Genomic DNA, 72,089 nt, shown 5'->3' on the forward strand with positions numbered 1-72,089 from the left:
ACTGTATCTTTATGACCAGACAGAGAAAGAACTCACTCCCGAGCCGCCGACTTTCATCAACTTGATTGAAAATGATGCCTTCTATTCAAAGCATCGCAGAGAAGAATAACAGGTGGGAAGGGCTTTCATAATGGTAAATCAATATAGAGAATCTACAGCACAGTTCAGCCTAAATGCCACCCCGCCCTTTGGCCTTTTATCAGCACCCAATCACAGGCAATCAAGCTCCTTTAAAGGCTGATTTAACCCTGATGAGCCCTAAGCTGGATGAACCTCACACACAGACAGCACCAGTCACTCTGCCACACACACACACACACACGCACACACACAAAACACTGTCTGCAATATTGCGGCAGAGATTAAAGCCACATGAAAGGGGTAGAGACAAAGGTGACGTCTCCTCTTTTCAAATGGCAAGAGCGTGGCTTGACATGCAGCGAGTGGGTGAGTGCCTGGGTGAACAAAAGGCTGGCGCCATGTGAGAAAAGGGCAGAGGCGGGAGCAGGGCAGCAGTGGTGGGGGGGCAGGCCTTTAATTAAAAGGATTATATTGAGGTGCACAGTGCTGCAGAGGAGCTGTCCACTGGGCCCAGATTGACTACAGTAATGAAACCTATCCCTGTCGGAGGAGAGGGAGAGAGAGCGGGGAGAGGGAGGAGGCGGGGATGTAGCACTGACAGGGGGGTCCAGAAATTACTGAAGAATGGCTTTAGAAAAAGTAAACATTAAGAACAAACGCGGGTAATGAGGGATCATCAACCTAGAATTGGAAGATGGGAGCTTAAAGTAATAAATATACAAGGTCATAAAGAATAATAACAATGAATGAACTATGGTATTAAATTAGAAGTTCTCGTAGATTAAAGTCATTACAGATATGCTTCCGGCCAAGTGAGAGTTTCCCTCTTTAATGTAAATGAATGCTAAGTTTGGCATATCCATCCAGTGCCTCTGCTTCTCATTAATTTTTATCTCTGCAGATATAATGAAGTCATAATAGCGGGGAGTCTGATGAGTTGTCAATTAGAAACTTGAATGATCCCTGTCCTGAAATAAAAAAAGACCCAGAGAGAAGGTTATTGATTCTGCTGCTCTCTTTAACTCAGTGGTAGGCACCACCTATCAGCTTTCATTCTTTCTTACCTGCGTTTGTCCTTCATTCACACCATGAAGTCGTTTTTATTATACGCAATCAAGATCAAATATTAAAGGACACCTGACATCAAACACAGGTGTGCGGTGTGTGTTGGGTCTATTCAGCATTTGACTATAAAATGCAATAAAATCAACATATAACTCGCGAATTGTGCTGTCACACATGGCCACTTGCAAACTTTTCAGCGCGGAGATAAGTCCCCTGTGTCTGCAGCTGACTATATTTGTGTTATCACTCCAATCTGTTGTGTTGTGTGGAGCTGCATGGTTTCCCACCGCTGCTGACCAAGATTAACATTATCTCTGACCACCCTGCCAGAAAACCAGACTCTGCAGTAAATGAATTAGATAAAGGCAAGACAGAAAAAGTACAACTTTTGGCACCTACTGTCTGTTACATTCCCAGGTTTGCCATTTCCATTATGTTAGTATCTTACATGCTATGAACAGTAAGCCCGACCAAGCAGGTGAACAAAGTTCATCCCTGGAACTGTCATACTACGTGTGTGGAAGTCATAAAAAAGAACCAAGCCAGTGTTTTCTATAATTCGTCCTATTTATTACAGCTCATGCCCACCATACATTACAGTTGACCTTCTGCAAGGCTATTAGCGTCCCTCCTTTCTCAAATGATTCCATACATATCTAGATACAAGGTGCGTGATACCATAAGAAAACAATACAGATACATTTGTAATGTTATGATACACTGCAATTAAAAGCTGATTCATTACAGGTATGTTCAGTTAACGAATAAAACTGTGACTTCAGCAGCCTTCTGACCTCAGCATTTTCAATCCATAAGTCCTTGCACAGCACACAGCTTCTAAAGGAGATGGGGGCAGTGAAAAGTAGAATTAGCTGCTATTGTTAGCATTACTTGTCTTGTATTGACTGCTGCAAATATATTTTAAATTGGTGCTACATGACAAGAGAAAACAGAGAAATAGGGGAGCGGTATGTCCTTTAGCTCAAGAAATAGAAAACCAACCAGAATGCACTGCACTGCAATGGACTAACAAGCACTCCCACTCAGTGACGTACAACGAGTTGGGCAGTGTGTGGCTTTCGCTCGTCGTCCTTTTTGAAACAGGAAACAGTAAAGCGGCCGTGCTTGTAACAAACATAATCGTATAGTATTACGGCTTAACAGTGCACTAAAATATGTCTTTGAAAACATTTTAGGCCATAAAAAGACAATGAACATGATCGTGGTTCATATTTGGTCAGCACTGCCTTGTAGGGATTCAAAGCTGGTTGAAAATCGGCAGAGTTCCTGTTTGAGTATTTTAAAGACTGCAGATGCGTCGGTCAACATTTCGGGCAGTTGTACATGGTAGTCCCAACATATCTTTTAGTGTTTGAATGTTGAAATAGCTAGAAGCAGCAGGAATGGGCCGGGTCACACACACACAGAGACACAAACATATGCTGCAAGGAATGTAAAGCAGAGATAGAGATTTTCTTAAAAGCATCTGTTTGAAGCTGCACTGTTTTTTCCTCAGTCTGGTGTAGAATTAAGGTAGGATCTATGTTTGGGTGTAATGCAGTTGAATTTGTGACTCAGATACTTATTTTTTTTTTAAATATTGTTAAATCTTAACATCCCTATACGCACAACTGTGATTTTTTGAAATTTGAATCTAATTATTGTATTATTTCTAAACCAAATGAAACTCAACCTTCTATCAATACCTAAAAGTCCTAGTGTCTTGCTCTGGGACACTTCAACAGCATAGAGGGGAATAATAATATACAAATATAGCATTACATGCCAGTGAGGTGACTTGGGACGTAATATGAAACCATATGTTATATTATACGTTAGCAGTAAAGACAGAGGACTGAAGTGTTTTCCAAATGTTGGGCAGCAGCTAACATATTGCCTTGAACCTTATTTAAGGATAGATTACATCTGTATCTTTGGAACTCTTTGGAGTTTCCATCATTTTCATTGTTCAGCATATCTATCATATCATATACAGCATTATCAATAGCATGTGAGAGAGCTGTGGATGGCTGTTGTCTTGAAAACCATGTTTAAACAGAACAATAGATCAATGTAGCGTCACACCTTGTGTAACATACAGCAATGCACTTACACAGATGTGTTTCTCCAATAATGAAACTGTAAAACAGAAACTACAGCATGGTGGTCATGCTACATAATAAACCAGACATATAAAATAGCATCTAATATTATCAAACATGTTTTGCATTTAAAAAGGTCAGCTGCAAAAAGGCAAGGCTGTCACAGGCCAAATCATATTGTGTTATATAAGACTTGAATACATTTTCAGGTTTACAGCACAAATTACTTACCACGGGCTAACATTTAGTTTCCATTTACATGTAGATAAAAATGTACTCCTATTTCGACTCGTCATAATGTTCGTTCGTTCCAGATGACCTGAGAGAAAAGTGCAGCTACAGTCTTTGTATGCTGCAACAATCCATAGATGACCATGTGCTCATAGATCATTGATATTATAGGTTATATGAGTGGAATAAGACCATTGTGCGACCAGAGAAGGACAGCCATGCATTGTAACTTCTACAGGTAGAAATATATAGCCTGAAAACTGGTCAAAAGTTGCTTATGTGTTGGCTTAGCACTGTGGAAAAGCACTCCTCAAGTGAGTGTGCCTGAAGAGGTATGAAATGAATTTCATACCTTTTTCCCCTCCCTCATTTGCCCAACGTTTTTTAGCTGGTCTCCTCTGCTCAAGCTATGTGTCTCACCATTACAGAGCTAATCCATCCATGACAATGTTCAATTTCCTCTGGGGAATATGGAGTGCAGTGGGGAAAATTTGCAACCCTGTGGCCCATCTAAGTAGCATTAACGACAGTGCCCACATCGCTCAGAGCCTGAGCATTGTCTGAAAAGAGGAGCTCATTTGAAGAGAGTGGTTCAATTCGTGAGACAGGCGATGCTGAGATATAATCTTTTTATTACAGATGATTTTTTCTGATATGATTGAGAACACAAAAAAATCTTTAGCCAACAGCTGCGACAGGTGCCAGGACAATTTGACAAATTTCACATATGCATTGTCTTTGAAAAAAAGTACATTTTGTGGTCAGAGATAATTGAGTGATTAACGTTTGCTCATCTGACCCACGCTGGGAAATTCCTGCTGTGCTACACTGCATGTCCTCGCAGATATAGTCAGTAGTGGCCAAAAATAATTCATGTTGGAGACTGAAGACCTTGACGGTTTGACAAGACGTGTTGGCTTTGGAGCAAAACATTGTGTCTGTTTCAAACGTTTTTTGCTGTTTGAATATGTATAATTTTCTTCTTCTTTTTAGAATTAGATGTGCTCTATAATTAAACTTTTATCAATTAATCATAACCAGTTTATCCTGTGACCTGAAGGAGGCTCTCATTAATAAAATCTTACAGCAACCTGCCAAACATTTCTATTTTAAAGTCAGGGGCCTCGGTGGAATTGGAAAAATCTGATCCTGCATTCAAAGGTGTAATTTGTAAGAAATGGCCAGAATTCGAAGCACTAAAACTGTGTTAAAAAATGACTAGCTGGCATGCTAGCTGCCGTTAGCAAATAGCTCAGTTAGTTAGCCTGGAGCTAATAGGGTCTGTTAGCTAACGGAGTCTACCCTCAACGCAACATCAGATGATTGAGGGAGGGAGTCACTGTGGGAAACAGGGCTAACCAACTGACCTCCCCAGACCAGACTGGGACTGAACTGAGCCTCTGAGACAGACACATGCCTACTTGAATACAGGGGATACAGTAAGGAGGCGATTTACAGATCAGGACCATAACAGAGGGCAGAAGAGGCATGAAGTGGCGAGGATTGAGAGAGAGTTGGGCATCAGCAGTGGGTGAAAATGGCTTGTAGAGCCAGAAAGTTTTCACATCTTTTAATTTTGTTTACGTCGTTTGGGTGAAGTGTTTTTAACGATGATTTAACGAGGCAGCTAAGCTCATCTTAGTTTGGTAAAAGAGAGACACAGAATTCAGATGTGTAAAAATACTTCCTTTCTTGGAATTTTTTAAGTGTTTACTTGTTAGACTAAGTAGCAAACTCACCACATGCTAACTGCAGTAGATATCTCTGCAACGCAGTATAAAGATGTCTTTGACATAGCTTCAACTTTGTTGTTTCTTTACACGCTGTTGATAATGTAAATTCATTATTTGGTTTTAAATTCTGGCCACGTCTTACAACTTGCCCCTTTTGTACCCCACTTAATATAATGATCTGACCCCTCACACCCATAAAGAAAATTCCAATATTAGCAATAATATTTGTTCTTTATTACAGTTAAAATATTGCAATAGTCTACAGCCTCCATCCTGGAGTGTTTTAGTGTTTTTATTGCCCTAATATAACTGCCGTATTTCAAACCATGTTGTGCTGCCTTTCAGTTGCTTGCAAAAGGTGCATCTGTCTGGCCTTCGGTGTGTCTGCTCAATACACTATCGACAGACCAATCATTCCACAATCATGCTCAGCACACCATCTTTATTACTGATTATTGACCAGGTCATCACCGCCTGCGTGGCACCTCACACTGACATCAGGTGCCAGGAGAGAAAGGGAGAAAGAGAGAACCCGGAGTGAGAGAGACGCTGGGAGTCTGTCAGCACTCTGATGAGCTGATCTACCGCTGGGTTTTGGATTGCTAAGCCGGTGACCTACAGGTGGCAATTAAATGTCAAGACATTTGGATTCCAATTCTGGTCTGTTGCTGAGTCACATAAGTCATGCAGTAAATTCCGACGTGTCAAAGAACCTAGATAGTTTCTATCAGATGTAAGCTGTTGCCTACATCAGGTCCCCAACAGGGATCAGAAAGAAATGCCCTTCACTTATTTGTCACACAAAAGACTGGCTTCTGCAAGAAACATGAAACTTTTTGCGACGGACCCAGTCACTCTTTCATTGTCAAAATGTGTAAATGTAAGAAACCGCAAAGACTTAACTCGTATTTGAAATAATATTTAAATAACTTTTCAACCTATAATACTGGACAAAGTGTTAAATATAATTATGTGTTTGCACATTAGTACAGTGGCTGAATCATCCTTTGGCAATATTGTAATGGTTGGCTCATAAAGATACCACTATACTTGGTGGCACCTGCAGATTATTTGTGCTGTTAAACAGAAATACAAGATAATCCCCAGACCAGCTATAGGCAGTTTTCATCAAAGTATTTTGGGACAGTTTGTAGCCGCAGTGAAACCCAGCATTGTTTCCATGTCATGTAGAGTTTTTCAAATATCATTTCTCAGTTGCTGTGCTCCAGCTCAACTTCATTATTTATACTAACAAGAATTTATTCCAACACATTCTCATACCTGAAAGACTAAGTTGATCTATTGCCAGTGACTCCTAAAATGACATGTAGGACTGTTCCCAAAACGACATAGCCTACTATATATGACCAATGGAGAGTACCGGCAGAAGGCATACTGGACCTTTGTCGAACTTAACCATCATTGTATCTGACCTTCGTTGTACCGGACATTTGTCATGTTGTTAATGTAGTGAAACAATTGCAGTTTGGTTAGGTTTAGGTACCAAAACTACTGGTTTAGGTTTAGGGAAACAATCATGATTTGGGTTACGATAAGTATGTTGTAACGAAGTTAAATACTTGGCATAAGTTTAAAATAAGTTCACTTTGATTTTGGTTTCACTCAACCAACAGTTGCAGTTGTTTTTTCAAGCTACTTCACCTCCATCCACAATTACCTCTTTCCACCTGTGAACAGCTTTTTTCATTTCCCTTGAACATTGCATTCTCCGCCAAAGCACACTTAAAAATCAAGTGATTTTCAGTGCGTTTCTAGTGCGCTGTATTTTGTCCCTTTTTCTAATGCAAACTCAACACTTAAAACCTGCCTAGAATTAGTATGTGGTATGAATTTCTGGCCACAGCTATGATCCTTGAAGAGATCCTGATGCTTCAGTCGAACAAGTCTTGCTTCATCAGACTGCTGAAGGGTTGCTTCGTCCTTGGAACTGCACAGTATGGTTGTAAACAGCTCCTTTCTGAGAAATGTCTGTTTCTTTAAGGCGTACATTTCTCCCATTTTTCAACAGTTTTCAATACCTCAATATATATAAAATTCTCTACATTGTATTGAGGTTGCAGCGCAAGTCAGGGTGTCAAAACCTTGGCAAATAAAACCAGTGAATGAATGTTTTCAGCCTGTTATAAGTTGTTTATTTAGGAGTGCTGTTGCTACTCAGAGAAAAACACTCCAACTATTTCAGTGTTTACTGCAGTGCAGCATGCGTGGCCATTAATTCAAACACCCTCCAATAAACAGACATGAACACACACACACACACACACACACACACACACACACACACACATAGACACAGGCAGATTTCAGATATTGATATTGTGTATTTCTCAATTCTCATCACATATCATGTGTGTGCTGTTGGTGGTATAAGCTGAATGTCAATGAGAATGTGCGAGACATCCTGACATCTACAGCATCTCCAAGGTCAGTATCTGAATCAGCACTACACTTCAGTTGGCGTGTATCCATCAAACCTGTTTTTGAAGGTAGATCTGTGACATTCCCCTACTGTTTGTTTCTGTCAGTCAAACTAGTCACCTTTGAATCAATGATCTCACACTAACTTGCCTGTAATATACTTAGGTGACAGTCTGTTCAAGTGATAATTTCCCTCCAAATCTTTTTTGGATGACACACCCGTCCCCTGTAGGATTCAAACATGCTCCTTAAAGGTTGTAGTTACAGCTCCCTCGTGGAGAAAAGTGCCAATGATTGAGCTAGAGTAAAGCGGTTTTGACCAGGTGCCCTGCAGCTGTCAGTATATGTTCTCAGAACTGCTTGTCGGATAGTTCAATAGCAATAATCTTCATTTTAGTCCAGTTATCCAGGTTGGGTAAAGTGCACAGAAAAAAACGGTTTCTCCAGCTGCTCCCAGGTCTTTGAAGCAACGCTGGTCGTGACTGAAATTACATTTATGTTATTACACAGAGAGTAGAGTACCAATAAGAGGTACCGGTATTGTTATCAGTTCAAATGTAAATGCTACCCAACCCAAGTACACAAAGAGTTGTTCCTAAAGTTGAGACAGAAGCGATGAATTTAATTGTGTTTTTCCAAAAATATGACTAAAAGTGTTGGATGTTTTGATTCTTTTGCTGCATCTTGTATGAATTGCAATCCATTGTAAACAAAATGGTTTCAACCTGAGCACTGTCTTTGAACTGAGTGTTTGATTCTTAAAAAGTTGATTTTAGGTTGTTGCCAGTGGGTTCATTCAAAGTCTGAAAAAGCAAAAAGTGCAAGTTGTTGATATCAGTGACATTGATGTACTTTTCATCTCCAAGTGTAGAACCAGTGCAGAATACTATAAAACTGCATGATACGATCATTTCAAAGGGAAAGTGATGGGATTTAACTGCCGCATTACACAGCAAGCAATGTAAAGTGATGAATGTAGTGTGTTGAATGGCAAAGTATTGTACTATAACATAACCAAGCAATGAAAAGGGAAATTAAAGAAAAGTACATCCACACTAATGTAGAATTAAGACCTGTACATTATGTTATTTCAACAATACAGTGTCATACGATAAGTGAGCACATATCTCCTTGAACGGACTGCAGTGATGATGTGATGAGTTGTGATGGTTTTTTCTCGAGACAAATCCTGGATTGTGTCCACAGACGGTGACTAATGGGAAAACTGCCAGGACAGTATGGCAGCACCCGAGGTGATTCAACTCAGATATGGAGACAATTTCTGGTTCACAGCTGGGCGGCCTAAAGTCAAACAGATCTCAGTTGAGAGGCTAAAAATTTGTTGCAAGAAAACCAGATTCATAAAATGATGTAACTTGATGATGTCACTAATGCATAACCAGGTGCTATGATTTCCAGCTTCGTTCAGCGTTTGATACGGTGGCCTGGAAGCTCAATGCACTGCAACTTAGGAAAACACATGTAAATAGACAGAACACAAGCAAATGAAGAGGCCGCTTCATCAATTTGACAATTAGGGTTGAAGCAGGATACTGGTTTTAATATGATGTGAAAATTGAGTGCAATTGAGTGTAAATGTGCCTGTCCAAGGTGTTAAATTATACTGTATTAGTTTTATTTAAAGTTTATAATATCTCAAGGTTTATGTGGAGTTTAATGTCTATTTTGTGAAATTGAAAGTGTTTGTTCAACCAAATAACCCTTCTGTTTCACATTCACATTCCTTTGTGGGTCATCGTAACTGATATAATATAATGATATATAATAATGATTATTGTTCCTTGAAAATCTGGTGGGAACCCTGTTAACAACACGTGCAGCATCAGCCTCTTCTCACTACCAACGCTTCAAATACAGCAGCCTAGTCAGCTGCCCTAAGCACCTTAGTCTGACACTGTTAGATAGATTTGCTGCCAAAACCTAACCAAGTAGATTTGTGGCCCAAACCTAACCGAACTGCGACTGTTTGACATTAATAACTAGTCATAAACATAGTCATAATTAGTCATAATATGTAATAATATATGAAATGTCTGTCTCTTTAATTTGAAAGTCCATCAGGACATTAAAAGTATTTGTGCCTAACCTGACTGTGGAGCCCCTCATGTCCAGAACTGATGCTAGTGGGGGAGGTACAGCGTTATAGTTTAAAGATTAAGGCCACTGACCAAGCTGCCGTATTTGACGTGTTGGCAGGATTTAGAAAACATGCTGAAAGAACAGAAAATACAACAATACAGACACATTGCATTTAGCACAGATAACAACAGAAAATGTCTCCAGGGGACGGTAAAAAGTGATGAACACGACTTGTTGTTGCCCTGGTTTGTGACTCGTGGGGTTACTGAAGTCAGGTGTCCCTGATGGTGCTGAAAAATGAGCTAAAATGTAAGTCTTTTGTTGGGACACCTGCCATTTCCCAGCCATGTCAGGGCATGTTCATCACCTGTTAGTGTCCCCTGGACACAGCTTTCATTATGGTCTGTGCTACATTTCTCCACTTGATTGTGTTTTCGAACTTTTCAGCTTTTTTGTAATCTATTGTAGATATTGATGGATAGAAACATTACAATGTAATTTGGTTGTACTACTTGTTGTGTAAGTATGACGTTTAATTACTTCTAATAATTCTTATAGCAGCCCGTTCATCAAAACCTAACAACACGCTCCAAGTCTGCTGAGAAAAATATCTGCCACCAGTGAAGAATTTGTGTCTTCGCTGGTGGCAGATATAGGAAAAATCCTATAAAAAAAAATCCATGAAAACTGCATTCCACCCAAGAGTGCTGGAAATGGATAGGAAAAGAGTTCGATGCTACCAAATAATGAGGAGAAATATGCATGCTGGCAACCCCAACTAATTAGTGTGGAACACCAGGATTATGAGTGATATAAAATGCATTAAGTGCCAGCAGAGTAATTTGTGATGTAAGACAGTTTGCAACTTTAAGGCCTGCCTGTTGGGACCTGCTGGGGAATAAATGGAATTCATGTTTGCATACATTACTGTTGTAAAGTTTTAACAGCAGAGTGCTGAGCTGATTACACATTGGCTGCTACAAGAGAGCAGCCATTAGCATTGTTCTGCAGCTGTCAGAAACTCTTATCCAAAAGCCAGCAGTCAGGCAGATACTTGTGCATCAGGCCCTCAGAGAGCCATAGCCGACAACATTACTGTCTACAGCAGGTCATTGAATGTGCCACACAGGGCTTTAAGTTCTTGGCCTTGAAAGATGGTTGCGATCAATAAGGTGTCACTTGGTCATTTAGGGAGGAGAGAGATCTGAACTTCTCGACTCTCCTCTCTTGATTTCTGTGCCACTGCTGCTGAACGTGGACGTTTGCTGCCGCATACATTATCCCCCGTGAAATATTCAGTGACAAATGGATTCTCAATCCGTGTTATTTGTATAAAGCTGCAGATGAAGTCCACAATAGCTTTGACCTTGTGTCACGCTCAGCCCCCCCTCCCCCCCTTCCAGACAGATTCATGCTTTTTTGTTTACCATGCTCGACCTGAGGATTTACTGCAGGGCCAGAGAGTAATTGTGCATATAATGTCAAGGACTGTTGTCAGTATCCATACATCATGCACACATATGGTATACATGGGTATGTTAAATATACATGCTCCCATGAAATATACATGACCATGGTATGCATACAAAGCACACGGCTGGAGAAGGGATGATTAGAGACCTGAGCCGTGAATTCAAATATTTCCTCCTGAGCTGCAATGATGACATCTGTGACTGTCTTCTTCTTTTTACCACCGGTATCATGGTTGTTACATGAAACTAAAGCCTCTTTCACACATACAATAGTTCTCAGTGAATTACTGGGGCAACATTTCAGGCATCACCAGTGATTTTCACTTTTCACACATGCAGCTCCATTCAGAAGCCTTTTTCGCACATACCATGGCAATGCTGGAGTGGAATGGGCAGGGACGGTGCAGTGGGTCTTTTCCATTGGCACTTTTGTCTGTGTCTGGATCAAACCTTGCCTCGCTTATTTGTGTTTCCATCGCCAGTTTAAGCATGCCGAGTTGCGTCGAGAAGCAGCTTCAGAACAAGGTAAAAGTGCATCTCATTCGCCTACAAGTGGGTTGCAGTGATGTCTGCGGCTGTGAAGACCCCTCTGCTCCCCATCAAACAAGCGCGTGTTGTGATACTCAACTCCTATCTGTGAGGGAGACCTTCTACAATGATTACCAAAATAAACTGAACTGAGATTAGAGAGAAACATGTTAGTTTTTCTCCTGCTTCCCTTTTTGTACTCTCAGTTACAGTATCTGCTTTATTTAACTGCTTCTTCGTGTTTGCTTTCAGCTGTACAGGAGTCATGTTGAAGGTGCAACATGTAAGAATTGGTCAACTTTTGTTGTTTCATTCTCAAAACAAATAGGAGGCAGCATATCACCAGAGTAAAAGCAAACTATTATGATGAGATATCTGCTGTTACCTAGTTAGTACAGTTAGCTGTGCAGCTAGCGGTCCGAACTGCAGGACCTGGGTAGTTTTGGTGTTTAGACTGCTAGCACAGAAGCTTTGGTGCAGGGTGGGCTGTGGCTAGCTGGTTAGCATGCTAATCTCAGTAAATAAAGTATATATATATATTAGAAAATATATATATATATTCTGTTGATAATTTTTGTTAATTTCTAAATGTTTTTGACAGCTGGTGAAAACCCAACACTTCCTGATTTTGCTGTTTCATGACAAAAGCTTTTAAGTGATAACAGGGGAATTTTATTGTGAAAATTTTATAGGAAAAGAGTTTATTATCAAATTGGCAAAGCTTTCTTTGTGGCTATTCATCAATAACATTCCAGAGATGAACAGTATTAACAACTCAACACAGTTGCATAAGCGATTACAGACACACCTTTAAGCAGGTAGCCCTGTTGTAACGGCCTACACGCTGAGTCAAACCGAGTCGAGCTGAGCAAACACAGGTGTATGGAAAACCACCACATCGGTAATGCAAGGCTTCAAGATGCCAACTGCCTTGAAACTCAACAGAATAAGAAGAAGATGATGCAAAGGGCAACGTACATGTATACAGCAGAAGATGTCACTTAATATTTTCAGGAACATGGCCAGAGTGGAGCTGTTTTTGTCCAGCACCAGTGTTCTTGTATCTTAGTTGCCCTTGAATTGCCCCCCGGGGACAAATAAAGTTTTTTGAATTGAATTGAATTAATATTCATCAAGTTTGTGAGACAAGTAATATTTTTTCATGCTCTCTTTGAATAAGAAACACACATTCGATACATCAAAAGGAAGATTTGAGAGCGTTGGATGCTGAAGTGGACAGAAGTAGAGACATATTTGAAGAAGAAAGGCGTGTGATACTGAGGCGCTATTGTAGACGAAGAGCTCGTGATTGCGGATTCTTGTAATTGGTTTGCTCACTCGACATGAAACCATGTTCCTTCAGACAGATGTGACCATTTACCTGCCAGACAGGGTTCGCTGAATATCCCTGATCCCATTCAGACACCTAATACAGGGATAGACTGCATGTGTGCAAACAGCTGTAAATTTCTATAAGAGAAAAACTGTAGTATCATTTATTTATTTTTCTGAACTATTAAGGTAATTTGCAGGAATTGATTTAAGTAATGATTTTATTAAAAAAACAAAAAACAATGCAAGTTAAATTTATGTTTGAAAAATAAGGTAAAATGCCAGTCTTGTAGTGGACAATGTACGAGGACAAACGTCACCTGCTTCCACAGAATCGTTAAACCAAAATGAAACTGAACTTAGACTCTCTGAGCTATGAAACCCTGGATTCATGACTTAAAGGTTTATTTTGGCTACCATAATGTGCTGTGTGCGTGTGCGTGCGTGCGTGCATGTGTGTGTCTCAGACAGGGACATGCACAACACAAAGGGTTAATTTGTTAAGGAGGAGACAACGTGTGTGAGAGAGGGAGTGTGTTGGTGGGGAAAGGGTTCCCTATTATCAGGGGATGAGAGTGCTAATAAAACACAGGAGCTGCCGGGGTCCAGAGGTCAGCTGCACATGTAATGAATGGAGAAATTTAACTCATCCAATTATAGGTAGCCTAGGCAAAAAATCCATACTGTTACTCTGGGCAGAGCGCCCAAATGCAAAACTAATAATGTCAAGCAAAGCTCCAGCTTTGTGTAATGTGAGTGTGCATGCGGTGTGTGTATCAACGTTTGCGAGTGTGCACAAGCGGTGCACGCGAGTGCGAGTACAAAAGATTTACAATGAAGTGAGAGTGAGCAGGATGTGTTCAGCGGAGAGGTGAAGGTGTTTTATAGTGTGTTTGTGTGCGTCTGTGTATGAGAGCGTACACACTGACACGTGTATTTGTGAGTTCAATTTCTGCAGCAGCTGCTTACAAGAGCTTCTTATTTGGAGGTGCTTTAATTTTCCTGCAGCGTGGTGCGAACCAAACTGAGGGGTCAATAAGCAGGAGTATAATAACGGCGGACGGGTTGTTGTTGTGTGTCTATCGGGAGATTTTTTTGTGTGTTTGCTCGCCTGTAATAAACATAAAGTCTAACTCACAACTATCATGAATTGTACAGTATGCGCAGCACTGGGGAAGATTATGATAATTCGGTTTACGGTTATTGATCCGGCTGTCTTCAGGCACACACAGTTGACATTAATCATGCATTTAACTGTCAGGATTAAAAAATCAGATGCTAATCCAGTTCATGCAAAATATGTTAGCAATTAGGATCCTTTGATGTGAGTGTTGTACCTTCAGAATACAAACACAGATAGAGATGTGCACAGACCTTTGACTTAATGACCACCCATGTAAACAAAGGCTCAAAAAGGGCAAGCTCGTTATCGAGAAGACACTGATTAAACGATGTCGATTAAATTATCAAATGTATTCGTCGCGAGAAGAAAAGGAGAAAGAGAGAGGAATTAAAATCATACTCTGATACATTTTCCCCCATTTTTATTTTGATTTTTTTTAATTGGGAGCCATACCCCCTCGGAGGCAAAGTCATTAGGCCTTATACATAACCATCGCTGCCACATTAAAATCACATTACACAACAACGATAATCATTGCATTCAATTACACATGGTAATAAATACCCAACGCCATCTCCAGTAAATCCATTAGCCTGGGAGACACACACAGCACACGCACACGTGCACAAACAGAGGCAGAAGACAGGCAGCCATTAGGAGATCTCAGTGTTTGGACCCTGGTTTCACACATAGTTCTGCTGCCATGATACCGGTTGTTTACATTGTCTGAACGGAGCATAAAGAAGTGTCACGGTGATGTTTACAGCCGCATTAGGCATTCATGGCGCATACGTTTTTATAGCACTTCTTTTTCATAAGGCGCGGTACAGAGGCGAGTGTCAGAGATGGAATAATAAAAAGAAAAGACCTGATTCGACAAAGGTCAACAGCTGGAATTTAAACGACGTATACAATGGGCTCCAGTCCACTGATCCCTCTGGAGGACATCAGATAGGTATCATTTACTGCGGCGCGGCAACAGATTTCTGCTACATTACTCCTTAAAGACATTTGCATCTTGCGAAAGTGAATCTCATCAGTCATGTACAGTAAGCTCAGTAAGCCTTTAAAGGTGCAGTATGTAGTTTTGGGGAAGAAGAAGGAGAAAGAACTGATTTTTTTTTGCCTAAAAAAACTAAATAAACAAAGTCTCTTTGTCTTCATGACTAAATAAACTGAATAAACAAACTGACCTGAAAGGACAACGCATTTTGAGACTGTTTTGCTTTGTTTATATTTGGCGGACCCTGCCACCTTTCTAGCTTCAAACAGTGTTCTGGGGACCTTATTTTCCTCTGAGAACAGCTTGTTTATTCACAATGTCAAAAAAATATTTTTGAGTTTGTATTATTACCTCATTAATATTGTAAATATTAAATGATTCTCCAAAACTACATAGTGCCCCTTTAAGATTCCTGAGTAGAAAAAACAGTAGAGTAAGTAGTATTCAAATACTGCATGTGCTGTACAGACGATAATGTTGTCTATACAAAGCTGTAGTCTCAATTCATTAACAGATGTCTGAAAGGGGGAAGCAAAGAGCAGGCTAACATGCACAGCAGGTTACTGTGCACATCTTAGCGTTATTAGCGAGGAGAAACTGACACGCTCAGCCTAACAGGAGCTGCCTGTTATACAGTCTATATAGGAAAAATACTGGAAACACACACACACACACACACACACACACACACACACAACCTCTACTTGCTGCATTTCATTTTCATATCTCCTGCCTTGAACCGCTCAATATTCCTTCCTCCACCCCCTCGCCTTTACAAAGCTCATCCTACAGCGCTCCACCTCTCCCTCTCTTTGCCTTCAGCCCGCCTCTCTCCCCCTCTTTGCTTGATGGCAGCCTCACTTGTAATTAACTGTTATGTGGGGGATTGATTGCGGACAGCTTAGCATTGACCAGCTTCATTATGGAGTCCCTTCAAAGTGGGATTCTGGGCCTGCCAATACTCCTGAGTTTATTTCAGTGAAGGGATCAATAGCTAGCGCATTAAAAGCTTTATTTGGGCTTTGTCCGCCCCTCGAGTACCTTTGCCCCGGTTGCTCTGTGGATCTTTGTGGTACCACCGTGATAGCTGCTTCAACCTTTCAGGGGTGGGAAGGTGGCATGACCAATGGCGGCTTACGTGGAATCTCAGAGTGGGTGAAAAATTCAGAAAAAAAGAAAAAATCCATCAGGCTGGCAGTTAGCTGGGCTTCATGTGCAGTGTGTGGTGTACTTTCTTTGTGTATGTTCTGGGGATTACTTCGAGGTAGGCTGAAACACATTTCATATGCAAGCCAGGCAGAGGCTCAAGCTGAGCGATACATATTTACACTGCAGATGTTTCTGAAGCATTTTTTTTACCACTTATCCAGATGTTGTGATATGTGACAGTAAGTCACCGCAGTGCAGACGCCCTGCAATGTTTCCACTCTGCCAGTGGAGTACGACAGCAGCAACCCCGTTTCAAAGCTTTCTCTACAAACAGCATGCTACAGCGCTCCTCCATGAAGGCATATACACATTGAGGTATCCGGGGACTTTCCCTCTGAGATGCACACACACACACACACACACACACACACACACACACATGGGGTGGCCCTCTGATGAGATATCATTTTGTCATTTAGCATGCTGTGTTACAAGATGTATCTCCCCCGCCAAAGCGTCAGCAGCAACCCCAGCTCTGTCCTTGTCTGGTGTTTCCCTCAAGGCTACACACACCGCCGAGGAGCCACACACCCAGGAGATGGAAAGAGCATGGCTGCCACATTATAAATGACTCCAAGAATCTCTCTCTTTCTTTTTTCTTTCTTTCTCTCTTTCTTCCTCGCCTGCTCTCCAGCTTGTACACTTGTTTCTCGCACACACACACACACACACACACACACACGCACACACACACACACACACACACACACACACACACACACACCAGTTGCCAGCTGAGACCATTACACAGATATTCTCTGTGGGTGCCACGTGGATAGAAATGATGACCTTGCCCCGGAGCTTTTGTTTTTTACCTCTCTTGACTTTCAATGAATCTAACCAGCGAAATACCAGGTTATCCTTTTCCTTTGCTTCACGCTATGAAAATAATTCTCGCACAGCAGTTTGGCTTCTGCCTCCATGACTGGTTATTCTCTCATTATGAGCTCTTCTTTCAGCTCCTGTAAAGTAATATTCTTTAGAAAGTGAGATATTGTGCTGTCTTAGTCCTACAGTACCTCACCGACTCCACGGTCGGTCCCTGTGTGCTTTTACAGAACTAATGGCCTGCAGACTCAGCACTGGGGTGGCAGAGAGATGAATAAAAAACCCACAAACGTACCCCACTGATACCCTGGACAGCGGTGGTGACACTTAAATAATAAGCAGTGCTTAGCACTTTAAAGATATTTTTTCCTGGCCGTGTGGGGCCGAGGTCAACTCATTAGTAGTGTGGAAAACAAAGAAAGCTCTCTCTCTCTCTCTCTCTCTCACACACACACGCGCAAGCACATGAATCTCATGAGAAAGTAGGAGTATTATTGCTGCGCCTATAATCTCTTAATACATGTTTTATGAAAGCGGTGTCACATTACAGCATCGATTACCTTACGATGATTTAGTAATACTGAAATTTCTGTGGTTTGTTTATACAACATCATGGCAGGAGCGAATGTGATTAATTTGAAAGTGGAGAAAAATCTGGATTTCTTGTCTAATTCAAATAACAATATTTAACTACAATACTTCCTGAGATCCCGCAGTGCAGAGTCCTGTCGTTTTAAATTGCTTCTGAATCATTACAAAGGCCACTGTTTTACCTGAAGTCCTCACAAAGGATCCTCTGCTGAGCTTAGAAGTGTATATCAAAAGGAAACCATCCTTGGGAAGACTATATTAAAAACACAAAAGAGACGAGATCACATAGATATAGCAACAACGTGCAACAGTGTGCCGCAGGGCAGCCAGTGGGGCTTAGTTGTTAATGGCTCCTTCATGCTTGACACATTTCAAAACAAAACAACTAATGTTCCCCAGATCAGGCCAGCAGGACAACATTAGCAGGGAAAGATCTAACAGTCAGATAGGAGAAGAGATTAATTACAATATGCCCTCATCACGTACTGCGATGAGACTCAAAGAGGATCAAAAACAATGTTTGCGAGGCTACGGAAGGGCATTGGTGGGTCCCCGCTAACTCAGAGGTGCTGGGAGAGAAATGCTTAAATAATAGCAAATTTCTGAAAATAATACCACTGTGGGTTTTAATTTGGGGCAGGATAAGTAGAAAAACCTGTAGACAGGATTTGATGAGGAGAACCATCTGTCCAACGATAATCAGCAGGCCTTGACTGCACAGTTCACTGAAGTGTTGCTGAATTAAAATAAAATAAAGAAAGAAAACCCTGAATGGAGGCTCAAGATGAGGAAAGTGATGTTTGCCAAAAGATTTGTGCTCGGAAGATAATCAATCTTTAAAGTTTGTTTAATCAATTCAGACCTATACATACTTGATAGGCTGAAATAATTCAACACAAATTGCCCGTTTTCCGGTCTGTAGAAATGTCAATATTCATAAGCAGTCTGTTCTTGCTCTTATAAGATCTCCAGATGGGAGGAGGGCTGTCAAAACAGCCTCACGTCAAGATGAAACAGAGAATAGATATCTATTCAATTCTGACGTTTCATTAATGAATAATTTTCCCCATGCATAAATATTAATAGATAAAATTAATTAGTTAAATCATTGATGTGGAGGAAAATCAACAGGGAAGCTCTACAACTCAACTTTGTGCATTATGATCTCATTTAATTATATTCCTGACTAATTAATTTTAGCATTTCTACATGTTTGTGCACGGTGAATGCTTCATTACCTCAAACCTGTATACAGTAATATATTTTCCGATAAAAATATATTTAATTGCAATATTTATTGTATATATATTTTACGGTTCGCTGATGTGCATTTTTTCTTGCTTAATCATCATATTCAATAATTATCATTATTGAAAATGTGTCACTGAGAAGGAATATAAAGATGTTTTAGGAGAGAAAAACCTGGTCGCACCAAATCTACTACACCCACAGGGCTAGCATGTGGAATGCTTTAGCTAACTCGCTAACTCTCACAAACAACCTTTCTATTCTATTTTCTCTCTGCTGTTCAGGAATTTTGTTCACCATTGAACACAATTTTCAGCAAAAGTTATCAAAGAGGGAAATTAACATGCTTATTCTAATGGCCAGATAGCAATTTTATTAGCTAATTAGCTTAATTGCTAATATTACAATAAGTTCACACAGTTTATACAAATTTGTATTTCATAGCTGTTTACTAATCACTGATCATTTTGTGGAGCAGTTAATACTACAAAAAGGGAAGTTAGATAAAAGTCAATGGTCACAGCTACTGTAATATTCAGGGTTGCCAGGTTTGTATGACAGCACGACGGCCAGTCAAAACCAGCCCAATGCAAGGACTCAAAATATGCCCTTGTGTGTAAGTAGGTGTGGTATTTATGAGTAGCGTTAGCGTTTACTTAGCTTACAATAAAATGAAGAGACCGAGCTTCACATTATGTTGCTTTATTATCTGAGAACTAACAGAACCCGCCCCCGAGGCATCACATCCGGTTGGCCCATCTACTACAGTAACGACGTAAGCAGTATGTGCAAGCTTATGGTAATCATTAACATTGATTCAGACTACTGGCACGATCTGAATATTACATCAGGCTGGGTATTTGCTGTTAGCATATACAGTACATATATATGTGTCAAAAGGTTGTACATGTACTGAGGTAAAGTAAGTTCTTATTACCTGTTTCACTTGTAGAAGATTAACCACCTACAAAAGCAAAAAAGAGTAAAACGTCTTTTTCCAGGCATGTTTCTCCCAGGAGTTGCTAGCTAGCGATGTAGTTGTTATCATGTTAACAGTAGAATATATTTGGTTAAATTACGGCAAATGTAGTACAACAGCAACTCGTACCGTATCTGCTAGCAAGCACCGCTCTGGCAAGCAAAGTTGCCATTTCATTAAGATACAGGGGGACGGTCAATATAGATGTTTACTCTTCACCGAAGAAAGACAAAGAGACTATTAGTTTTATTACTATATTTCAAATAAAATATTATATTAATGATGATGGGTTAATAATTTACTATGGTTTTTTTACAACCTAATTTTTGGGCCCCTCTGTCAGTCATGGGCCCTCAAAAATTGTAGTGTTAAGCTGATTTTCATCACTTTGAAGCTGCGACCCTTCACACTGCATCTGCATCTAAAAAAAACACTGCAAAATAAGCCCAATTCTGTTGTAAAACCGCAGACCTGGCAACCCTGCTAATCTGCTATGATATCGTCCTCTGTTCTGGCCTCTCCAGTTCTCTGTTCCCTCAAAGCTCGGTGGCTTGCTATTTGTAAACAGCACAAATCACAGGTCAGAGATGACCAGTGTTGAACACTTGGATGTGAAGAATTCACACAGGTTCACTTCACCTCTCGGAGCGAATCAACTAATTGGCATTGGACTGAATTGCTGCTGTTTTAAATACTGGTGTGACCAGGCCTTAAGAGCACGCTAGCCTCCCCTTAATTGAATTAATCTCATTCAATGTTTCTGACCTCAAAATTTCTTTCTTTCAATGTCACAGATGTGCTGACTGACTCTGGCTTCCAAGGTGTCATATTATTTTACATAGATGAGCTCAGACATGTACCAAATGAGCCGTCCTCTCCCCTAAAAATTGCTAATAGGGGAATCATTAAAGACTACTCTGTTGACCTTTTAAAATGCTGGCTCCCAACTCCTTACTCTAAATCCCCTGCTTATTGACTTGGCAGCTTCTTTAAATGCCCCTCTTAAAGGAGCAGTGCATGGATTTTTTTCCCCCCCTTCTCGCCTCCCCTTGACTACCACTCACCCCCACCTCAGCAGGAGCACCCTGGGAAATGACTGGAGTGTTAATGATGTCCACAAATGAGGCAGCCTGTCATGTATTCAACACCTCAACACACACAGTACATTAAAAACACTTACGCTTTCTATACCCATGTGCAGGTCCCTGTATGTATTTTACACACACATACAAGCTTGGGAAGTTGTTATTGACAGAATAATGAAGTGCAGGTAAATAGGCATATACAGAAGATGCATCATAAAGGAACATGCTCAGATAAATCCATGATGATTGAATAAATGAAATAAAATTAGTTTGTTTAGGCATCAAATCAATGAAGCTCTTTCTCGTCTGATTAAAATAGTGCACCTTTAAACGGGAAGATGAGAAAACCAGAAAAACATCTTGTTCAGCCACTTTCTTTAGGCTTTTCAGAGGGAAACTTAACAGGTTAAGGACATTTCCCAACCTATTTCAGAATTTGCTCTTTGGATGTCAAACCCTTTACACTGTAGGCTTTGGTAAACAAAGGATAATGATACCTCACATGTTCTGACACGCATCCACCTGCCAGACAACAAGGGTCCTCTCTTACTCCCGTGCTCCCTTCCACCTGCCCATTTATCATGTCTCTCTGCACCGTGGGTCGACCATTTCACTAATGATGCCAATTAATTGAAAACATTAGCGCATCTCAAAGATTAACATTCCCCAGCTTCATAAGGGAAAGGAGGAGGCAGGGGGAGGAGGTTCGTGGAAATCAAAGCCTTGACAAAGGCACATTGATACACAGTTCGGATCCCGGTGATTAACGGGGAAACAGGTTAAACAGAGAGGGGAAGCAGAGTTCCTCGTAATGTGATCAAAGACGTCAGACGTCCTGGAAGAGAATAAATATAGTGGTGCTCAGGAGTTAAAGACGGGTGGCAGACAGTTTTTGTCAGAAATACTCAAGAAAAAGAAAACTTCTGTGCCAGTTCTTCTTTGTGCTTTAATGCTGAAAAAAAAAATCACACTAGTTTGGTTTGTGTGTGTGTGTGTTCTTGCATCAGTGTGTCTTGTTTTGCTAAGTACCTTGGGCTGCAGTGTCTTGGGATTTGTCATGTCTCTGTAACATATGAATTTCCTGTCCTTTCTGGAGCCGAGCCTCAAGTTCGCCAAAACATTAACTCAAATTTTATGCGGACCCATGCCTGTTCTAAACGCACACACACACACACCGTCAAAGAGTGAGAGAGAGGGCAGGCTCGCTCCCAGGCTTGGCAGGCAGGCAGTGTGGCACATGCCTGGCAGACAGAGATGATGATAGTAGGGGATGCTTCCAGCCTTCTAGCCTCCATATCAGCCAGGTGTCCGTGGACGAGATATGGGGAGGGCGAGGCGGGGGTGGGTGGGTGTGCGGGGGACTGTCAGAGCCCAGGGAGGATACGGGGGGTGTGGGAGATGGAGACAACAGAAAGATGAGCAGGCGTAAAAAGGCTGGACCCAGTTGAGCGGCTCCGGTTTGGGCTGCGAAAGCAATCATTTTATAAAGTATTATCTAAAGGGCTTATCACGTGTTTTAGACCACATTTATTACAATGTCGAAAAATTTAATTTAGGAATTTGACTGATTTCATGAAAAGGATTATTACTGCTCACTGATGTAAGCATTACAGACATCGATTTTTGTGCTGCAGTGTCTGATCATGTATCAATCTAATGTCTAAAGAGAACTGAAAGAGACAAAACAGTTTTTTGAGGTGGACTGACTACAGCATCACTGCCACTAAGCGTCTCACTACACAAGTATGACACACACTACTCTATAAACTGATAAATCTAGTTGTGAAGTTACAACTACAGCAGTTTGCAACTACTGTCTGTCTTTAAAGACAGACTAGTGAGTAGATGAGTGTCCGTGTTCGGTGTAATGATGTTTAATGTCCCCGACAACCTCTATCGTCTCCTTTAGCCACTAGCACCCGCCTATTTTAAGACATGTAAAGTAAGATAGTGATATTGACATTTTGGGTTTCCCAGTCCATCAAATACTGACGCTTTGGGATTTTAGGTCAGGTCGGCCATCCAAAAGCGTCAGTACTTGACAAGTTGGGAATGGGACTCAAAAATCAATTATCTTACTAACAGGACCTTAAAGCTCCACCACAGACCTTATTTCAGGCAGTTGACTGAAAACCATTTCAAAAATCCCACTGACTTTGAGATGAGAGCACTCTGAGCTCTGAGCTGTTTATGACTTGGTTTGTTCAACTGTTTAGTTTTGTTACATTAACATTGAATCAGTGACTACTCTTACGAGAACGGGGTCACCAATAGTAAAGAACCTCAACACTGTTTCCTGATGCAGCAGACAGCTGAAAGTAACTCTGATAATTTGTCAGTGTTGTGTTAGCAAGTTGTTGCTCTGCCCGAAATGGCCAAAAATCATTTCTTGGTTTAAAAAGGATACACTGCCAATTTTGGATGATTTACTCTTGCTCCTTCATGGTTTGAATGCACTTATTGTGACACTAGGACACACTGTCTACCTGTGTGACTTGGCTGGTGCACGTGTGGTGTCTGCGCAGATGTGCTGCTCAGGTAGGCGATGTGGCCCAGGCACAAGATGCTTTGGACAAAATGATAAGAAGTGTTTTCCGGTAACCTTTTCTGAAAAAAGCAGATAGAACACACTGCTCTGATTTTTACACTTCTAATGACTGAAAAGTTTCTTCCTTGGTATGGAACATTTTCACCAGTGCTCCAGTGCTCCAACATGCAGCATTGTTTACAAAGCTTTTCTCGCCCAGCTTGCCAGCTGCTCCAAGCAACCCAATTACTGGGTAAAACCCTGGCTTAGTCTTCCCAGAGTTCTGCACTGCATCCTGCATCCATCTCAGGCCCCAGAGAGCTTCCTCTCGGCTCTCCACCAATGTCATTTACACCTCCCGCTCCACCCTGGCTTAGGTTGCCTTCCCACTGCTATATAACGCCAGCTACAGCCCCCCTGCAGACCAGGAACCCAGGACACCAGCAAAACTGCGTTCTTAGAAAATGAAGACAGCGAACATGACGCAGCAAGACATCTCATTACAGCAGTAGAAGATTTTCCGCTGGTGTTTGCCCAGACTCAGATCATCAGACGCGAGAGAGAGATTGCCTGAGCTTGGCTCCATCTTATTTTCTATTTTCTTTTTGCTGATCTGGGAAGGAAATGTGGAGAATAGGGGAGGGAAAACAGAGGAACGAGGGAAAAGAAGGGATGAGTGAGTGCAGACAGCGAAGCCGACAGAGATCTGCAGCAGAGGTTCTGTAGTGGAGCTCCACAGGAAATGAAGTTGCACCTGGAGCAAGGAGAGGAAGAAGTAACGTGGAGATAGGTTAGGTGTGGGGGCAGGTGGGAGGTGACAAAGCCACTGAAGCTGAGCAGAGGTTGAGTGGGGTTGAAGCCACACTGTAAGCCCTTCTTTCCCCTGAGACAGGCAAAGTTAGAGGGCCGGGATGGGACTGGGTTACAGGGAAGGACCTGGGGCCATTTCATTACAGAAAGTGTCTGTCCAGAAGATGGGAAAAGGATTATCCTCCAAACAGGATTTATTGGAGGGGATAATTCATTGGCTGAACCCACAGTGGGAAAGTGCCATATAGGTTGAGGTTACAATATTGCTTCATTCACAGCTCCAAACAGCCTGATTTTCAGCAGTGCATGTGTCTGAGTGTGGGTCTGTGAGTGCGTTCAGAGACAAGGAAAAGCATTCGAGGGGAAGTAGATGCATACATGTGTGTCGTCTATGCGGCTTCTGCTCAGGTAAAATACAGGATAGACTTTCTCCTACCAGCTGCATTATGAGGCAGAGAAACTGTTTTGCTGATTTAACAGATAGTCGAAATAATGAAAGCAAAATACCTGTCACAATCACTTAGGTGACGAGGCACACATCCCATATGCAAAGAAACAAAATGCACCTTTTCACATTCATGGAGAATATGCAAATTGAGCATATTGTATTCCCCCATTCGCAGTCTGTTAGAAAACAGCTGAGGTGTGAAAAAACTAGAAAACAAAATATGAATAGGGACTCATTTGCTGTCTTTGGGCCTGCAGGGCACTTGACAAAACAATGATGGAGACATGGAGGAACACTGGGGAGATTTGCATTTAACAAACTGATGTCTCTTGGCCTGTCATGTTATATTAATACTGGAGGAAGATTGCCACATTCTGGCCCATTCTAATGCGGTAATAAGACAACTGGCTCCGCAAAGCGAGGCTTTCATTCGCTGGCTAACTCAGGAGGATGACGAGGCGACAGTTCTGAGGATTCTGGCAGGCGGGAAAGACATTTCTACATCTTTATAATTGTCTAATTTACAACATGACCACTTCCACTGTCCTTGGTCACAGCAGTCTCTTTGTCCACTGGCAAACTGAATTGACCACCGACGCTTTGGCCGAGGATCCCAATCCATTCACGCTGCTGTGTGTATCACCAGTCCAGACATTTGCATCTTCTTCTTGCCCTTTCATATTTTTCTGAGGATTTCAAAAATGAGTCTGAAATCATTCCCTTAAAAGGCTGTTGATTGGGGTGCCGGGGTCTGTAATTTGCAATTAACGAACGGGCTCTGGAATTTGATTTGGGTCAAGGTCCTCATTTGCATACTCCTTCCTGACTAGTAGAGAGACTCCAGGGGTGCTCTGTCTCGATGACGGTGTCTCGTTGTCTGATTTATGTTCAGCGGTCATGGTGAGGAAAAAAAAGTCGAGCAGTGCTGCCCTGCTCTGCCTCAATGTGCTTCTTGTGACTCGTCACGCTCTTGCAGTTAATGAATTCTGAGCGCGAGCTGTGATTTCTATTGGTTCATCTCAATTGCCTGCTAATGGCAGGGTCGTTAGGCCAGGGAAATAGCGAAGTCCACCTCCAGTCTCCGGGGTGGTTACTGCAGGCGGACTGTGCTTTGAGCTGTGACCTGAGATAGCTACCTCTCTCCTCCACTGGAAAACCTGCTCAGCAAAAGAGAACAGATTTACACTTTAGCAGATATAAAAGTGATCTGACATTTTATGAGTTGGAGACTGTTGTGATTCTAGAGGCACCTATATTTTATTTGAGTATTTCCATTTCATACCAGTTTATACACTTCATAAACTGCTACAGTTTAGTTGGAGGTCTGTTACATCTACAACAACTATAGTGACTCGTTATATGACAACCTAAGATTTTATATACAAAGATATTTTGACCTACTATATGACAAAATCTGCATTTTTACGGATTTAACAACCGTCTATAATGTAGTCAAATCTTGCTCCACCACAACCAACTAAAATGATAAAATGCTACTTACACAATAATGTAAGCAGTAGTAGTAATATAAAGCCGATTACTCACATTCACAACAGCCATTTTTAACATTTTCAAAGAATAACTTCTTGTAGTGTTTTCACATTGTTGCATTACTACTTTCATTATAAACAGATTTTTTTGGCTGACAAACAGTAAACACAACATTAACATAAGAGTATGAAATTGTTGTCGCGAATACGTTTGCATGCAGTTGTTCATTAGCACATCCAACAGACATGGAGCAACCTGGTTATTTCTCTGACCTCCGTATAAGTCCAATATACTCTACTTTTAGCTCTGTTTTTGGTCTCCTCCAACAAAAATATCTGTCTCTTTACCGGCTTAATGCTACACTATGTTCATTAACAACTAACGGTGGGTTTTTAGAGCTTCTTGACTGAAAACACCTGCCTGCTATTGCTGAATCAGTAAAACAAGTTAAAAGATGCTAAAAAATACGCTTCTGAGGGGAAACGTAAAGGCAGATGATAATTCACCATCCATTTTTATTCCAACTTTAAGTAGGGGATCTGATTAATACTTGCTCCACCTCTGATTATGGTTCAACACTCACATCTTCTAAACTTGGATTTATTCTTTGGGGTGTATCAAGATTGTTAGCATGATGTAGATGACAGACAGTGTTCCCAACCTCTCAGGGTCATGTCCTCTTATGGGCCTTTTAGACAGAACACGGCAATGGCACCACTGCGCTCCGAGACCCTTTATTTATGGCTTGCATCACCCAGCACACGGCTCGGTGCACCTGTGCCCAAAGTTCAACCAGGTTAAACTTTGGGTGCAGCGCAAATCGCATTCTGTTTGAAAGGCCCAATAAATAGCAATTGCATTGTGTCTTACCCCCTCATAGGTTTAAACCAACTAGTTATTTGCCCTTCTCATATTGTGTAACCTGTCAATCTGTCATTTTAAGACAGAGTGAGTGAAAGTTTCTGTATTTCACAAGACAATTTCTCACATTTTAGAAAAGTATGAATTCTTACTTATTCGACACAAACCCTCTGACGGTTACGAGAATTGACTGAAAGGGTAATATTTTGCAGGTTAAACAGAACATAAAGATGTCAAAGTAACTGTTACCTGTTCATCAGCACTGACTTTGTATTACCTCTTAAACTGTCAGCAAAACTTACAAGTTGACATTTTGAGCTTTGCGCCTTGACGGCATCGTTTTTGACTGACTCTTGTGAACACACACACATTCTCTCATGCCCGTAAGCGCACTGTCAGGTGTAATTCTTTTTCGTGACAGAACTATGAAGTCTCGTGTCAAGATGCTTGAAGTGGAGCAGTTGAGAGAGAGATCTGCTCCCACGCCGATAATCTTTGGGCCTCTATTTGAAGTGCACTCAGGCCCTGCTGATGGAGTAAGTTCTTCACAGCAGGGGGTAGGACAGTAGGTTGCTGCCCTTGGGAGTCGCTTGCTTTCATACTGTTGACTGCACACCGCATGTATCTCCCACGTCCTCTGGTTTCTTCTGAGAGATTAACATGAAGAGAAAAAGAAGACACGTTTGTAGGACAAAATTATAGCATCACAGAACTGGTGTCTATACAGTGTGTTACATGTCATGAAACATCTCTCACAGTTTAAAGGTTTGGGGTTCAGTATTAGTCATTAATTACTGTCTATACTCAGACTGTCACTGTCAATTCAAACTAGCACATTACTGGTATGAATTAATTTGAATGCATTCTCATAAACTGATCCTGAGAATTGACGTTCCATTTATTCAGGCTACCTCTCTTGAGTGTCCAATATTTTTCGTTTAAGCCCAGTTTTTGTTCTCTACCAACTCCTGAGGGGATTATCTGGCTCTTTGGCTGCTAAATGTTCCTCTGCAGTATGTTCACCAGCAAGTTTTTAACTGAGAGTGAACCAAAACAGGAAAACAATGAGCTGAAACTTACTATAAAGCTCTGTAAAGCCGAGGAAAGCTGCAGATTCGGGTGTTAATCGTCTGCGGTTCATCACTATGGGCAAACCCCTTTCAAGACTTCACACTGTTTTCATATTATCATTTGATATTTTTGTAAGGAAAACATCATATATAGCCGCTTTGACATTATCCATCATATGTCCATCTATGGTGTCAAATCCGAATGCTTCCTCATTTTAAGTAGTAGTAAAGAGACCAACTATAGCCTCACCAGGTATGCAGTTGTTTGGACAGACAGACTTAAGGGTTAGGGTCACTCAAACCCGATATCAAAAAAGTACCGGCGACGATTGAGTCCACCAAAGACTACAGCTATATGTTTCACACCAGCTTGAGAGAAAATAGCTTTCCAGTACAAACAGCTGATAATAGTCTGTATGAATACCTCATTAAAAAAGGGAAGCCTGGAACCTCTACAATGCGGATATACGAACCATCATGTGATTAAGCAGTGTTTGCCTATCACTTTCACATCACTCATCCTAATATAGCCTCTTCCTATCCAGAATATGTCTGATAAAAAGTTGCAAATGGCACTGGTGAGGAGACAGAGGGGAAAAATAACACCATGCTAAATGGATGAAATCCTGGATACTATTTTGACAGGCTTAAAGGGCTTTTTGTGTTTCTTTTCTCGGGCACTAATTTGTTCTGCGACACAGCCAATCAGAGTGGTTTCTCTCACTGACGGGGTCCACCACCGATTTAATGTGCTCAGTCAGCTGAAATGCCGCAGATAGGGCCCAACTTGTGCCAACATGCAGGACACACTGCAAAAACTAGTGCTATAGATGCTGAACCGACGGCCCCGACTGTCAGCCTGGTGTCTCAAGGTCCTAAAGAATTTAACCGACTGGATTGTATTTTGAATTCAAAACAAATGACTAAAGACTAAATGTATTTCCCATGTTCAAAAGGTTACAGCCCATTAAAAATGATCTTTTTATGTCGTGCTCATTCATGCTTGCAGTCTTTGAATTACTAACTGCAAAAAAAGTGGGTGGAGTGGCTGAGACAGAGGCACCATTCACCCTATTACAAGACACTGTAGCATGAAAATGATTCTGAATCTGATATTTTAAGGTAGAAAAGTTACATAATGTTGCTTTAATATATTCTTCGTACAAACAAATTGAAAAGTATTTCGATTCACTTCTCTGAAAACGTGCTTCCTCTTTTCTGTAAATAACTGTAATGCTGTACGATATTAACTTGCCCGACTCGGATAATAACTGCAGCTCAGATGTTGTTAAAATCTATAGCACTGTGTGTTAGTGTAGTTTAGGTCTTTGGTATTTACAGCTCTATCTCCCCATAGTTCATTACCGCTCACTGTATCTGTGGAGTGTGTTTAGTCGGGGAGCCTGTGGCCTGACAGTCCCCAGGGTGGAGTGTGTTTGTTTAGGGCCACTGCTCCGCTCGGACACTGAGATGCAGATGGTGCAGGGAGCCGGCCCTGCAGTGCCTTTGGACACGCTCTGGCAGAGTGCAGGGTCATGTTCTCTCGCCGACTACAAGACAGGAAATCCATTTAATTACCTGTGAAGCAGAAGACGGGGTGTGGGGGCCTGACAGAGGAGGACTGTGTTCCCTGAGCACTCTGCCAGAGATGGGGGGGGGGAGAAGAGAGGGTGGGGGGGGAAACAATGGCAGTGGGGAAGGAGTGGGGGAATGGGGGAGCAGAGCTACTGTAAAGAGAGCAAGGGGAGGCAGAGAGGAGGAGAGCAGGATGGTGGTTTCTTTTGAATTCTTCCAACATCTCCTCTCGTTAACCTAATTGATCCCTCTCTCCCCCTCCTCTCACTCTCTCCCCTCTCCTCACTTCCTTGAGTGTATCCTACGCTGGACATGCTTTGTCCATCTTCCCGTTTCTCCTGACTTAACTCTCTATGCACCTTTTCACAACTCTTTCTCTCTTCAGTCCTATTAAGCCTTCCTCACTTTTGTCTGAAAATACAACCCTCTATTTTTCGCTCACCTCGGTGTGTTTGTAGCTGCACGCTACGGTCTGAGGTGTCCCTTGCCTCCTTATTCTGTCCTCCAGTCCATTTGTTTTCTTCTCCCTTCCAGGACCCCAGGAGACCTAAATCAGCCCTTACAGCAGACAGGTCTTCAGATTGTTGCTGCTTTGTGGACCAGAGAAGCTCAATGCCCAGTGGGATACCGCTGGTTTCGCTAGATGATAATTGTGCTAAGAGGAAACAATACACAGCCGTTATGTCATTATGCAAGGTCAACCATGAGATGTCCCAGGTGACTGCGCTTTATTCAGCTACTTTAAAAGTAGACATAGCGTAGTCAAATTGCTGCAGCTGCTACAGATATTTAATTAGTTTTGTGTATGCTGGTATACCATCAAATAAAAGGGGCACAGAACAGCCGTCATCTTGTATTGTGTTCCTCTGCACATATATTTGTTAAAACGGGACTCCAAAGAAAAGACAAGAACGACACAAACAAAGACAAATTAGAAGCATGAGTGGAAATAATGGACAGAGCTTCTGGGTCTGAAAAGTAAAGCCAATGCAAAAGCACAACTGGTTTCAAGAGGAATTCCAATTGTATGTCAGCTTATGAGAAAATTACACCACCTCTCACTTTTTTATTTATTATCTGCTGCTGTATTTATTATCTCGGAAAACAGTTTCCTAATGCGTTTAAGGCCTCACTCGCTAGTTATAAGTCCTCTTCATTAAACACAATTCTCATTTTGTAAATTTTGGTCCCATTTAGAGTAAAACAGAAGATAAAGCAGGGTATGTTTCAGGGCGTGGCTACCTTGCAATCAACAAGTCGCTACCACAGCGTGTCCTCAGGTTCTTAGTTAGATCCAATCAGGATAGAGGTGTAGCAGTGCGTATCCTTCCCAGGCCCACCATCTTGTCCAAATATGGTGGATGGTGACAGCAGTAATGGCTTCCAATCAATGCTTCTCAAACCAATATTACCAAGTAATATAACGGTAGGTACGGTAGGTAATCATTTCTAAAGGTCCACTTTGGAAGGGAATGTGTACTCCAGCAAGTGCCTGGAGAAGGAAAACAGGCAATGGTGGTATCTGAAACCATTTTCCTTTGATAGTTAAAGGTTCACTTTGTAAGACAGTTGATTTTTGAGTGTCATTCCCAAAAACTGACACTTTGTGCTTCCCAGCTTCTCAAACACTGACGCTTTGGGATGGCGGGCGACCCATCCTCCCATCCAAAGCTTGGTTTTTTACGTCTTCATGCTGCGGTGGCATCGGGACCGTCCAGTTTAATACGGCGAGAATAGCAACAGCAGGCTTTTCCAGACTGAAGCCCAGACCTGTCACATGTGAGGACGAGCTTGGCCTCAAGCCCAGTCCTGGAAAATTCACCCTGACACCCTCCTGGCTGGTTCCTCCCCCAGATCTGTCCCTTCAAATGGCAGAGGAGGGAGGTACGGGATCAGGGAACATTAACGTTATCTTACACATTTTCACATTGGGAAACTTGAAAAATGACTGAATATATCTCCCACACCAGGAAGGGTGAAGACAAAAAAAGCAGCTTCTGGCTCGTATTGGAGAATTACATGACAAATCCATGAACAGATGTAGAATTTTACACACAAAGCAAATGACTGCAAGCCCTTGCAAGGCTTCTCGCATGAAACTCTTGGCTAATGAGAGGGAGCAGGTTTGGATAAGCATGAGTGCAGCCAGAAAAGAAAAGAACAAAGACGAAAAATCTATAAACAGATGCTAAATTTTATGTACAAAAATGATGACAAGTTGTTGCAAAACATCCTCAGTCAAAAATATTTCTTTGACTGATCAAAGTGAGCGTGGCCTGCATGAACAAAGTAACACCATAACTGTCTGAGGCCATTGTTTTTTTTTAATTTATTGCGATTTTAGTGAAGAATTAATTTTTCGTAGCAAATTAAGAACATGAATTTAATTCTCCATTTTTTTACACTGATAACAGATTTGTTAGTACCTTGCAAAATGTGTATTTTGTCAGACTTCTCAGTTCATTGTTATAGTGTATTATACTTTTTTTTAATAAAAAATATTGTTCCCAACACCAAAGTAATTACTGAGATCTGGAAACGTAACATAATTGCTAAAAATAGGTCCCGAAATAGGTTCAGCTAAATAATAAATGCACATGTTCATGTTTATTTTTCAAATAAGTTACCTGCTGAGGGTTGTTGAAACCCTGTACATTTGTGGCCCACCTATTTTTACCTGGTTAACCGGCTATTCCAGCTGGTACCCTGCAGGAGGCACTTTTCATCACCGTTTGGGCCGTATATTAATTACTAAGCTGAATTTTCTTTTGAAAATACCTTACCTGGGGCTTTATTTAAAGCCTGTATGACTGTCTCATTGGAACCTATTTTTAGCCAGCTCACCACCTGTTCCATCAGTTGGTGTCTGGGATAACACAAACCATTAGAAAACAATGTTTTAATGAATTGAAGTATGGACTTTGAAACTCTGTACCTCCTTAGCCATCCATCGGCCTTGAGTGAACTGCACAATGTGGAACTGTGCTGCATATTTGTGATATGTTGTCGGGAAATTCAATGTGCTTGTGTCCATGTAGCGGTGGAGAAGGGACCGTGCTGTTCCACAGTGTTCCAATAACAAATTCTCCCAGCATAGCTGTGTGGTAATTAATCTGAATTGAACTGAATTGACGTTGCCGGGGCTTCCGAGATCTCAGCAATTACTTTGGTAAGAATATCAACTAATAGAAGCAAAGGCCACAGCGGCAAAAACAAAAGCAACCCTTTAGCTTCATTCATTTGTAGTTTCTTACCACCAACGCACAAAAACAACAAGTACTATGTCTGAACCCCCTTTTCTGCAGCCATTGCATTCATAACAGTCTGAGGCGATAGAAGGTAGTTAAAATGGTCGTATGCTCGGTTCTACTAATGAGTCAAAGTCCAGCTAGAGGTCCAGTAAAAAGTCTATGTTGTGTTCTTCTATTCAACACCATAAAGATCAATGTGTCCTCAGAGATGATAATGTAAGCATCTCTGAAAAAATCATCATGCACCATTAGCTGTTATGCTCTTAGGGGCCATTCAACAGCTTGCAGGTAGAGTGGGTGGGATTCGCTGTTCCACTGATCAGACACTCTTTGATATTCCCACAGAAGTTTGAATTAACGACAAATTGGATTGATGATACGTTGCCTTTGTAGAGGGTGTATCAGTTCGATATCATTCATTCACTTGCCCGACAGGTTTATACTTCATTGTAAATGTGCTGCTTGTGTAAGCTGAGCATGCATCACAAACTGGAGTCCGAGAGCAGGAATATTCATGGAGGCTGCTTTGGTGATCCCAGACTTTCAGTTATTTATTTCAGAGCAGGAAGAAGTGCAGAGCAGGGAGGAATGAGGTGAGGCGCCGAGCGAGTTGAGAGAATTTTATTACGCCGTAGTCTGCATGCATCAGGGGGTCACAGGTTTCTTTGTGTCTGGATAAGTGATTCTGCATGCAGTACGACGGGCAGGGTGCACTGCTGAGAGCAGGGTGTATCGTGCTCTGAAGTAACCTTGTTGTTCTGAGCCCTCACCATGGATGTAATGCACCTCTGTCCCCCTCCCTCGTCCTCCCTCCCACCTCGCCCGTGGCTCCCTTTATTCCTCCAGATTTCTCTCCTCTAACCCTTCGCTCCTTACCTCTTTCCTGGTGGGTCAGCCAGCTAACGATCTGGCCGACTAAAGATCCCGAGAGACTCAGTTCAACTACAGTTCAGGCCGTGACTGGGTGAGAGAGAGAACGAGCGCGAGGAAGAGACGGAGAGAATGTATGTACAGTATTCATCACCCTCCTTGATCATTTGTCATTCTTGCCTCTGCAGTGTAATAGTTGTTTTTTTAACCATAATTGCAGGAAAAATAGTCTGTCAAGGCAGGTTCTATAGTATAGTAGTGAGTTTGAAGCTGCTGATTTATGTTTAGAGGCTACAGTGTTGGATTCAATGAGAATATTAGCATTCTAAGAAAAAAGACAGCAAGAGCTCAACATTTTCTCCGATTCACCGACCCTTTACTGGAGTTAACCCTTGTTGTCTTTGTGAGGAGCTTTAACTTAACTCTTCTCTCAACTTCTTACCTTTCTTATCGGAGTTTTAAACTTATGGTTAAACTTCCGGTGCTGTCCTGTAAAGCAGCCCATCAGAGTTACTCTTCTTTTTCCACATTAATGTGGACTTATGGGGAATTCATGTAGTGAGATACATTATATGTCATGTAGAACAATGTGACTTTATGCATTCTTATTTATTTTTCTTATATTCGGAGAGCTATTGCTCATTAAAGCTCCACTCCAGTGTATTTGGGCATTTTTATGATATTTCACATTCTCCTGATAATGTGGATTAACCACATTGTTCACCAAATACATTGACCAGTAACTTAAAGCAACATTATGTAGAAATTGCGATTTTGTGCGATTTGGCGCCCCCCACAGTTTCTGAGTGCAACACCACTACTGTAAATACAAATCCCAGGTCTGTAACAGTTTGTCAGATGTGATGTAGGTGCTGACTACAAACAAAACTCATTACGTCACAACAGTGTTATATGTGTTGAAAACTTGTATGTTGAAGTAAACATGTATGTAACGCTGTGATCCTACTCTCACTGAAGTTACATAGTGCAGAAATGAGTGATGGGGGGGCGGAGTGGCTGAGATAGAGACACCATTCACCATATTACAAGACACTGTGTCATCTAAATGATTTTAAAGCTGATATTTTAAGGTAAAAAAGTTACTTGTTACTTGATAATGTTGCTTTTAATAGGGAGATACACTGGCTGGATAAAAGCATACTGCTTCTCCAATATCAGATGCTTACTTTTTGTGTATGACCTCTCAACATCAAGCCAGCACTGGTACTGATTTGCAGCATTTACGCCTTTTACACTTAATTTGACGACTGTATAATGATTTTATTCTTATGTTACTGTAATTTTGAGCAATCTCTGGCACAATAATTTCCTTCCTCTGTGCAGGTTGTGAGTGCGCCACTTCAGTGCAATTAGCAACAGTATAGTTGTAGTCTACGATTCAACTCTACCATTCAAGAGAAAGCGTAGGTGATTAAAATATTGATTTCAGACATTAGTACCATTTTGACTTTATTGTGAGTGTGAGTACATTTCCTGACATATTTATTTTTAATACGCCTTTAGGATCAACAGTGAAGTGTGACAAGACTCGTGACATGAAAATGTATTGGTGCTGTCTTGGGAGATTTGAAAAAATCAAGTCAGCTGCCTCCCTGTGCCTATTTCCGTGCTTGCAAATCAAACAGCATGCATTTCCTATCCAACTGTCTAAACAAAAACAAAACGTTCCTCTGGCGAGAAGCAGTGTGGTCTATAAATCACTCACAGGGAGCAGAGATACTATGCAAGGTGTTTGGAGATGATAGTTGGCTAGTGGGAGCAGCAGAGCGTGAACTTGGGTTTGCAAGAGATGTGGAGTCGTGACACTCCTGTCCTCGGCCACCTGTGTGTATGTGGGGAGGCGCGCCTGTTTGTGTGTCTGTTTGGGGGGTGGGGGGCAGGGTGGCAGGTGGCAGGCTGCCTGTTTCAGGTGAGGAAACTGTTACCTCCAGCTTGCACCTTGGGCATTAGAGTGTGTGTGCATCTGAATGTGTGTAAATGGTGTGTTTTTGTAAGCACACTGCCCCGGTTACATGCCACAGGGTTCAGACAGACAGAACTATTACTTTGTAGCAAATGCATTTAGATATGAGACTAATAGAAAACCACGGGCGCAGCACATGACCTTGTGTATGTCTTGGGAACTTGACGGCAGGTTGGCGATAGTGTGTGTACCAGCGGTCTAATGACACCAGGGGTTAGAGAACTCTTTCTCCGAGTCGATCCAGAAGGAAGCCAGCCGAGCTCATCATGTTGAAAATAATTAATAATGCATTTAATAAATAGCTCCTGAGCCAGCGACGTACTCTCACCATCTGCTCCTGTATAATTCCCTCCCTTTATTAATGCCAGATAGCCATTAGATGACTATGGAGATGACATAATAATGCATGGCATCATTCACATGCTATTTGTCTCTTCAAATTCCAATCTGGAGCTTGTTTTTTTTTTCCAGCTCTCTTATCAACTGAATGATTTGGCTCAATTAGGTAAGGCCTTCAGTCACATCTTTGTTAATCAAGTCATTTTAATCGAGGTCCTGCAATGAGCTGTAAAAATTATAACAGTATGACAAGTTACTGTGGGTGCATTTTGCTGATTTATATTGCTATTTGGTGGAATATGATTACGCAGGGTATAGCGTAGTATGTGTTACTCTCTGACAGAAGGTTATCTCGATGAAGCTGTCTGCCAAATAAATGTAATGATTCTCAGATGTACATCAGAATAAGGGTCCCCATCGGCGCAGTAATCCAATATGTTTTTGCTCAGCTAAAAGCATATTTTCGCAGGTCTCCGACAGAGCTACTTGATCTAACATGAATCATTTAATGTATGCACTTTGGTTTGAAGGCTAGCATTGATTTTAAGTTCCCAGCGAAAGGCCAAAACGTGATTGAATATGAAACTTGGTGAGTACTGTCGGGGCGCATCAGGATACTCAATTCACATACTTAATGCGCTCGCTCTCGTGGTTGTGTTTAATGCTGAAATACTTTCTCTGTGCACCTGCTGTCAGAACATATTCCCCTAGTTAGCCTCCCTGGTCATCTTTGCCCTTTAAAAAGACAACACATATGACATTCTGCTTCCTTAATACAAATCTCACAAAGAATAAGGTCTAACCGGCGATACTTCATTAGGAGGATGTAAAAAAATTCACAATGTGGAACACGTAGCCTAGGTCATTGATTTCACTTGTCAGACCTTGGTCTCCATTCTTAAACCTTTTCCAAGGCCGTGCACCCACACTTCGGCCCTGACACACAGCCTCACTAAAACCTTGCAACCTTCCTGCTGGATATAGAATTCCTCCAGAGCAGAGGTGTTTGGTGATGTCAGTTCAGCGGGGTGAACTTTTCCACTTGAAAGTCGTGTGCCGACGCAGTTTTCGACTCGCATATCACAGGCGATGTCAATCAGTTCATCAGTGGGTTTTGCTTTCTCCCTTGGAGCCTTTTGTTTCTCCCCCCGTGTTCTCGGTAAAAGCAGAAATCTGAAAGGTCTAGCTTGGTGCTCTCTGCATCAGGGGGCAGTCAGTCACTTCAGATTAGACTATGGATGGCAGGTCAAGGAGAACAAAAAACTGCCTCTACAGGAGAGGCGCAGAAGAATATAGTTCTCTTTCACAGCACATCTCGGAGCTCGTTCGCTGTTGAAAGAAAAAAAAGGTGAGAGGGGGCAAAGAACCAGCTGCATAAGGGCCACGGGCAAATGTTTCTTCAATAAAAGTGGATAGTTTCTTGCATACCAGCCACGAAAGATTGTAATAAGAGTAAAAAACTGCAAATTTCAAGCAAGAAAATATAGACTTTAGAGTGATGTTTACCTTTTTTTGAACGTTGAAACTTTCAGTCAGTCGGCAGTGAAATAGAAGGTTGTAGAAATGTAATAAGACGATGAGGAGGGAAAAAAATCACCTCTGACTCCCAACATCTCTTTGAAGTTCTGAAAATCAATGCACCGGTGGAGTTGTGAATGCCATGTTCTGGTGAATGATTTATACCATTTCTCAAACAAAGAAAGTGCTAGAATCCTCTTGCCAGCACTTCCTCCCTGCCTCTTTGAAAGCTTATGCCTTTGTAGCTCGTGCAACAATATGTGCGTCCAGAATATGTGTGCCATAAATTAAGGTTGACTGGACAAAGCTGGGATTCTGCCCTCGTGCTACAAAAGGGTATTATTGTGCGGCAGAGAAGCGCAGGGAAAGCGAAGTCATCTGCATCTGGATGGAGGAGGAGAGGGCTCTAGCATTGAGTCTGAGCCCCTCTGTGGCTGCTGAGGCCAGGCCTGCTTCTGCAGATAGACTTGTTCCAGCTCGCAGCCCTCCCTGGCTCCTTACCCTGCCTCAGCCCAGGAACAGATGGAGAGAGGAGAGCAAAGGAGGAGAGGGAGGGAAATAGCTCCCTGTTCAGAGCTTGGCACAAGCATTGGGTGTGGGTGTATACAGTTGGTTTACTGTACAGCCAACACAGCCATGTTGTTCAGAGCAGCTTTAAAAGTTTAGTGTGGTGGCCTTCATGCAGATGTGTTGAGGCTGACAGAGGACGAGAATGGAAAGGTAGACTATGTGTGTTTGTGTATGTGAGTATTTTGTCCTGCATATTTCTGTTTCCCCATGTGTGATTGACAGCAGGCGGGAGGTGAGGAGCGAGGGCAGATCAATGGCAGAAAAAAAGATCGTGTACGAATTTCAGTTGAAAACATAAAAAAACACTTATGAGATAATCAACAGTATGTGAAGAACAAACAGTTCTGACGTTATGATGTCTACTTATTGTATTACAGTAATATCCACTGGAGTTAGCATGCTAACAGGCTCCTAACAAGCCCCTGTGCTAGCTGTATAAACACCAATACTCACCTGGTCCCTGAGCTAACTAGCTAACAGCAGCTACAGTTAGCAGCAGTAAACAGTTACTCTGGTGACATGCTGCCCCCGATTTGAAAAAAAAAAAAAATAATAATAATCATGATAATGTGACATTTGTTGGAGTCTGTACCCAACAAACATGTTGATCAGTAGATCAAGATTTGTGTCATGGTTTTGGTTATTGGTTGCAATTTCCTGTTTTACTTTGTTGGTATATCCTCTCGTGTCTAGTTGTCACTGTCTACTTCCTGCTCACCTTGGATCCCAGTGTTCTGTTTCTCTCCTGTGTTCCTGTGCTCCTCCCCAGCCTAATGTCCCCCTACACCTGTCTCACATCAGCATCGTTTGCCTTCGTGTAACTTGGATTGTGGACTTTGGTTATCAGCATCAAAACTTGCTTTTAGATCCTTCCTTCCTCTGTGTGCGTCTTGTGTTTGGGTCCTTTTTGTGTTAATTGTGACAGTTTTGTGGGTCAAGACTTCTCTGCAGCACTGCAGTACTTCATTATAATGCTGTTTTCTCACACATTTTACCTCTATTAAATTTGGCAGCTTCTGAGATTTAGATATTGCACTTAGCCATGTGGCAATTTTGATAATATTTTGATTAATTTTCCTGTCCTACTTCTTAATCTTGGCTAGAAAGCAAGTAACCATGCTTCCAAAAACTCTTTCTGTAACCTTTTGCTAATTAGTGCCCTGCTAAAAGTCTGAGTTGTGAATCTTAATATCTGCCCCTCTCCCTTACCCTCCTCATACCAGTACCTTCTGTCTTGTTGAGACCACCAGTAATGGGCCAAATGACCTCTAGTTCTCCTAACTCTCCTTCATTACACTCAAGCTGGTGGTTATTGGACTGGGGAGAGGCTGAGATGGCAATGTGCCATGGTACAAGGGGCACAACTGATGACATTAAACTCTCAGATCAAACCCTCGTGGGTCTCTTCCAGCCAGAAATCATAAACGGAAAACCATTTGCATATTTGAAACCCATTTACATATTTGAAACTGAAAAGCAATCACCAACACACACCATTTTTCAGTCACCAATAAAACCTTCGGTAAATGAACTGTTTAACATCACAGCTTTCCAGTGTAATGGATGAAGTTCTGTGTTTGCTGCACATTTCAAGGCATGAAACTGTGGATATAATGAAGCCATAATGCAAAAGCGAGGAGTCCAGGCGTTCTGTCTGTGTCTGAGTTGATGTGCCATGGTGTGCCGAGGAATAATAATGATGTAAAGGGATAATCATTCATAATGTAGTTCAGAGACTACAAAGACACAGTCCCTTTGGAAGAGTCATGAGAAGGGAAAGCTGGAAGAAAAAAGGCCGGGGAACAACACCTCCTGCGGTTTCGCATGCTATCGAACGCATTGCAAACAGCCGCGCCGTGCCGGGCGAGAAAGCAAAAGAGTGATGCGTGTTGAAGCAAATTGATCCGATCTGAAAGGACTCCGAAAACTTTAGCCCAGATCAAAGCTCATGCTAAGGCGCTCAGATCACCCAGTGAAAAGGCAGAGCGGCGGGGGAAGAGAGAAAAGAGGGGGAGTGTCTTGTCTCGTCTAATTATACATTTCAGACAGCTCGCCACCAATTATCTCCCCTTCAGTAGCATCTGCCCTTCGCATGACCGCAAAGCTAATGTGTGGCAAGCCCACCGTTGGGTTGGAAACTCAAGTTTAATGTATGGTAAGCTGCTGGAATTTCCCCAATATCAGATGATGAAGACTTCAAGGTGAGACAAAGGTTTGGGTGTAGTGTGTACAGCTAATTAGTGCAGTTTTATCATGACTGTAAACACTAACAACTCTGGCCTTTGTGATTCTGACAACCCACAGCACTGTGTGACTGTCAGAGGTATTCTTCCCTGTCGACCAATTTGAGGTGATTGCCTCCAGAAAGCAACAGTCCAACCACACAGGTTTGCCTGAGGGAGCCAGGCAGCCACGTTATCGCAGAGGTGGTGTTTCAGTCGTTAGTGACCAGTGTTTCTGCACAGGACTCGGGGCAAGATTTTGTGTAAGAGGCAGTGAAGCAGTCTGAAACCTTCATGCCGGTCCCCCCAAACTGCCTCCGGTCATTTCAGAAAGTGCACACTACCAAAAAAACCAACACAAACAAGTTTGGGAAACAGAAAAGGGTTGGAAATGGTGACTTGTGCACTTGTAGGTATACCCATCTTTTCATTCTCAGGGTCACATATTGGCTTTTGCAACACTGAATACATTAATAAACTTCAGGATGGGAATTGTTGATTTTTGCCCCAAAACCTTCACAAGGTTAACAATCTCCCTTGGAACTAAAGGGAGGATAAGAGTGGATTAGCAAAAACTAATCACAGAAGAGGAAAACAACCATCAATCTCTCATCTGAATAATAAGTTACTGTCTATTAATCACAGTAATTAAAGAATATTACAATCCTCAGTACTGCAAAAAAATAATAATAATAATAATGAACTTTTTATGTCTTGATTTAATACAGTTTCATGATTTAGCTTCCATTAAGTCATCCTAAAACAAAACCATAAAGCTCTCTCCTTCTGTTTAGCTTGGTTTGAACCTGCAAAGATGCCTTATGCTTTTTTAAAGGTGCAAAATGTAGGAATTTTAGTTGGAAACATTCCAAACTTAAATAAAATTGTCAATAGCAGAGAAGAAGAAGAACAAAACAGTTTCTGTATTGTTTTGTTAAACATGTTAAGCATGCTAACCAGCTAGCCCTGGCCCATAGCTCCTGTGCTAGCAGTGTAAACACCAACAATTCTGTAGTGCTTAGAGCTCCAGACTGCTAGCTGCACGGCTAAACAGCAGCTACAGTTAGCAGCAGTTAGCGGTTAATATAATATGCTGCCCCCTGTTTGTTTTCAGTATAAATGAATGAGATGAAGAATTCTTAAATATTGTACCTTTAAACAACTTCATATATTATCTGCCTTCCTTGAGCCATGATTAGTGTCAACTCAAAGTGACAGTCAGCACTCATATTATGGAAATTGATTTTTTTAAATTGATTTTTACATTTTTTACCTTGGTATTTTTTTTCCTTGATTATTTGTTAATTTATTTTTCCATCAATTATTGATTTTGTCTGTTGATTGAAATTACTGATGTCAGTCTTAATGAGAATATCAGCAAAACGCCAAACTCTGAACTGTAACTAAAAAACAAACTAACAAACTAAAAAAATGTTCTGCTAATGTCTGAGAGTAAACGATTATAAACTGGAGTGCTGGAGGAGCTGGAGTGAGTTTGCAACACCCCGAATGGTGCGACTCGCTGGCTTAGATAAATCATGCAGTCGGGGGTCTGTAGGCTTCAGCAAAGTGAATCAGCCAGATGCAAAAGTGTGTGTGTATAAGTGCATGCGTCTGTGTGTGTGTGTGTCCATGAAAGAGCAGACCTTTCCCACACGGCAATAGGCTTCAGTGGAGCAGACAATTGCAATGTAGCCATGTGAGAACAGGGCAAGATGGAGTCACTTTTGCTGACGGCTCATAGAAAACCCAACAATTTTGATACGGGAAGACACTACGCCAAAGGCTGGACAAACATTAACAAAGTCTCCACAAAAGGTTCCCAGCTGTTCCCGCCGTGGATTCTCTGTACTGCTTAACTTTGATTAAACCCCAGAATTTCATGTGGCATATGTGTGTGTACTCTGTGTGCGCGTGTGTTGGTGGCTATGTGAATGTAAACACTAATGAGCGTGAATGATGGATGAGCTCACTGCTAAATGGATATGACCGTCTTACCAGCACCATGTTGGCTTCACAAATCACAAATAGACTTAACGTCTCCCAGCAGCACATGGACGTGTCATTATGGAGTGACTCATTAAAAGATGTCAAAATGCCAAACTTGACTTCTGTGGGGGGTTTTAACACTGGAAATAGTTGATTTTCGGTGTGATCATATGTAGAATTCCTAAAATATTTTTATTTAGTCTATCTCCAAAAAAACACTGTCCTTTACTTTAGAGTGAAATAGAAAATAGCATTCAATTCAGTCACACTTCATATAGATCCAATAGAGTTTTTTTTAACGTTGTGAGGCTCTACTTTAAAACAGATCGGCAATGTTACTTTGTACCCGAGGCTCTCTGCCATTTTCAGACGTATAGATCCAATGTGGACGCACTGAGCCATGCTGTCAGCGCTGAAGGGCTGCTTCCTCTCGCATGGCAGGGCTTATTGGTGGCATTAGGTCTAATAGCCATCAGTGCAACCTTTGTGCCTTCACTTACAGCAATCGCAGTGTGGCCTAATGATAACATAAAACGTCAATGTACAGGGAAAGCATGGCTAGGTACAATGAAAGGGATTGGAGATTGTTATGATCACAATGTCAGCTCGTGCTCTGCGAACATCACAAGTGTCATGTGAAAGTGCAGCAGTGCCAAAGACAACAAGAGGTAAGAAATAAATATTTGAAAGATCTTTAATGACTGATTTTTTATGTCTAAACAAACTAAATACACAAACTCTTCATTTTCATCACTGAATAAACTGAAGAAACAAACTGACCTTAAAGGACAATTTACTATGTTTATATGTGGCGGACCCTGCCACCTTTCTAGCTTCAAACAGTGCTCTGGGGACCTTATTTTCCTCTGAGAACAGCTTGTTTACTCAGTTATGGACAAAAAACTATTTCTGAGTTCATATTATTACCTCATTAATATTGTAAATTATACAATTCTGAGTTTGAATTTCTACATAGTGTTTCTTTAAATTTGTTTAAATATGTGTTTCAAAGGTCCCTGCCAGAGTGTTCAACTTCCTTCCAACAGGATGTCCTGCACGTGCACATAGTTACACATACAAATCAGTGGTGCAGTACATTTTTTTTTATACAGTCCTCAATCCACTCAACCATGTAATGTCAACTGTCATGCGGGTGATGTATATATTTTGCAATCGTGACTGAGGGATCAAGTTGATATGTCAAGCGTGCCGTAATGGTTTCAAAGGTCTAATAATACAACTCACCCTGCCATTTCAGGCACAAATGCGACGCAAATGAACTGGTGATTCATACTTACAGTAGCGTGACAGAGAAAATGCATGGGTTCACGTGTTGTCAAAGGACTGTGTCAATCAAAAACGATTTCATTATATCAAGAATGATAGCAGAGTATGTGTCGTCGCGTGGCAGTTGTTGTTCCGTACTGCCTGTAATTCAAACTTTTTTTCCCTTTCACGTGCCAGACATACATCTGTGTCTTTTAAAACATACTGAATTAGCTGTCAGTACTTTAAATACACATATACTCCGGCACTCTTTAGCTAAATACATGTTATCCTCCTGCCCCTCTCTCTGGCTCTCTCCCTCTTTTTTCTCTCTCCCCCCTCCAGCAGATAAAGCCAATCTTGGGGCTGGCTCCTGCCACAAAACGTTCTGTAATAGTCTAATTGTGGCTAATGGTTTGTGCAGCTAATTAAAGTGTATGAATTACAATAATCAGTCAGCCGCATGGAGGCCGTGCTGCCTAGCGCTGTTCCTCCAAGCGTGGAAGGCCAAGACCAGAGAGGGGGTGGAGGTGGCGAAGGTGGGGGTCGGCAACAAAAGGGAAAAGGTGGGATGAAAGGGATGAAGAGGAGGAGAGAGGAATGCTCGACAAGGAATCGCATGACCGTTACACGACTGGATGTGAGAGAAAGAGCAGAGATGGCAGATGGGAGGGCGGTTGTGGGCAGAAAAGACACCTGGGTATAAAATGGACTCCACATGTAAAATAAGGATGAAGAAAGACAGTGGGTTTCAATAGAGGTCATGTTTTTCAAATGTAACCAAGTGTAACAGAGGAGCAACCAACACAGTTTGGTTCGCAAATTGTTGTTTTTCATACTTCAGTTCATCAAGTAATATCTGTATTTATTGTTTTATGTAGTGAGATTTAGAAGTGCAGGAATATGTTCCTCCTGCTGACTGTCTTTATGCTTTTTCAGATGCATAGGAAACAAAGAGTGTCACGGGAGCAATTAACATGGAGCTAACATAGCATGAAGCTTTCTATGACTTGGCCGTATACATGTATGGTCAGCACTAAATTATTTTGTACAACCTATTTCGACTATTTTACATTTTGGGAAACATTCTTATGAGCTTTCTTTTGCCAGTCAGTGAGCAAATCAATACCACTATCATATCTGTCCATTCACTATAAAGCTGACACCAGCCAATGGTTAGCTTAGCGTAGCGTAATGTCTAGAAACTGGTGGAAATGGCTAGCCTGGCTTTATTCAAAGGTTAAAAAATGCCAACCAGCACCTTTAACTTTCACTAATAAACAAGTTATATCTGGCTTCCGTGGATATATATTTGGTTATATCTGGTTGGTGGAGACGCTGGAGAGTGTGGAGAAGCCAACACTGGTGGAGGACGAGGAGAAGAACAGGGTCAACTCAAGTACAACGACAAAGTAGCACTAGGAAATAACACTCTGTGTGGCGTCGGAAACAATCTAGCAACGAACGCAGAGTTGAGCGAGGTATTAAACCACGGGGTGATGAGGAGCTGCAGTTGTGTGTGTCCAGCTCCAGCCCTCCAGGGAAGCCACGCCTCAGCCTAAGACGCACCTCTGAGGCAGAATTCAGCACCAAACGCCAAAATCATGACAAAGAGAGCGGTAACGCTCTTCTCATCTAACAAGAAAGTGAATACGCTTACTTCCCAAAATGTATAAGTTTTACTTAAAGATGTCTGATTAAATGCTTTAATAAAACACAAAGACTGGCATTTGCCGTTAGCCAGAAAACAATGGCGACACAAGACTGACTAAAAGACTTGTTTTATCCATAAAGATGCCACAAGCAAAACGTAAAGTTTTATCTTTACTGTAACTGCTTACCTTGGTATATTAAACCCATCTAACAAGCACAGATCCTAAGTGTTACTTCTGAATAGTATACCTCTTTGTCTCAACACCAGTGAACAACACAGCCCGGCTTCCTTTTCCTAACTGGAACAAACTGCCTTGTTTAAAGCTACAAGCTGAAGCGCCTTTTTCTCTGGTTTAAGTGCACATAATGGCAGTAATAAAGTTTTACAGGTCGGCTTTGAGATCATTACACTGTGCACAAGGCCTCTCCTTGTCAGTTACACGTTGAACAAATGAGCACAGAAGTGATAAAGAGTGCCCTTGTAAAGTATACTAAAGCATGCAGGAAATTTACAGTGAGATATAGACACAACAACTGCAGCATTGTTACAGGATGACCTGAGGATTTGTTTCCTCCATTTGCCTCAGAGAAATGAACTCTTGCACATAGAGAAATTACAATGATGTTTGTCCGTGAAAACAGGAGTGAGACGGTCCAACACTGCTGGCTCTTCCTCTGAGGAGCCAACATCTGTGAAGCAATATGGGAATGCAAACAGCGTGGGCAGCACATAAATAAACTCCCACATTAAGGCCTTGACAGTCACTGGCGTTCTATAGATGCGGAACAAAGACACAGAGGGCTGAAGAAAATGAGAGTGAGTGATGGCTAAACCAGCCGAATGAAAAAACAGGAAGGAAGGAAAGGAGCATAAAGCATGAGAGGTGGTGACGGGGCATGGGGTGGTTGGAGAATTGTAAATCCCAGTGGACAGACAGCAGAGAAGTGGGAAGAGGGCAAAATTGCGATGATGGGTTTTATACAGAGGATTTTAGAGAATGAGTAATGGAGGCTCACACCCCATTGTTTTGTCTTGTCAAATCAAATGGGCATTTTAGCAAGTTGTCCAAACAATGACTGTTGAAGGAGGAAAGGAATCAATTATTCATGATACAGAGCCACTTATTACACGATAGTCAGACACACACACACACAGACTATTTCCTAGATGGTGAAATGACTTAGTAACCAGGCGATTTATTCCCTTTTAATAGGGTCTCAATTGCGGCAGCCTCACTCAGACAAATGAGCAAACAAGTCGGAGAGTGACAGTGATATCCATTATGTGTTTAATTATCTTCAAAGTTCCAGTGAAGGGCATTTCTTTGGCTAATGGGGAGACAGTGCTAAGTGTCACAGCAAAGTGCTCCTCAAATGCTCCAACAAAACCGACTCGCTGCTCCTTTCCGCCGGCTCTTATCTGAGTTTTGACGGGGCGTCGTTAAATTTGGCAAATTGGCACAATCAGTGTCCTCGTCAAAAATAACCAACATTTGTTGTTATTTGTTTCTTTTCCTTTTCCATTTCCAAGTCAAATTGCCTCGGCGATAATTTGACTGAGTCCCATTAGTTGGCACTGAAACACGGCATGCTGATTGGTATATTCAGGGTGAGATGATTGAGGCAAAGATTGGGGCCTGGACCGAAATGTCACTTCTGAGTGGGGCTGATTGCATTGTCGTAAAGCAGGAATCTGTGATTTTTCCCTAATGCAACAATCACACTGAGATTAGCTGGAAACCTCTGACAAAGATTCCCCTTAATGCCAGCATGTTTGTGTGTGTGGCAAAGAGACAGTTGGCAAAAGTGAATGTAGAGTATGGACTTGTAGGAAGAGGATTTTTTTTTTTTTAACTGAGGTTAATAAAACTAACATCAACTTTAACATTCTAACTATTTAATTTAGATGGAGGAGAAATGTGCAGCTTTATGGGATGGGGGAAAAAAAAGGGCAGCAGCAGTGGCGACCTGACAGCAAAGACATCCCAAACACTTTAACTGATACTTCGGAATTAGGGACAACACACCAGCTGACGTGATGCTATCATTCATTAGCTGAGCAGAGTGATAAATTACACCTCTTCCCCTCCCCCACTCTCATCTTTCAACTCTACAGCTCCATAGCCCATCTGGGGGTTGGCAATAAGTTACTGTGAAAGCCCAGAGTGACTGAGACATGGCTAAATGTTCTTATTTATTTGCAGTCAGACATTAAGCCGGGAGTGAAAGGAATGAATGGGAGCATCTGTCGATGTGTGGTGCCATGGTGGTGACTGGCCCGCAGCCCCTGAACACAGTCTTTTTGCAATGCTTTCATTTTTGGTGTGTGTGTGTGTTTGTGTGGGTGAATACATTTTTGTCTTCATAACGATGTCATCAAAATAAAAATGGTTCTGTTTCATGTGTATTGCCTTCTTATATTAAAATGATGTGTTCATCAGAATTTCAAACGGGCAATATGGAAGAATTTTAGTTGAAAACAAAAAATACAAATTATCAACAGAATGTGAATAATTAGCAGTTCATGTATTCTTTTTTTAAAATGTATCTAGATACTGAGGTTAGCATGCTAACCAGCCAGTCCTGTCCCATCCCATCCCAGTCCAAAGCCCCAGTGCTAGCGGTGTAATCCCTACCAGATCCCTGGTCCCCGAACCATACTAGCTGCACGGCTAACTGAGCTAACTCGCTACCTGCAGCTACAGTTAGTGGTTACTCTGATGATATGCTGCCCCCTATTTGTTGTGAGTATGCTCCTTTAAGTAGAAGGAGAAAAAGAATAAAAGGAAAATGTAACCAGCACAGCAAGAACCACCTACAATTCTGCAACAGCATCCTGTTTTTCGTTGTAGCCACAGGTCTTCCTCTGCTGCAATTATAAATGTGATGCTTCAGGTGCTACTTCTGCCAGACAAAGAAAGAGGACATCACACCTCACTGTTGCCCAGGTGTTGTTCGTCGAGGACAGAGGATGAAGAGCAGTGGCACAGACGTATAGACCAGAGAGAAGCTTTAATTTTTCATGACTCTTTCAGAGATCTGTTTGGACACTTTCTGTTCAGCGCATCCTGTCGGTATCACTGTCTCCAACAACAGCCCTCATGATTTTTTACTGCATAAACAAGACAGGCTGTGTAGAATACTGAAATATAACACACCAGCTTGATGTATACAAGCTCAGAGGTTTGTTCCTGGTTCTGGTTGTGCAAGATTGAATCAAAATTACCAGTGGATCGAGTGTGTATAATTGCACCACTCAAATTAGAGGAATGAAACACATACCTGCCGCCTGCATATACAGAGGTAATCAGCAGAAAGCAAGGCCACAATACATGAAAGCTGTTGTGGAGAGATCCTGGTAAGAATCCGATTTTAATCACAACCATAATTGAAATGAAACTGTGTAATTGCTAGCCGAAAAATGGAATAGTGAATGTGAAAAAGGCAAGCCAGATATATAAAAAAGGGAGTCTGTCGATGTTGAAAAGGCCTGTGTGGGTGCAGCTCTTCTAATTTAAGTGTCAAAAGTGTGCTGTGCGCAGTGCTCAGTTGATCTGCTCTGGTGCAAAAAACAATCAGCTGTGACACCAAATTTGCCAGTGACACTTCCTGCACTGCTACAAGCCTCATCTCACTGCGACAGCTACGTCACCAAAGACATCCAAAACTGAACAAGCAATGAAAGAACGTCAGTCAGCACTCCAGGACAATGACAGTGCACATGTACCTGCAGGAAGATAGAGCCCGATCTGTAATCAGATCATAGCACAAGATCATCCCAATGTCAAGACTAAAAAAAACCCAAAACTAAAGCAATATATGTAATGTTTTCTGATGCTAAGAAAGGTTTTGCCTCAACACGATATTACAACAGGCTTTTATACATTACCAGTAATTACTCTTGTGAAAATAACCTGAATTTAAATCAGCTCTTTGAAACTGCAATAAATCAGTATCTAATCCTAACTCTTTCCAAAGTTATATATATGCGATGTAACATTTCTCTCTCAGTTTTGTTTTCCATTGGCTAAAGTCAGGAGGTTTGGAGCAGAGCAGGGACAAGAGGGACATTTGAGAGGTGGGAAGGGACTATTCAAGTGGCTGCAGTTGATGCGAAGCATCAATCTTTTATATGCTTTGAGGCCACTTCAAATCAATTTCACCCCAGCCGCTTCCAGGCTAATCATGTGGCAGAGGGCAGGCAATGTGCCAAGTCCGTCTGGATAGAGGAACCGAGACAGACAGACAGACACGACGGCAAACAGACACCCAGTCACACAGACAGATAAGCAGATAGACAGACAAACATCCCAAACCTGCACTGGGCCAGATACGGGAGAGGTTGATCTGAAATGACAGGCAGTCAAGCATTCCTGCCTCAACAATATTTGCACTCTGTTTTGGTTTACAAATTTATTCCACTATGTATGCTGGTGTATTCTGAATATTGGAAAAGTTCTCTTCCAAGGCCAAGGAAGAAGCACTCATAAATATATCTGGTGAATAGTTTTAAATATCAGGCCCAATACACGGATCCATTGTATGATCATTAAAAAACAAATAAAATTTCACAGTTACCTTTGAGAAAACATAAAACTATTCAAAAGCTTGTTATAAATGCAAAACATTTACACACACAAGTGGAATGGTTGATTATGTGTAATCCCAGTAGCTCGTAGCTCATAAGCAGTGCATGCATATGCAGGGGTGACTCACAAGGCTGTGCAGCCCACCGTGATTTGACACTGCCCATGCTGTGCTGCTGAGTTACTGCTGCATATGTACACAGAGCACGCTGGCTTTGTTTATTCTATTGACTTATTTGTTCTGTCCATCGACTGTGTTGCCTGTAGCCAAGGCTTGCTTTTCTCCCTTTAAATCACCACCTCCTAATTATCTGTCACATTTTCTGCTATCCCATGCCAAAGACACACAATGGCCGATAATGACCCCGTAGACAGCATCTATCAGGCACTCCGCCATTGATTCCTCTCTCTCTTTTTCTCGCCGTTTCCTCGGCTGCTCGCTTGGTCTCGGCCCTCCTTTCTTATTCAGCCATTCCCCTCCCCTCCTCTCACTTTGTTTCTCTGTCACTCTGCGTCGGCCTCCACCACACCACCACCCTAACGCTACGTGCTTGAAGCGGAAATGCATCATCCTAATGTATTGTTTTATGGAAATGCCGCTCATCTTTCTTTCCTTTGTTCCTCGATCAATAAAAATATGTCAACACCATTTTTTAAAAGTGGTCAAGAATTGTGCAAACGCACCCAAATACATATGAGGGCTGTGTGTGGAGGTATAAGTTGGAGTCAGAAGTTGCCACATTAAAGTCTGGAAAAGTGCCTCAAGTAGAAGCTGTTTAACTGCTGTCACTGGCTGACTGAACAGACAGCAGGGAGTCAAAGTGGGTGACGGGCCAATGTTTGGCCAGAATGGACTCCTTTATGACAGTAATGTAGTTGGAGTGTTAGCTGCCTGAGGGCTGGAGAGAAACTCGTTCCCCTCCCACAGTTTCAGCTGGCATCTGTCCCCCTTGTACGCCTCACCCACAGCCACCACCCTTCACCCCTCCGCTCGCTCGCTCCCTCCCGCCCCCAAAAGCTTCACAGTGCCGAGAGCACAGGAGCTCAGGTCATTACAGCAAACTGTCACGGCTAACTGTCACACGGCCCAGGATGCGAGCGTCACTGTCCTCGTGTCCTGACGAGCCAGGCTTGTTCCCGGTCCAAACATAGCATCCATCTTCTCACCCGCCCCTCTGACACAGCCAGCGCCAGTCTGAGAGGAGTCGACTCATTTACCTGAGCATGGGAACGGCGAAAGAGCACACACCGTGGGATCTTTTGAGGCTTAAAAATGAAGAAAAAAACTGAATAAAGCTGATAACAAAAACACCTTTTCTCAGATACATCAACTGATATCCAGCCGTGCAGACAGAAAGCTTTTTATTATTCCAGATTTTGAGTTATCTGACTTTTGGAGTTTTGCTGCCACCATAATTCAATGGAGGTCATTGCATTTTTTTTTTTTTTTTTTTTTGTGGACAAAAAACAAACCCACTAACATCTGGCTTTTGTTTTCAGTGGGAATGCGTACAAACAGCATTTAAATCAAGTGAATAAAGTAAGGATAGTGTTTATTACAGCAGATGATATGTGATGATTGTAAAGTGTTTGTCACTTCGACTTTACAGGTAGATTTTTTTTTACCACATTTCTTGTGGTGGTGGCTGATGAGTCTGGGAGGTGGAGGCGCGCAAAACAGCAGCATGAATGAACTGAAGGCAGAGAGAGAGTCATGTTGTTGTACTGTATGCCTGTTCCTGAGCTGTGGCATTGAATGATTTTAAGATATGATATTACGACACACGTTGAAGTTAAGATGCTGGATTGTAAATACTTCCACCTGTCTCATCATTCAGCCAGCGTTGAGTTTGAAAGAGTGACTAAAGTAAAAGATATTTACAAAGTACCCACGGTTACATTTTCAGTAGCTGGCTTCCTGATCGGTACTGCGAGATGAGAAGCAAGTGAGACGTCTCACTCCTCAGCTACTTTCATCATCAGCTCCACTTTTATCAAACGTCCGAGCCCAACGAGGCAAAGCCAACAAAATCGTCGGCATTCAAAGGTTAACTGAGTTCTCGGGAATTCCAACTTCTTTTGTCTTCCTCTTTGAATTTTTCTCAAACTTTCTCTTTGCATTCAAAACACCTCCTGATGCAGAAACCTCCCTCCCACGCTATCTTTTTGGGCGAATTTGAGTCATTGTCGGCTGTTGATCGGAAAAGGGGGAGACAGAAAAAAAAACAAAACAACAACACTGCGGGGAAGTAACGCCTGACAGCCCGAAACAGGAAGAGAGAAGTGTTGTTTTATTACTAGAGGGGTAATAACAGCGCAGATAGCATCTATCAGCAGGGTGCTGAGGAGAGGCAGAAGATAAACTGTGGAGCACCTGAGCACAGATGATGCTTGACACTTCAGAGGGAAGAAGGCGAGGACCGCTGACAGAGTTAGTGACGTGCCCCCCATCACATCAGCAGCAGATGCACCGAGGGGGGACCAGAAAATATCAAACACACTAAACTGAACAATAACCGCTGTGTGTGTGTGAGTGTGTGTGTCTGTACAGTATGCATGTGTATATAAGGCCTGATTTAAAGCCTGCAGCACTGAAACACAAATGTGAAATACTTTTGACAATCACAGAATGTTTTAGAATTTTGCAGAGAGCGTATGTGACCAGGGCTTGTGTGTAAGTTATGTACAAAATGTGCTCTGTTCTGTGTGTGTGTGTGTGTGTGTATGTGCACGTAGTCAGCTCCCTGGGGCCCTCTCTCTGGGTGAGTCAGTCTAGTTGCTGTAATCACTCTGCTCACTACCCTCCACTCCAAACCTGATTTGGCCAGATTGTTTTCTTTTCTTTTCCCCGGTTCCTGCCTCCAACCTTTCTTTCCAACTGCCTCCACCTTCTTCTTCTTCTTCTTCTTCTTCTTCTTCTTCTGTCCTCTTCTCTCTCCATCCCTCCTTTCAACATCTCCTGCTCTGCATTCCACCTGCCCCTCTTTAGCACCTTCCACCATCTTTTTTCCCCCTCTTCCCTCCCCCTTCCCTTCCCCTTCGTGGTAATGGCAGCTGATTGATGGAGTTTGTTTAGCTTTAATTACACTGCAGGTGAGCGGCCAGGCCTGTTCACGCCAGTGAAGCAGAAAACTCAACTTGGTTAGGTTAGAGATTGGATTTCCCAAAGTGAAAACACTGTACGGGGGAAAAGGTCTTCAGACTATTGTATTTTATTACTGTTTTGTTGTTTCTTGTTCCCCACCTGCCTGTTTTCTTCCCCATCTTATGAGCTCATTAGATATATATCCTGCGCATTTTCTGCTCAACTAAACACCCAATACTCCCAGGCTGATATTATTCTTTCGTTGAACGTCCTGCTTTGCTCAGTATTTAATTATTCAGCATCATTTTCCGCTCACACCGAATGTTTTCGACACAGTGGTACAGTGGCCTCAAAACTGTGCCCAGAAATCAGAAACCCTGACGCACCGAGCAATTCCTGTGACTTTATTTACCGCAGACACAAACACGGACCTCTTTCGAAATCACATGAGCTCCTGTCACCGATGCTCAGTTCACTCTCCTTCACTCTGGTATGAATTTTTCATCTGCCACACATTTAAATGCTCATTAAATTTACATTTTCGAGCAGAGTTTCTGCTGGGTTAGATGAACAGGCGAAACCTACGAATGATGTCACGCACAAATGACGCGTCACTTTTAGTTAAGAAAAACACTGAAGTCACGGCTGCATTATTGATCAACAGCTCATTCACACGTCCGCAGCTGATTGGTTAATATCGTATCATCTGGGTTGCACATTTATTGGCATATTTAGGCTAATAGGCAGTCCTCCTGGTGATTTGTTTAAGAATTTTCGACTCGCGCTGTGACTTCATTTATCTGTATGCCATGAATTGTATATGTTCGCTATGCCCTGGGGGATTTAGTGCTCCTGGCAGAATCCCTCGGCATGCTGCTCGGATCCTTTTCGGGAGCTCCCCTGAGAGCAGAACCTATTCCATAAAGTGTAACTATATAGCCATTTGCAATAAATAGTGTCTAACTCTGTGACAGTAAGTGTCCAGCTGAACTGCTGGGGAAACATACGAGGGCTTTCCCTTTCAGGTAATTAAATCCAGATATTCATCATTCAGCTGCAGGAATAATATGAGCATGTCCAATTTTTAAGGACCTGATGTATGTTTCCAAAGTGCTGCACGGTTCTCATCGCACAAACAATGTGGTAAGCTTGGTTAAAGCATTAAAGCGACATTGTGTAGAAATTGGTGTTTTGTGCAATTTGGCATCAACCATGGTTTCTGAGGGCAACACAACTTTGCTAATACAGCTAAACATAAAGGAAGTGCAGCAACACAAGATACATAACTTAGCAAGCCGGCTAATATTACTTACTAGTCCAACAGCGATGAGTCTGTCGTACAGCCTTTTAATTTGCAAAGCTGTCGCCAACAACTAAAGGCCAGTCTGAGATTTGATCCATCTCTTGCCTCTTGCTTGGTCACTGTGTCTTTTTCACTCCTTGGCTTCCACCGTCAGCGTCCTCTTCTGTATTTTGACTTCCGTCATGGTGTCTGTAGAGCCCGGCTCTGATTCTGGTGCCCTTTCTAGCCCAGTATCTAAAACCCTCCTCCTTTGACTGTGCAAAGCTCCTACAATAGCAGTATTGACATATCTCCTTGGCGGTGCTCCGAACCGTGTCAGCTAAGCAAAGCTAAAATCTAGCTACAGTAGGCAGCAGTTACATGTTGCTTTTCAGGAAACTATGATCAAGTTTCACAAAAATCAGTGAAATTTGCATAGCACAGAAACAAGCAGTAGGCGGGCGGAGAGGCTGAGACAGAGACACCATTCACCTTATTTCAAGTGACTATACCATCAAAATGCTTTAGAAGCTATTTTTTAAGGTAAAATAGTTACTTGATGTGGCTTTAAGGTTTCCGACATGGTCTGGTAAAGTTCAACCGAAGTAACTTCTCTAACAGCAAAAGCCAACAAGAGTCGAGACACTTCTTGTTTTCCTTAAAACCCCTTTTCAAGGAAACATCTGGCCCGCTGATTGTTACCTACTCTCGTACCTCACAGGACACACACAGCACTTACTAAACAATTTCCTGCCCTCTGCATTTCAATGCTGCAAAGTATGTCCATGGACAGAGCCCGTGGCTAAGGGGAAAAGATTATTCTGGCAGCGTAGAGCCTCACAGCCACAGCTTGTTAGCATTATTTGCTTTCCTCATTTAAAGCGGCTGTGAGCAGCTAACCTCCAGCTACAACTGATTGCGCCTCGGGGAACGAAAGGACGCACGCACAAACCTTCTCTTGTAATGTGACAATTGTAAATTCAACACATCAGAGCACTTCTGCAACCACTAACACTTACTACCCATTCCACACCACTAATTATTGTTTGCCATAATGGACCAATGTGCAGTTGACGTTCACACTGCATGAGCAGTGAATGGCTTGATTTAACTTGACGCTGATAATTACGAAAGTAATTATCATTCTATATGCATTGCTGTGTTGCGTTTAGTGTGTCCACATTATTGAGCAAATCTTAAAGTAATCACCCATACCATGCTCAGTCTCATTATTGAACCAAAAAGCATGAATCTACAGTTAAAAACGATAAAAGAGGACACAAAAACACGGAGACTGTGAGAAAGCAAAGCAGAGGAAGACTTTGTGTGAGGGGAACTTATAATAGTTCACTGTGAACAGTGGAATTCTGAGCCGTTGGGATTCACATCTCCTATGATCCCACATACCCGCTCGCTCCTTCACCTTATGTGCCCTACAAAATAAATCTCTTACTCTAAACTCAGGGTTATGGTGCTCCACAGCTATCTAGCATCCAAAAGACTGCATTAGTTACATTTTATCAATACTCAATGGTATGACCAATGAATAATCCTTGGATAATGCCTTGGCCCTTTTATTTATGAACCTATAAACTTTTCTACATACGAGGGTGGAATTGAAAAGAGAAGCTCTTGCAGAGATAAATCTATTAGGACTTACTCAAATATGTGAAAACATGTTGAATGGCCAATGTCTGAATATATACTGTAGCAGGAACATGTATCCAAAAAAGGATCCAACAAGCATGAATTGGGCTGTTCTTAGAGTAAATAAAAAAATGAAAAGAATCGCATACCGATCGAAGCTGACTGAAAACAACCTGACGATCATGTGCCTAATTGAGATCATGCTTATTATCTATGTAGGTAACAGGCTGGTATGCACTGTTGGAGATGACATGATATGCACATTTTCAGGTTCATAATTTTATTTTAGGTTACCACTACAATAGGTTTACATGCTTTGATTCTGAAAAAGCGCAGACATTTTCTCAGACTGTCAAGTGCTTCAGCACTGTACTCCCCCTCTGTCTGACATACTCTGTTATAGTTCCTGTCTCTTTAAGGCACCACCTCCAGAATACCCAGTCTGCTCTGATTGGTCAGCTCACATATGCCTGAGCCATCACCGCCAACCGTGTTTCTGGCTAGCTATGTTATAAGTTTTCAGCTTCCTGTTAGCCTCACCTCTACTATGAATATATGCATAAATTATGCAAATATGTGACACGGTGATGTAATGATGTCAAGAAGTCTCGGAATTAAAGGCAGGACTACTGATGAGGAGCTCCTGGTAGCGTGAACTTTGGGCTTTTTAACTTTCAAGACACTTTATATGCACAAGACCCTACAGTATATAACACACTAAAGGAAAGGCGGGGGGGGGGGGGTGAAAAAGCACAATATGTCTGCTTTAATTTTGTGACTTTAATGACAATAGTTAAATCAGGAGAGACCAGTAAAGAAAGTAAAGAAAATGTTTAATACAGCAGATGATATGTGATAATGAGTCTTGTCAGAGAGTCTTTGGCACTTAAAATCTACAGGGAGATTTCATGACCGAAGGGCGTCTGCCCTGAGCAGCAGCAGCAAGAAGAGGTCCAGACACTGGTGGTGGTGGTGGTTGATGACTCTTCTGAGACAGAAGGGCTGATGAAACGATGAAGCTGGTGAATCTGCGAAGACTGGGTGGCGATGAGGAGAAAACAGCAGCATTAAAGGATAACTACCGTTTTTTACAACCTGGACCTTATTTCTAGCAAAGTATATGGTCATTTACTCACCCAGATAACTTTGGTGTCATTTGAAGTCGTTTGGACGAAATTAGATCCGGTGTAGCGCCGATATATCCATATAATGCGAGTGACGGGGCATCGACACACAGCCTCTATATAACGCATTATCTACCACAAAACTAGTTCATTTCACCAATATTTTGTTACGATATGCTAGTGCTATTCCCCTCTGAGTCCGGGCTCGTCTGTTGTCAACATCCGGGGTCTGTAGGCTGATCTACTACCTCTGACCTGGAGGATGTCGTCTCTGAGCTGCGCGCGCACCCGCGACAGCCCGGCTTGTTTACCTGTAGCTGCTACTGCTAGTTTGACCCCGGATGTTGATAACGGACGAGCCCGGACTCAGAGGGGAATAGCGCTAGCATATCGTAACAAAATATTAGTGAAATGAACTAGTTTTGTGGCAGATAATGCGTTATAGAGGCTGTGTGTCGCTGCCCCGTCACTTGCATTATATGGATATATCGGCGCTACACCGGATCTAATTTCGTCCAAACGACTTCAAATGACACCAAAGTTATCTGGGTGAGTAAATGACCATATACTTTGCTAGAAATAAGGCCCAGGTTTTAAAAAACGGTAGTTATCCTTTAAAGAACTAGAGGCAGGAGACAAAAAAGAAGATGATAGGCTAACAGTGAAGGTGTGTCGCTGTGCTACTGGATAGATGTGCCCGGCGGATGTGAGCAGTTGATATCAATCGACGGCCCCAAATAATGACAGACGATTGAGAGCACGAGTGAGAGGAGTGAATGAAGGGATGGTATGAGAAATAAGTTTTAAATAAACTAAGGACTGGGCATGTAAAAGAGTAGCCGTCCTGTCTTAACTTCTGCTGTTGTACGAAAGAAATGAAGTGAGAGCTTACTGACATATCTTATATGCAAGTGGGAGTCAAGAGAGGAAAGAGAGGATGAAAAGGGTGAAGCATACTAGGAGAGAGGATGCCATATCTGCTTGTGGGATTAGAAGAGGGACATTATGCTGTGAAATGGCATGGATCGGGAGCCGACGCCACCAGTATTCCCCCACTTCCCACTATACTAGTCATTAACTTATCCCAGCTCGCCTCGCTCCCCTTCCTCTCTTCCCTGACAGTCCAATTCCCAAGAGGTGCTTCTCTCCCTCAGTTCTATCTTACTCTCTCTATTCCATCCCGTCTCTCCTTATATCCTTTCCTCTGCCTTTTTTCCTCTATCTGGCTCCTACATCTCCAGGAAGGGTCTGCAAAATAGACCATTACGGAAATCCAAGCAACCTAGGAGTCTTTCTCGTCTTGCTGTGGACATGTGCACATCTGTACCGCACATGCCTGAATGCTCCAGCTCTCTTTATAGCACGCAATACATACATCCTGTAGAGTAAGCGTGGTGCCTGCATGCTGAAAGACATAATGAGTAAGTGTGTTGTAGTTAAAGAACATTTTAGGTTGAGTTGCTGAAATCAGCAAGCTTTTCTTTAAAACCTGACAAAATGAGCTGATTTGTTTCACACATTTGAAGAGCTTTGTCTGTTTGAGATGCAACACAGGGGAACATATTTTATGGGAAATAACGTACTTTAATTTTTAGTTTTCAGATGTAAATTCTACATTTGCCAGACTGTGATAATCTCACAACATCAAGCACCAATCTCAGAAATATTCTTATTTAAGGGGAATAATCCTGCTTCTTACAAATTTCTTATGCTGTCCTCACAAAGTTTATCGCCGACTATTGAAAAAGAAGCAAGACTAGGCAAGAAACACAATTTTTAAGGTTTTATTTAAACCCTCAGGTCAGCCAAACTCATTTCAAAGAGAAAAAGAAGGTAAACAGTACAAATATTATCTGTTGTAAACATCCTTCTTACTTGCCATAGTTTTTCTCATGTAACTTTTCTTGCTTTTTCAGCTGTCAACAAAAAAAAACTTTAAAGGGGCAATATGTCAGAATTTAGCTGATACATAAAAAAAAAACCAATTAAAATTATTACCTGTTAAGAACTAGCCTCTATTTTGTGTCTGTGCTTGATAAAAACAGAGTCTATCTCTGCAATCACAAGGTGTATTTCGATAATCAAGGTATCATAATAAAGGGAACACTTGAAATATTTGCTCAGATGTTTAAGTATAAGTATATACAGTACAGTATGTCACTGGGTCCGAGTAAATTAAGTTGGCATAAATGAAAGATTTAAAAAGAAAATTACAACTGTAGAATGAGTGAGGAATGATGCAGCTGCAGCTCCAAATCTCTAGCAAACCATAGCAAAACACCTGAACATTACCTCTGCCAACTTTTATGCTAATAAAGTGAATCAGAACAAAATTAGAGAGGTTTTAGTACACAGTACACACATTTTAAATGGCACATTTGGAGATTCTGAGGCAGAATCTCCAAATGTGCCATTTAAAATTTCTCAGGCACCAAACTATATATATAATTTATACGTTACCATAGGTGCTCAAAAAATATCCCAATTGGACTCTGCTCAGGCTTAACAGTTTTGATGTCATGATATTAAGCATGCTAACCAGCTAGCCCGGTCCCAAAGCTCCTGTGCTAGTGGTGTAAACACCAACACTACCTGGTGGTCCGATCTGGCCCATGAGATATACTGCAAAATTAGCTAACTAGCTAAAGGCAGCTACAGTTAGCGGTTACTCTGGTGATATGCTGGTCTGTTGGTTGTGAGTATAAATTTGACAGGCGGCCAGGTCTTATATATAACATCTTTAAATATTATTAAATTATTGATTAGACAACAGCTTAATTAAAAAGTTACATTCCTCATTTATTTACATTTATTAGCACATTATCACAAAGAGATGCTTTAAACTACGACAAATCCTCACCATCCATATGTCATATATTGTTTATTGAACACTTGAAAATGACACATCGTGGTCCCTCAAGTGGCTAGCCAAATATTAAGGTTTGGAGGTATGCACTGACCGTTAGCTAGCATGCCAAGCTAAAAGCTCCTGGACCAGTCCGTGCAATGATGTAAACCATCCACCAAACACCAAGTAAGACAGTATAGAAACAAAATCCACTATAATGTAATGTAATACTACAATATAATCATTATAATCCCTTGCACTACTGTTACATATTTTTCTGTTGGTTTGGTTTGCATTAGATTGAACTGCATGTATCCCTCAAAGGTAAGTAACGAACATGCCAGATGCAAAATGAACCTTTTCACATGTGGATTTCAAGTGAGACCTGAATATCTTCACATACATTTGGCTATTTTCACATGTGAATATCATACATTCATATGTGGATAAGAATTTTCACACGTGGAAACAATACCTGGCACATGAAATCATGTGAATTTTGCTTCTTCACATGTGAATACCACATTTTCACATGTAATTAGCATTTTTCACTTGTGAACTACATGTTTAACGTGAAAATAAAATAATGTCACATGAGAGTTTCACACATGATTTGCCTTTTTCACATATGAATGAACATTTTCACCATTTAACCCTTTTTTACAAGTGAATTGCATGTGTTCACGTAGGATTGTTTGCATCTGTAAGCAAGGGGTGTCATGGGAGAAGCTACTTCATGATTTCCTGCTCCTTGAGTGGTTTCTCAAACAGCTTTTCTCCCAGCACATATGGTTTGGGGTCAGAACTTTGTTTTTATAGAGCCTAATGGTGGATTGTGAGTTGTTAAACCTCGTCTGGTCTCTTGTTCCCTTTGGTACTTACATATGTACTCCACTACCATTACCCAAACCCCAGAGCAACCAGGGAGAGCTCGCCTTCTGATTGCTGTCATCAGCACGGAACGATCATTGACTTCTCCCTTGTTGGACTCGAGCACCAGCCATATTTTGATACACTCATAACTTTATATTAAGTTTGTGAAGGCTGACTGTGCTGTGTTCCACTTACTCATTATCAGCCCCTCGCCTGCATTCATTACTCTCTTCTCAGATATGATGATAGTGGATGTGTTTGAGCATAGCATCTTCTAGGCTCCACCCTTCTTGTTTACACCTTTCCAACTCAATTAGAAAGGATGTGAGAGAGGAGAACGAGTGTAAGTGATTTCACACCATCTTGGCTTGTGCCAACGATAAATATATCTGCTCAGATGTGGTAAACATCACGTACATACAGCGTACTGTACTTAATATTAATATTCAGTGGTGACCTGGGGTTAGCCAGAAAAGGAACACCAATGCCATCTTTATATCATATCACTCATTATTTTACCGTTTACTGGAATAAATGGAGGATATGATCAATGCAGCTGAGGAGCCCATAGTCAGAATTAATGAGCGCTGCCCGGCTCCTGCAATTTGTCTGCTGTGCTATTGAGTCGTCTTATTTCAATGTCTAATTTGTTATTGCTCCAAACGTCTCTTTCCCTGGGGCGATTTGAAGCGTCTCGTTGTGAGCCATCGCCAGTTGGCCGATAAACACCTCCGTGAATGTCTTGGGCATTTTGTGGAAATGTAGTGCGTGGTGTGATTTTTCATCTAAATGCTGTGACAGTAAGATGATTCTCTTCCCTGCTCTTTGACTCATGGATTTTTCTTTATTATTCATGAAACACGGTCCGTAACAACACAGAATGTGAGCGTAAATAACAACTGCGGGTGATATACAATGGAGGCCATGGTGTTAGGTGTGCAAATCAATAAATGTAATGTTCAGACGCACTTGGGGGTTGCGGTCAAGAAATGTTATTTTGAAGAACACAGAAATCAGAAAAATCATCACTCAGTGATTTTCACTCCTTAAAACCATTTTTATACACAATTTAAAGGAGACATATTACGCACATCTTCAGGTTCATAATTTTATTTTGGGTTACTACTAGAATAGGTTTACATGCTTTAGTGCTCAAAAAACACATCCGTTTTCTCTTCTGTCCAGTGCTGCAGCGCTGTATTCCCCCTCTTGTCTGAAACACTCTGTTTAAGCTCCTGTCTCTTTAAGGCCCGCCCTCCTCTGATTGGCCAGCTCACACATGCCTGACCCAACACCACTAACAACAACAGAGCAGCTGTGCTAAATTATTTTTTTATTTGCCAAACAAGCCACTGGGCATACATTATGCAAATGTGTGAAACTGTGACGTAGAGTGATGTCACTAAGTCACAGAATTAAAGGCGGGACTACTGAGGAAGTGTTTCAGGAGCAGTGTTTTCTGTGGGAGAGAGGAGTTGTTGGTGGCGTGGTTCAATATCTTTTACATCCACAAGAATATATAAACTCTACAGAAAGGATAAAACAAAAAAGCATACTAGGTCTCCTTTAAGTCTTAACAGTCTATTTAATACATCGTCAACTTAACAGGGAAATGAAATGGTGTAATATATTCAGTTTTAATTGTCACAAATAAATTAACAAATAATACTCATTTAAAAAAAGATCTGCAAGTTACATATCTTAATATTAAACAGCTGTGACGGTGCCAACACTTCTCTGGAGCTGGATATTGCTCCTGTGGATATTGGTAAATGTATCATCATTATACCATCTCAGTCAACATCTTTGGTAATTTTATAAGCAGGCAGGTATCACTAAAACCCAAGCCTAACTATATCCAAGACAGCAATATTCCCCATAAATCATCTGGGGCAGAAATCTTTGCAAGACAAACAAAGTGAAAGGATGAGAGGGACGTGATACTTGAGCAAAACTGAAACACAGATTCTTTTGATGTGGAGCTCTGAGCATTTATTAAACATTGATAAAAGCCACAGAAACCCTGGCTGTTTGTAGTTGCCATTAAAGGTCTGACATCGGGAAGGTGAACAGAGTTTTTTCCTTTTTTTCAAAATGGACACAAGCAAGCAAGAATTGATATTGGACTTCACAGAAACATGTACAAACACATGCAGACTTGAGTGCGTAGCAATAAAGAGGAGAGTTGATGTTCATACGGACAAATGAACAGGGGTGGACTCCACTGCATAGAGCCATAATCACAGAGGGGCTCCTCATCTGGAGAAGCAGGCGCACCGAAACACACACAAACAAAGCCCTTTTTGATCTTCAGAGGAGAAAAAATATTGATTGGAGCTCTATGTGGTCAGTCAGATTCTGCATTCAGAAAATAAAGTGCAGCGTGGTGGGCCGAGGAGGGAGGCAGCGGAGGCAAAAAGAACCTCGGGCTAGTATGTCTGTGTCGAAGGCATCATGGGCTGAAGTGCCAACAGGTGGCCACCATGCTTCGGGGTAAAGACTCACCTGGTGGGTGCTGCGCTGCAACCCCCACCAAGACAAATGAAGTGTTTGATCTCCAGCAAGAGGCTGGCGAGATTTCAGAGGCTCAGAGCAAACACAAATGCAGTGCCGCAAGTATAAAGTTGAGATTTTATAATTCAAGGGCAGCCTGCTCTCTGGCTGATTTAAACACTAGTAAACACTTTTTTGTCACAGTTTCTGTGCTACCGAGTGCATGTCAGAAGTAGCTTAGTCAAAGCCCTGTAGGCCTCAGTGTCCTTGCTAGTTATAATGGTTGTGATAGTCTAGTTTGGAGAGTTACAAAAAGTTTTAGATGCAGCCCCTCATCCCTCCAATCCCACTTTAAGAACAGTGTGTTGCTGTTTAAACATCCAACAAGGATGCTGAGGCCTCAACCCTTTGGTTTGCTGTTGTCCCCGGAGCAGTGTTACCAGTGGAGACACAGCATGATGGAAGACACACATAAACAGCTGAGTGAAATTTGTCCTCGTATTGCCCAGAGACAAAGCTATGAAAAGATAATTGCTGCTGTTAATGTTGTTTGCAAAATCTTCCCATAATTCAATCCCATCACCTTTGATATCTCTTTTAACACATGTTTATGATCAATTGGGGATAACAACATTTGTATTTATTATTATTCTGCGGTGCATAAAGGGCCAAAAAACTGCTTTAATTCCAATTGCAGTAAGTAATTTTCATTAAATGTCAATTTGTTATTAATTCAGAGCAACGCTGAAATCAAATAGTGTTCATTAATCACTGTGCCGTCCGGCGGGCTGCTAATTAAAATGTTGGGGGCGAGCTCGTTATTCACTGGCAGACCTGATTGTTAATGTCGACTCATTGTCCTCCTCCAGCACGCTATCATTTATTTTCTTTGGTTTTCTTGTAAACTCTTGTTAATTATTAAATTGCTTTTTTGGACCCCTTGTGACACTTTTCAGATAGTCATCAAAGTGCTGCCACTGAGAGGAAGTTGTCCTCTGGTCTGAGACAGTGCGCTGCAGACAACCACATCAGGTGCATTTATTCGTTGGTCTTGATAGGACTTTAATCAAACAGTGTGTTTTAGTTTTTGCTTTTGTGTCTTTATGTGTAACTTCTCCAAGGAAATCTTTGAAAATCCTATTTTTTAACACGTTAATCATGTCTGCCGTAAGACATTGTAGATACAAGGCACAAGTGAAATAAATGATGACATGCATTTTTTAAATGGGGAGAAGCATAATAGGCCATTTAATGTGAATGTAAGACTAAATGGACCCCATTTACTGTAAACTCATTTAGGTTGTCCTCATCAGGAAAACGACCTCATAGGTCAACTATGAAAGCCTATCACGGCCCATATCTACATTTCTTGTTTGGTGGCGACCTCTAGAGGCTGTAGTAGTTATTACTGCAGCAAAGGAGGAAGTCGGCTGATGGTACAAAGAGCGACCATAAGGGAGGTGGTCAGGGACAGATAGTTTGTTAGTTTGTGGCTGTCTGTGTCCAGTGTGAAAGTGAGTTATTTTAACTTACTGACATAGTTAAGATAAGTCACTTACATAACGAGACTGTATTTACGTAACGTAGTTATAAGTTATGTAGTTATTTTGGGCCAAACAACAATGTTTTCCTAAACTTAACCAAGTCATTTTAGTGCTGAAACCTAACTGAGTAGTTTTAGTGCCTAAATCCAACCAAGCTGTGACATTTCAAGGGTCTCAGGCAGTAGACCTATTCAGTCGTTTAGGTCATTCAGTGCTGATTTTGCATATCAGCATTGCTCCAGTATCGAGCTTCAGTTTGCATTGTATTCTGTGTCTCAGAAGTAACTTTGCACTTTAGTGTGTCATTTCTAATTCTCTGTAACATTAGAAAGAGTCCCATGCCATCTTGTCACAGACTTCGAATGCCATAATAATCAGAAATTAAAGTCAGAAATAATCATCAGAATTGCCACAATCTTTGTGTGCTCAACTACAGAGCTTATGTTAAATTTGTCAACGATAAAATATGGCCATAGTACAAGGTTTTCACAGTGTGTAGTTCAACATGATTGAATAATTAGCGTTAGGCGTTCAAACAGAGGACTACTCCCAAAGAAATGGGCACAGAGGACCAAGGTCGGTGTCTTCCCCTCGACCGGGGATATAACCTGTTTTCGTACCCCTCAATTATGCATGTTATCCACCAGAAGCCATATGTCTCTGTCAATACCTTTTCCTAGCATTCAGTGGCGGTCTGTGTGGGATTTGTGTGCGTTAAATAATGCAGTACTGAAAGGTCAGGAGGGAGACGAGGAGAGGGTCAATGCTTTGGCGAGTTGCATATGGAGGGGTTGAAGCTGAGGCTCTGAGAAGCTGCCGTTAATTTCCAGGTCAGTTCCAATAATGAAATGCATACGGTAAATGTCAAACAGCACCCGTCGACGAGTAATCCACCTCAGCTGGGAAATAATGAATGGCTTTCTTTAAGACCCCAACTAACTCCTGGGAATGGAGAAATCAGCATGCAGTTGAATTATTTTTGGGCACAACCGGCCTTTTCTGTGTCTCACTATTCGTTTTGTGTTTCACACGGCTAAACTGCATACAAAATACAGCGTAGTTATGGCAGTAGGAATCTAATTTCTACAAAAAAAAAAAAAAAAAGCTGGATTTGAAACTACTCAATCATAAGACAACATTAATTCCTGAACATGGTGGTGCTAAAAAGGTTTCATAACGAATGTGTTTTGCATTAAAGTACCAGATAATCAGCAATTAACACTACTTTTGTTATATTTTGTATTTCTGCTGTTAGGTGACTTTACAGAATACAAGTACAGAATAGTGAGTTGATTGCGGATTGTGTATTCATGTGATCAGCTCTATTCATACACAAAATAAGCAAACAGAGAAATTGAGAGGCAGTGATTTACTTTGTAGCTCAAGTGGAGTGTCGGACATGTTTCTTAAAACAGCCTTCTGTTCGACCCATCGTCCTTTAAAAGTGATGGTGGTAAATTTCCTACATCATCTCTGCATCATTCTTCAGTGCTCCTTAAGAGAATTATTCAACATTTTGGGAAATGTTATTAAACGGATAGTTTACTGAGAAGATTACCTCTGCTTTCATGTCTGTGTGTTTAGTATGGCGCTATAACTAGCTTAGCATAAAGATATAAGTCATTCATTAATTAAGTATCTTATTTGTGTTATATTTTCACCAAAAAAGGACCCAAACACACTGAGGAAGACAGGTTACATAATGAAAGGCAAGCTTTATTAACAAAGCTGATAACCAAAAAGTTAAAATGCAGGCAATAAAAGATACCATGGCAAAAAGGCTGGCAACAAGACTAGGCTAGAGGGAATCCAAGAAAAGCTGAAGAGAAATACAAACTAGAAAGCCAAGGGGAACAAAAACAGGAAACATAGACAAACCCACAAGGAGTAAGGGAAAACAGCGGGAAAAAGACAAAGACAGGAAGTGTTAATCAAAACATGACACAAGAGGATAAAACATCCAAAATAAAACAGGAAACAACTAAACTGAAACCAAGAACCATGACTGTTTTTTTAATCCGAACACAGACGGAAATGTAAAAATGTCACTGCTCCCGTCTGTTGTTTGCCAAGAAATAGCAACTCTTGGTAAAATCAGAACTTGTCTTTTTTATGTTTCTCTTTGTGTGCAAATAAGATAGAACACATTAATTAGCGAGCTTTGGTAGATGTGCTGGCAGGCAGATATGAGAATATTATGTTGTGTTCAGACTACTGCTGAGAAAGCAACAGGCTACAAGTCACGGTCAATGGAAGCCACATGAAGCTGACAAGTTGCTGCGTGATGGGGGTGGCGTGCAACAAGTCAATATTGAGTTGGCCTCAACTTTCAACGGCAACTTGGCGAAAGTGTAACTGTTTTGTAACTTTGTTGCTTGCAGTGTGAACATGACGTGACGTCAGGCTAGCTGTTTTCCCCTTCAACTCTTTTTGCTAAGCTAAGCTAATTGTCTCCTGCCTAGCTTCACATTTCACACAGCCCACTGACATGTGAGTGGATTCAATCTTTTCATTAAACTACTCGCAAAGAAACCAAAAAAGCATATTTTCCAAAATGTCAAACTAGTCCTTTAACACTATAAAAACATTTTACCTGTTGTGCTCCTCACGAGTCATGTCAGCAGTTCCATTTGACTGCATTTGCAGAACATGCTTTTAGATAATAAGAAGCAAATGCTCCCATATGAAACCTTAATGAACCTGAAATTAGTGCATCACACTTTTACATTTGATGTTCCTCTCTGCAACATTCAAATGAGCCATTTCAACCAACAAACCAAGCTACTGTGAGATTTTTCTTATGTTGCACAAACACGCCAACTCTTTGTATCTTAAAAGGTAAAAGAACAGCCGCTTTAAAGTGCTGTCAGGGCTCTGGGCTGCGGTGAATGAAGCCACTCCGTCTCTTATCAACAACAATATGCAGAGCACACCTCTCTTAGTTTCATTGCCATAAATTATTGAAATGATTGTTGGGAAGATAACAACAACACAGCTACCTTTAGTGGGAGACGAAAGCTGTAATGAAAGGCGGAGAGGACTCAAGGTGAGCGTGACTCACAGACTACATTATCTTTCGGTTGCTCTGTTCCAATGTCAGCGGCAAAGACAGATTCTCCTTTCATCTACGCCCTTGTTCTGTTTTCTCGTGTGTGCGTTTGAGCGAGAGTGTAAAATATGCCGGGATTTGTGGGTATGCCGTATGTGTGTGCAAAAAAAAGTGAGAGGAATCGCTGTAGAAGCATCAGTTAGTTTGAGAGGCGTTGGGAGGGCGGGCTGGTGGGGGAGGGTGGAAATGACTAACGGCCTTTTGTGTAATTAATGAGGACAGCGTTGATTTCCGCCGATAATTTAGCATGGTTGCCAGCGCTTGACTTCTGATCCCCATTTACCCTGGCTCTGTCTCTATTTAGATCAGCCTAGTGTGGGAGGAGTGTGTTAACCTTGGAGAATACACACACATCACAGGCAGATGCACAGAAACACACAAAGCCTTATCCACTTCCACACACAGGACCCCCCTGAAGCCACCCACACATACACACACAAACATTTATACCCCCTTCCTCTGTTTCGCTCCTTCGCTTTTTTCACACACATAGATCAACCGTGCACACACATGCAAACAAGGAAAAGGCATTTGAAAGCGCACACATACACACACCAACACCCACAAGCACCTGAGGCAATGGAATAAATGCATCTTTAATGATAGCAGATAAGGACTTCCAACCAGGCCTGTAGTCATAGCTCAGTGATTTGGCTAGCAGGGAAGGGGATTGTGGGAATGAAAAACAAGCCAGTGGAAACTTCTGGGCCTCCAGGAGTCAGCAACCAAAAACCCACAGTCAGTCAGTCGGACAGAGAGGAAAAGCTCCGAGCTACTCTTTCAATATGCTGTCAGATGCTAAACAGAAAGTCTATTAAAACAACAGAACTGCGCCTGTTGTGGTTTTCAACATGCTAGTCAGAATCTACACACACTTCATTGCTGAATTTAAATTACTCGTGTTTTATTCTAAGTGGACATCTTGGTAATGCTATGTTAGCATGGTTTCTTCTGCTTTATTGCTCGCGTTAATGAAATTGCTAATCACTGTCTGCCGTGACCCGTTCGCAGATGTGTGAATATGCATGTGTGCAAAGAGCTGAGATGGTGATGAGAGCAGCATTGATCAAAATACTTAACATCCGTCTGCGTTATTGTTTTGGGGGCTTATTGTGTACCAGCGACATATGTTGGCTTAAGGCTCGCCATGTTCAGGGTCCTGTAAACCCCTGATTGACATGCAAGTGCCGGCATTCTTTATTCATTCACTTCTATCCAAACATCACTGGCACTGGGCTGTATTGCAAGCCAGAGCTTAAACAAATGGCACGGCTCTCCCCCAGGCCTCACAGCTGACATTTCCTGGATTTATTATGCATGTGGATGGGCTGCAGGGAATTCAGGTGCAACTAGATAATACTTGAGCTATAATAGTGGGTTTGTATGTCTTACAACAACACAAATGCCCATATGGCGCAGGTGAACTTAGACGTGCTGGTGTTCAATATTCAAGGCCATCCCATGACAGAAATGCACGCATGCCCTTACATATTTTAACTTCTTAATTTCACCGTCGTTTATGTTTTTCTTGGCGCCTTTTTAAAAGAATCAAACACAGTTTTTTTTGCTGAAATATATGCAGGAATGTCAGCGTAAAGTTCAGACTAATATGCAAAAGTGTGAAACAGTAAATTCACATGCACAGTAGTCTGGTATGGCTTTAAAGGCTTACTTAAATTAATGTCATTCTTGACTGATGTTATTGCTTCTATAGGAAACTGATTGAAAGTAAGTGCAAGTGTGTATGTGTGTGTGTGTGTGTGTGTGTGTGTGTGTGTTTCAGGCTCACCTGTCAGTGCATCCATCACTGAGGCTGACTAGTTCTGCGTAATTAAACCTTGCGCACACTGGCGTTGCGTGAGAGACCCCCGACTGCCATCCATTATTCATGGCCTAGGTATGTTTTTTGGGGGGGGATTTAGCAATGAGCTCAAAGCTCGTTACGGGAGGCCCCCAGTGTTTTTGAAGCAGGGCTCCAACCTTGGCATCAACACCGGACGATGTAAAATTGAAAAAAAAAAAGAAATCACTCTGCTGGGCAGTGCCACGCTGCCCCCGCTCTCACGCCCGCCTATGCCCATTCCCAGCCTGCAATGCCACAAATGATAAGCCTCTTATTCATATGTAAAGCAGGGGCAGTGGGGGTCGGCCAAATGATCCTACTGTTGGACTTCTGAGGAGAGCGGCTGAAAATGCCGCGTGAAACTCATTAATTAGAGACAAGCCGATGTTGCTGTTGCAGGTGAATGCGGCTGAAATCCTGGCCAGAGGTTAAATATGCCCTCAAAATTCTGAAACGTTGTTTCTATCAAACACAGGGAAGGTTTACCAATGTTGAATGTCAGCCTGAGAGTCTCCGCACAGTAATACATTCGAAACACAACATACTGTAGCAACTCCATGTATCTTTAACACAGGTGAGTCATCTTCACATCCTGTTTCCACAAAAAAAGTTTTATCAGAAACAGTGTGTGACTGCTGCACAACATCCAAGAGATAAAAACAAAGGGCATTCTACCGGAGCACGCTTTAAATTTATACTCACACTCATATCGCCAACATTTATAACACAAAAATATGTCAACCATCACATACTCTATCAAATCTGCAATTATAAATCACTCTCGCCAATAATATGGCACTTTAAGAGGAAGAGGTGGTAAAAAGAGATGGATCATCACCAAAAACGGGAACAGGACAAAAAAGAAATCCTGTCAAGGGTATTATGGAAGTGTCTGAGAAGGAAGGCCATAGATCAAAGCGTGGGACGGCCATTTGTTCCCGAGGAATAATAGCTGTGATGTGTGTCGGACCCGCTGACCCGCTGGAACAATAAAGCCGAGTTGCGGCTGCCTAAGAGCAATGACCTTGTGCGGTTGAAACCTGCCCGAAACAGGGAAAAAAGAGAGATGGATGGGAAGAGAGACGCATGAGCAGGGAGAAACAATTACAATCTATATAAAGGCTGATTCCTGTCCGACACCGCCACTCACTCTGCTGGGAGAAGATTGTTGTCGGCTTTCTCTTAACAGTAGAGTGAGAAAGGGGAAGCTTTTATAAGGGATGAAGGTTGCAGAGGTGCTCTCCAAGACAGGCCACTGCTATCCCTCAAATATAACATACACCTCTTTTACACTGGACAAAAAGCCCACTCACACCCACTAACCTCTGGCTTCTGTCTTCAGGGGGAAATGGTACCAGAGTCCATTTAGGCAAGTCCTGCCACTTTGAGGCATCTTGGCAACACTCCTGGGCAGTTATTTCAGGATAACAAGGCCGAACCTCTATCTCAGTGAATGTGGAGAGAGACAGAACAGAGGGACATACTGTAACAGCTGCATGTATAGAATCGCCAGTCGAATCTGATGAAAACGTTCAAAAAGTTTGGTGACTTTGCCCCAAAATAAGGCTTAAAACGCCTTTTTTTCCCACAGGTTATACTTCTACTGCCTGTGTGCACGATTCACAGCCCCAGCTTCTTCTTCTCAGAATGCTGCAGCGTGACGTCGTGAGCTCATCCCAACAGAGCACTTGAACAAATGTCAGTTTAATGTGTAATGTTTGCGTAGCCTCGCCTTTCTTGGTAATCCTAGTGTCCGTCTGCAGCAGTATCTTTGGGCCAACTCTGACTGTCAAAGTAACGTCCACTAACCAGGCTTGTTTTTGCCACCACTCACAGGTTGAGATTGTTGCAAGCGTCTAACAAATTTACGGAAATGATTCTTGCTCCAAATCTCCCGAGGTGAGTTGTTACAGTCGTTGCCTCATTGAGATTGTCAAAATCAGCCAAATATTTGGTTTGGAAATACATTTTTGCTTGCAGTTCCTCTTGGTAAACTCCTCTGTGCACCTCTGATTAACCGTCGTCTTCCCACAACTCACCTCGTGCGAGATCTCTGAGCGAG

The sequence above is a fragment of the Pagrus pagrus genome (assembly GCF_965226575.1).
Source record: "Pagrus pagrus genome assembly, chromosome: 3".
NCBI classification, from domain to species: Eukaryota; Metazoa; Chordata; class Actinopteri; order Spariformes; family Sparidae; genus Pagrus; species Pagrus pagrus.